The following is a 72,089-nucleotide window of genomic DNA, read 5'->3' on the forward strand; positions in this document are numbered from 1 at the left end:
GGGATATTTCTTATATCCTCTGTACTGACGACAGCACTGATGACTGTACTGGGTGGCACAGTAGCATAGTGGTTAGCACTGTTGCTTCACAGTGCCAGGGACCCGCGTTCGATTGCCGGCTTGCGACACTGTTTGTACAGAGTCTGCATGTTCTCCCCGTGTCTGTGTGGGTTTCCTCCGGGTGCTCCGGTTTCCTCCCACAAGTCCCGAAAGACGTGCTGTTATGTGAATTGGACATTCTGAATTCTCCCTCAGTGTAACTGAACAGGTGCCGTAGTGCGGCGTCTAGGGGATTTTCACAGTAATTTCTTTGCAGTGTTAATGTAAGCCTACCTGTGACATTAATAAAGATTATTAGAAGGAAAACATATTTTCATTGAATCCACCATTTCCTTATTATCTACTATTAACCTCCCCTTGTCTCTTTCCAGAGGACTAACACTCATTTTTCTTACTCCTTTCCTTTTGAAATACCTGATGAAACTCTTGCTAATTGTTTTTACATTTCAAGCTAGTTTCCACTTATATTCTAATGTCTTTCTCCTAATTAATCTTTGAGTCATTCTCTGCTGTTCTTTAAATTCTGACCAATCATCTGGCCTGGCACTCATCTTATTGCAATTTTATGCCTTTTCCTTAAGTTTGCTGCTTTCCTTAACTTCTTTAGTTAGCCACAATTAGTGGGAATATACTAATTCTGAGTGTTCTGAAATATCCCCGAAATGTCTGCCACTGATGTATTCCCTAGCCTAGTATCCAGTTCACTGCAGCTAGCTCAGCTTCAATGTCCACATAGCTGCCCTTAAAAATGTAAAATACAAGCCTTGGACTCATTCTTTTCCTTTTCAAATTGGATGTAAAAGTCAATCGTATTGTAGGCGCTTCTACTTCAGGATGCCTTTAACCTGAGGTAGTACTCTCCAATCCTGTCACATTACAATACCAAGTCTAATATAACCTGCTCTCTGTTTGGCTCCAGAACGTGCTGCTCTAAGAAACCGTCTCAGCAATATTCTCTGAACTCCTCATCAAGGCTATTACTGCCAATCTGATTTTTCCAGTTTATATGTAGATTAAAATAACCCATGATTATTATCGTCCCTTTATCGCATTCATCCAATATTTCTTCTTATATACTTTGCCCCATATCCTGGTTACTGTTAAGGGGCCTGTAGACCACTCCCACTACTGATATTTTCCCCCTCTCATTCCTCATCTCCATCAAAACCGATTCCACATCCTGGACCATTCTTGATTAACAGTTCTACCCTTTCACCCTTACCTAGCTTCCTAATCTTCTTGAATGTCATATACCCTCATTATTCAGGACCCAATCCTTTTCGTAATGCAGTCACATCTCTGTAATCGCTATCAGATCATATTTATTTACTGCAATGAGCACCATCTGAATGAAATGAAATGAAATGAAAATGAAAAATGAAAATCACTTATTGTCACAAGTCGGCTTCAAATGAAGTTACTGTGAAAAGCCCCTAGTCGCCACATTCCGGCGCCTGTTCGGGGAGGCTGGTACGGGAATTGAACCATGCTGCTGGCCTGCCTTGCTCTGCTTTGAAAGCCAGCGATTTAGCCCTGTGCTAAACCAGCCCCCATTAATTTTCTTTCTGTTATCCTTGTAATGTCTAGTCTTGGCTATTGGTGTACTCTAGATTTTGTCTCTCTGTCGTTTCCTGCTATTCTATGGCCCTCATTTCCCATTTTATTATTATGTCCTCTTGCCTTGAATCTACCCCTTGACTTGCTGTCCCTCACCAACCCCCCCCCCCCCCCCCCACCCCTCCCCCCCCCCCCACCCCTCCAGCCACTTTGACTTTGTTTAGTTTAACATCCTCTAGTTCTCTATTCATGTGATTAGCAAACAAGGTCCCAGCATGGTTCAGGTGTAGATTGTCCCAATGGTACAGATCCCACTTTCCCCAGTACTGGTGCGAGTGCCCCACAAACCGAATCCTACTTCCCCCACACCCGTCTTTGAGCCACGCAGTTATCTCTTGAATCATATTAACACTATGCCAATTTTTCTCCCCGTGTTTGCGTGTGTTTCACCCCCACAACCCAAAGATGTGCAGGTTAGGTGGATTGGCCACACTAAGTTGCCCCTTAATTGGAAAAAAATGAATTGGGTACTCTAAATTTATAAAACAGAAGTGGGGTTATTGGGTTACGGGGATAGGGTAGATGCATGGGCTTGAGTAGGGTGCTCTTTGTAAGGGCCGGTGCAGACTCGATTGCCTCTTATTTGGAAAAAATGAATTGCGTACTCTAAATGTATAAATAAATAAATAAAAACTCTATGCCAATTTGCATGTGGCTCAAGTAATAATCCAGAACCTTTAAGGTTCTGCTTATTAATTTGATATCTTCCTTCGCATACTGACCATGCAGAACTCTTTCCTTGTGCTGTCTATTTTGTTTGTACCTACATGGACCATGACAACTGGATCCTCCTCCTCAAACTGCAAGTTCCTCCCCAGTTCTGAGCAGATGGCGTCAGGCAGGCATCACCACCTCTGGACTCTCGCACTTCTCTACAGAAAACAATATCACTAACCTGTCCCTTCTCACCACAATGTCACTATTTGAACGACTTTCTGTACCATGGTGCCAAGGTCAGCCTGCTCATCTGCTGTTATAACCCAGCAGGCGGCCACAGGGTTTGAACCATTAGGTTCCCCATGGCCACATCTAATAGGATCTTCCCCGATGAGGGGGGCAGGCCAAAGCCTTTAACCAGGGGAGCCCTGGGATATAAAAACCCTGACCCAACTGTGAGCCAGGCGTGGGACACCCTTTGGGGAGTAGTGGGTATAGCTAAGTGAGTCTTATTAAACCTTTTTGTTCCAACCCAACATCGCTTTCTCGTGGTCACTTGTCTGGATCTGGCATCCACCCTGCGGACTTTGTTTTCATCCACACAGCTTGTGAGCACCTCAAACATGTTTAACAATTGTAAAGTCCGAAGCTTCTCTCCTACTGTCTGTTCGTTCCCTTTACCTGCCTCACTCACATCCTCCTGTTCCCCATGGCTCTTCAAAACAAATTCTAAGAGGTATGTGTGTCTTCTGGAACAAAGGGTCCATGTATTCCCCCCTCCCTTACCTTGCTCTGCGTCTGCAGTTCAGTTTCTAGATCAATAATCCCAATCTGGAATTCCTCTAGCTGTTTACACTTTCCACAGGTGTGTTTGTCATGGATCATTTTGGTGTTTAAAAACTCCCACATTCCACAGCTGCAACTTAACACCTGTCCTGTCATTGCTACTTATGTCATTTAGTTAACTTAATTTAATTCCTGACTTCATTCACAAATATTAATTTTTATATATACCACACCTCTTTCCCCTGTGCACCATGCAAACCTAACTTGCTACTCACTCGGTCTCAGTCACGAACGGACATAGCGGCATGTCTCACCCGATTGAGACCATGGGTTGTGTGGAATCCTTAAAGTCAAGACCAATTTCTTCAGCACCTGCTATTCTACTTCATGTAGACTTCAGTGGCTTTAAGAAATGACCCAACACTTCTTCAATTGTAGGAAGAGTCAATAGTAATCAACCAATAACTAACTTGAAAGTAATTGATGATACCTTAAATAGCATTAAAGAGGAGGCTCCTTCTTGGCTGCTGTGCACAGTTACAAAAGGGTGTTAGCTGGATGATTGAGTTCCAAACTGGTAACACTGCCGTCATATCAGTATTCTGCCCTGATTGACATCTCAATCTGCCCAGTTGGTATACACCTCAGGGTTGCACATGCTAAAACCCTCACCAAAATGGCAGCTGGCAGGGCTCACACCAGAAGTATGTACTTGCGCTAAATGGCATTTTGGAGCACTAATAGCTCGGAAAGTGATGTAGAACTGTGCAATAGGGAACCATATTTTGCAGCCAAAGTATTACCCTAAAAATCTCTTTCGCAACATTAATTAGAAAGAGATGATGAATCTGAAAGTCTCGATTTATAGCACAGACCTTTCCCATGATAAAACAAAACAAAACAAAACAAAACCAATTGAAAATGAGGAAATGCTAAACTCATTACTAAAGGAAATGCTAAACTCATTACTAAAGTGCATCTTCTCAAGTGAAGAGAAAGCAGAAGAGTGTGCCATTTAAATGATTCCAATCTAGTGTTTGCTGAGGCCATATTTTTTCTTATTTTAATTGACAGTAATAGAGATCATAGGCAGGATTTTCTATCAGCCGACGCCGGACTCGCAAAGCACGATCGGGCAGAAAATCATGGTGGGTGGCCACTGCCCGCCAGAATGCCATGCTCTGGTGCCTTGACAGTGGTGTCAATGCATTCTACTCTGCATGTACAGTAAACGGCGTTTGCATACCATAAGCAGGTCTGGCCCAGTATTCCTCAGGGCCTCCGCGATGCTCCGCTTTGCTGGGGGGAATTACTGATGGTGAGGTTAACTTGTGGTGTTAACAATTGGGAAACAGACGCCGTGGCTGATGAGGGAAAGAGAGGAGAAAGGACATGCAGAGGTGCGACCGTGGGCTAGCGGTCCTGCCACTGGCAGGGCTGGCTGGGAGAAGGGAGGGAAGTGGATGGTGACAGGGGGTGACCAGGGGATGGGCCATAAGGACGGGGTGACACCCCCATGGGACCAGGGCACCCAGGCACAGACCGCCATTGCTGCGGCCTGCAGGACAGCAATCTTGCTGGGCACCCCACTGACTGCCCACCGTGGCCCGTGGTTGTGCAGAGTGACACCAGCCGTAGGGTCTTCCCACCGCACCACACCCGCACTCTAGCTCCCATCCGCCACTGCACCACCCCATTCCCCACCCTCCACCCCACCAACTCTCCTCCCCCCTCAACTGGATGCTACCCGACAACAGGACAGCACGCGGTGCACGCAATGGCAAGGTCCACAGTAGCCCCTGCAGGAGGGCGCAGGACAGGGGCCACAGAGCGTACCATTGGCATAGATAGGGCTAGTGACCGGTACCCCTGAAAGCAGGGATGGGCGACCTGCAGGACCGGACACTGATGGGGCCAGGGTGCGAAGGGCAACTTGTCCTGGGCCTGGGACACCACCCGCACAGACCCCAGGCCTTGGGCATCCTTATCTATGACTGAAAAGCTCGCCCCAAGGCCTCCACCGCAGAGGCCACCCGTGCAGTGTTGGCCTGTGTGGCAGGCATGATCGGCACACCTCCTGCTCCTGCAGGTGGTTCGACTCCTCCAACTGCACCTTCAGGCACTGGATGGTTGCCAACAACCCCTCATGTAATAATAATAACAATCTTTATTGCACAAGTAGGCTTACATTAACACAGTAATGAAGTTACTGTGAAAAGCCCCTAGTCGCCATATTCTGGTGCCTATTCAGGCATATAGGTGAAGAATTCAAAAGGTCCAAATTACCTAATAGCATGCCTCTTCAAGACTTGTGGGAGGAAACCGGAGCACTCGGAGGAAACCAACGCCGACACAGGGAGAACGTGCAGACTCCGCACAGGCAGTGACCCAAGCTGGGAATCGAACCTGGGACCCTGGTGCTGTGAAGCAACAGTGCTAACCACTGTGCTACTGTGCCGCCCTAGTCCCTGGCTCTGCCCTTTCCTGAAGCCCGAAACCAGTCTGGACAGTAGCTAATCCCTGGGATAGGGCCGTCCCCGACCATCCGCCCCCTCAGGGATTCCTACCTACTGTATTGCTGCATGTCATGTGCACACCAGATAATGCCCCAGGAGCCTTTACACTAAATTGCCCAACTGAGATGAGTATCTCTGGGATGGTAGAGGGTGCTGGAGGCAGCTGTGACGGAAAGTCAGTATCATCCCGGACTGATGCTCTGGGGTGTCTCGGGTTGTGGAACAAGGGCTCCCATCGGTGTCCGTTTCCGCCACCTCCTCCTTGCTGCTCTCCTGGGATTGTGGTTGGAGTCGGGGGCAGGGGACACGTGAAGAGCCTGCCTTATCGCCAGGAGATCCTGCATGACACAAGACAAGACACATGATTGGATTGCGGGTTGTTGTGACGGGTGGTGGTGGTGGTGGTGGAGGTGGTGCTGTGGGAGGGGGGCAGTGTGGGGTGGCGGGCGGTGCTGGAGGGGGCGGTGTGTGGGGTGGTGTTGGGGTGGTGGCGGTGGTGCTGGGGGACAGTGTGGGGGTTGCGGGGGTGGAGGGGCTGCGGTGCGGGTGGGGGTGGGGGTGGTGACACATGTGCCATGGGGAACCGCAACTCAGCGGGGTCTCACATGCTCGCCCGATGCCAACCTCCGCCTTGGTTACCGCCCTCTTCCCGGGCCCCACCAATCAGGTCCAGTGCCCGCTGCTCAGCTGCAGTGAAGGGCCACAGGTCCAGTGCCCGCTGCTCAGCTGCAGTGAAGGGCCACAGGTCCAGTGCCCGCTGCTCAGCTGCAGTGAAGGGCCACAGGTCCAGTGCCCGCTGCTTAGCTGCAGTGAAGGGCCACAGGTCCAGTGCCCGCTGCTCAGCTGCAGTGAAGGGCCACAGGTCCAGTGCCCGCTGCTCAGCTGCAGTGAAGGGCCACAGGTCCAGCGGTCCCCCTCCAGTTTTTTTCCCTCTCCTGGAGGTTGTGGACCGACATCCTGGGGAAGTGGGGGGTGACAGAAAACGCACAGTGTTAGACAGTCAAACGCATGCAGCACAGGGATTGGGTAGCTGGTGGCCTTCGTGGCAAGGGCACCTGGCCATGGTGGCTAGTATGAGTGCTGGCATGTGGTGCAGGTTGGGGGTTTGGTTGGCCTCCTATTGCTAGCCCCTTAACGGTTGATGAATTGCTCTGTGAACAGCGCCAGTTTTGCTGTTGTAGAGTCCAAAATTCAACAATTAGTTTCTGAAACGGAGAATCTTGCCGCACATGTACGAGATATAGATACATATATATATATATATGTATCTATATACATATATATATATATATATATATATCTGTCTTGTTTTCCTTATTATTCCAGATAAAGCTACAATTTTATCAACAATCATTCATAGAACATCACTTAAGGAATCTACCCTGGAAGGGATGAATATCTATTGACAGGTGCTGGGGGTTGGAAAATGCTTTAATTATTATTTGGGCTATTTTTAAAAGCTTCACTCTTGAGTTTCTCTTTTTTTCCCACAACTTGTTGTGTACCAGTTTCCAGAATCACCAAAAAAGGAAGTTTTTAACTCTGAGCGTTTTTTGTTGAACTTTTAAAGAGTCTCGAAATTCTTACCAGAAATGTTCTTTCCTGCTCTTGAAATGTGAAGCACCACCTCGAACATTCCAGAGGCGCAACTAAAAGTGCATCGTAACCACAATGTGAGCTTTCTGAAAGGTTCAATTTTCACTCCAGCTAGTTAGTAGCCAGTGCTGCAAATCGTTCCTTGTTGGCTGCAAGTTTATGCTGGGGCAGATGTCCTTTTGACTTCAATGTATATTTTTATGGTGCTATTTTAATAATTTTTGGCTTTAGTTAATGGAGATAAAAACAATAGATTTATAGCAGCATTATACCACAATGACATTGCCCTTGATATAAATGAAAGGGAGAATATACAGGTCTTTGGATGTAGAATATCTGAAAAATAAAACCAGATTATACGATGTCAACCAAATTCCTATAGTCACTAAACTGTGACAATAAATCAATCCCGAACCATTTCCTAATAAATATCTGAAGTATTTACTGCTGTTAATTATGCTCTTGTGCTGTTGTTTAAGATGTCTGTGGAGGAATTTGTTTGCTTCAGGGCACATTTATAGCTCATTCTATATTTGCTATTAGCACTGGCGCCACTGTAGACCCTGCAAATGTTTGTGTGCTGTGGTTGAAAAGTTGTGCCCTCTACAGTGATGAAGTGTGGTATAGACTGATAATTAATACATAAATCATGATTTAAATTGCAAATGTTCCTTTTTTTTAACTCACTTTTATGTACCAGAATGCAGTACAGGGTGAGTAAAAAGTAAATGTTTGCACTTTCAAAGTGTCTTTCACAAAATCTGGATGTTCCAAATGGTGTGCCGGCAATGGTGTACTTTTGAATTGTAGTCATTATTGTAATGTGGGTAAACATGGCGGCTTGTGCACAGCCTACATCCACAAGCAGCAGTGTGTTAATGTCCGACGATCTGTTTTACTGATATTGACTGAGGGATAAATGTTGGCCACAATACTGGAGAGAACTCCCTTTCTAATAGTGCCATAGGATGTTTAACATCCACATGAAAGGCCCTTGGTTTACATCTCATAAAAAAAGCCAGAACTTGTGACAGGTTTGGCACACACGCAGTATTGCACCAAAGCGTCAATCTAGATTTTGGGCTGGATTCTTCGGTCCCCCAGGTGTGTGCTGCCTGGCTGCGTGGCGTTCGTTGGTGGCAGGATTCTCTCTTCCCGTTGCCTGTCAATGGGATTTCCCATTGAAGCCACCCACCTCCCCAGGAAACCTACGGGCGCGGGTGCTCTACCGACGGGAATAGAATATCGTGGTGCCTGGAGAATTTCAGCCCAGATGTCAACAATGGCTGTTATCATTTTGCTGGGAGTCATCCAAACTCGAAACGTTAGCACCCTTCTCTCTCCACAGATGCTGTCAGACCTGCTGCGACTGTCCCGTATTTTTTGTTTTTGTATCATTTTGGAAGGACCTTTCTGAGAATCCCGACAGCCAGAGGATTCCCACCTACTTTCCGATACTCTGAAGTGGGACACATGCTCAGAACATTTTGACTCCAAGTTAAGAGCCGATCATTGAGTGATACCAGCAAATGTAAGTGCAACAGAAGAATTAATTAGGATGTGCACTTGGATAGGTTTGTAACGTGCTACTTAACTTTTGTTTTGCACCAATACTGCAAAAATGTAGAATTGAGTGAGCAACTTAGGGAATTGGGTGATTTTTCCTGGTTGTCCACATATTCTGAAGTACTGTATGTGAGATTTAAAATTCAAAATGTTTGTGGATCAGTCGGCAACAAGGCGACCACTGAAATTCCTGTTCACTGCTCCTGTTCGCATGCAGTGATTAGCTCATTGTAAATGGATGTTAATAGCCATAACGGCTCTCATCTACAAGGAGTGTTCCTTTACGATCCACTGCTCACCCCTTCTGTTTTTCTTCAAATGCAAGTCATGGGATAGCATTAATTACACAATTTTGTAAAATATCCAAATGAGGGATGTTAGGGAGATCATGAAGCAGTAAAGGAGGGCTGGGCAACATTAGTCATTATGCCTCCAGCCATATCAACAGACACACAGCCAGCTGCAAGATAGAATTAGAATTCCTACAGTGCTGAAGGAGGCCATTTGGCCCATCGAGTCTGCATCGACCCTTTGAAAGAGCATCCTACCTAGGCCCACTCCCTTGCCTTAGCCTCGTAACCCCATCTAATCTGTAGGTCCCTGGACACTAAGGGGCAATTTAGCATGGCCAATCCACCTGACCAGCTCATCTTTGGACTTTGGGAGGAAACCAGAGCACCCGGAGGAAACCCACGCAGACACGGGAGAAGGTGCAAACTCCACACAGTCACCCAAGGCCACAATTGAACTCGGGTCCCTGGTGCTGTGAGGCAGCAGTGTTAACCACTGTGCCATCGTGCTATCCCTAATTGAAATGATTGAGGAGAAAAATTTTCAAATACACAGATTCAACAAGGACTTAGTTACAATAAGGTGCATACTGCTGCATCACGGCGCCGAGGACCCGGGTTTGATCATGGCCCCGGGTCACTGTCCATGTGGAGTTTGCACATTCTCCCCATGTCTGTTTGGGCCTCAGCCCCACAACCCAAAAAGATGTTCAGGGTAGGTGAATTGCCTATGCTAAATTGCCCCTTAATTGGAAAAAAAAAGAATTGGGTACTGTTATGGGTGAGGCGTTTTCAGAACCCCCCTAAATGTATCATCGAGTTCAAACAAACTCTCCTTTTAATGGATTTGTTGCTTTTCCGAGCACACGGCTTTTTCCCTAGGTGTGGGATTACAATTATGGACACGTGGGCTTTTAAACACAAAACATTGTTTATTCCATGAACTCAACTTAACATCTTAAATAAACATTGGATCTCTTAACACCCCTTACTTCAAAGATAACTCAGAAAATATTGCAACAGTAAGTAATTCCTTAAAATGTTCCTTCAAACTTCCAAGAGACTTAACACCTTTAAACAGAATCACATCAGGTTAAAGGCTTTACAGTTATGAGTTTAAATCACCCAAATGATCCCAAGATAGTCTTTCATGGCAGAGATCCAGCTCACTGCAAAACACAGACACACACCCAGCTCTTTTTCGAAACTGAAACTAAAAACCTGCAAAACTAAACTGCAAAATGGCTTACCTGACCTCAGCCCCACCCACTTTCTGACATCACTGTTTTCTTAAAGGTACATTGCTTAAACATCCATGTCTTAAACGTACTCTCACATGACAGTACTCTAAAGTTAAAAAAAAGTTACAATATGCCAACTGCTACAAAGATATCTGCAGCCAACTTGCATCATAGGGATGGCATTGCTAATGGCAGTTGAGGTCAGCGCCCTTAGATTTTATACCTTACTTCCTTTCAAGCTGTCACAAAGTAGTGTCCAGCAATGAGGCGTGAACAAAGTTATCATGTAAGTGCTTGGTTCAATGCTCAAATTGATCAGGACAGTAACATTGTGGGTCTCTAGGTCCTAAGTATAAGGAAATACCCTACATGAACAGAACAGGCTTCTACATATTGACATGTAGCTGGTCAGTGACCATCAATATCATGTCATGTAGGTCAATGCTTGCTTTCCAGACAACACTCATAATGCTTTAACTTGAAAATAATGATTTGCGATGACATTACTGGAAGGTGAAGGCAGGCAGCAAGAATGGCTCCTCGGAGACCAAGGGTACAGCTGTCAATTATTGCTAACAACATCTTATGGCAGCCATGGATAGAAGCAGAGTGAAGGTACAATGTGAACTAACAAACACCATTATGGAACAAACAAATTACATTGTGAAGCCATGCTTACATAGAGATCAAAGGAGCCATTCTTGCTGCCTGTCTTGTAGTGTTGATTTGCTCCAAACATATTGTCATATGCTGAAAACATTCTTGTATTATGGTGCCTAAACATTGAGAAGGAGCAAACCAGAATGAGGGTACAAAATTCAGACATTGGGTGGAATCTTGAGGCCGCATTCGCCATCGACTGGATCGGCGGAAAGGGTGGGAAATCTTATGAGAATCAGGAAATGCCCTGGCACTGACACTGGCACAGGTTCGCACTGCCAGCTTGGTAATGTCAGGTTGACAGAGTTCCAACCTGATAGTGCCAAACTGGCTGTGCCAGGGCAGACTCTAGTGGGAACCCCATGGAGGGGTGGGTATATGTGTCGTGGCCGGGGGGTGGAGGGGGGGGGGGGTGGAGAGCAGACACCGAGGGGGTGTTTTGCCGGTGATGAATGTCAGGGGTGGGGGGCAGGGGAGTGTTTTGCAGATCATTCATGTCTGGGTGTCGGGGGGGGGGGGGGGGGGGCGTGTTTTGCAGCAATTAATGTGGTGGGGGGGGCGCTAGAGCCTCCGAGACTTCGAGTTGGCGGCCGTTAGACTGCAGCACTGGTCATGGCACACCAATCTGTGTACAGCAGATTCCTGGCTCTAAGATCGTCATCCTTGCAGAATGGTTTCCTGACTAGTTAACAGAGTGCACCCTGGTGTTTCCCTACAACTATGCCTATATTCTTTCAGTATCTTTATTAGATCTTCTCTCTGTTCTTCTGCTGATCGGTTTGCACCTTTGGTTTTTGAACACCCCCTAAAATCTTCAAACGGTGCCTTGTTTTCATTCTCTCCTTCAAAGTCAAAGGCAACATGCTTCTCTTTGTCGGGATCCTGACTGCCCAAATTGGACAGAGCCCCCTGAATAAGTTTCTTCTGCATTTCTGTCTCTTTCTGTTTCTCGTGTAACATCTTTCCTGATTGTCCAATGAATGTTTATCAAAATTCGAGGATCTTCTACAGCCAAACTACAAGCAGTATTGTCAATACTGAGGGAAGTCACTCTCTTTTGCCTATTCCTCTCTCCTTATTTCTTTTTCTCCGCTCTCATTCCAGTCTCCTCATTTCCATCTCTATTTATTTTCACTTTTGCTGCATCTCTAATTGTTTCATTGGTAACTGGATTTTAGCAAATTCTACTGATGGCTGCCATGACCCAGACTGTGCTTCTGGCATCTCTTTGAAATTTAAATGTTAAGTGATCGCTTCAGTTATTTCTACCGTCCTAGCTTCAGCTGATACCTCTATTTTTAATTGACCTGCCAATTCCTCTAGCTTGTCTTTTCGAAGCCCTTTTAAATAAACTAGAGACAAGTCATTCACCTGAAGAAAAATCTTAGGAGCTTCCAGACCCATCCTGTCATATTGCTACAAACCTGGTGTCTCTTATTAATTTATACTGTAACCCAAATTTTACCATCTACCATCCCAAAGATCCTGGACCCGAGTCCCCAAATTATGTTACGACTCCTGGGCTAGGGTGTGGTAAATTCCAGAGTCTGGAGCCAGAGTCACAACACAATTGAATTAACAAATACGTCTTTGGCCCTTGGCTGCCAAATAATTACAGTCACCAGGTTTGTAAACTTAAACACAATTACTTTATATCAATAACAAAAACTAGAATGAAATATGCAGAAAATACAACTGGTTAATTGTACTCATTGCTAATTCCCCTCACTTTAACTTGCCCCACCCTCTACAGACATATATATAAAACAAACAGAGGGGAAGAGAGGGGTGAATAATAATACGTAAAAGGAAAAAAAGAATCTTTATTTCAGATGACTGTATTTATGAAACATTCCTTCAAATCAGGCTTTCAGGTTGAGATTTCTGCTTTCCAGTTTTCACTGTAAATTCATTCATATTTCTACAGTTTCAGGAATACATCAACTCACAGCCTTTCTGGAGAGAGAGAGAGAGGGAGAAAGATATATATAGAGATAAGAGAGTAGGTCCTTCCCCTGAGTGTCCAGGATTCAAACTGAGCTCCTCGGATCTCTAAACACCAACCCACTCAAGTAGGACCCAATCACCACCTGTTACCGGGCAGAATACGTCCTTTTAGCCGATTCATTGGCTACCAGCGAACCAATCGAACCGAGTCCCACCCCATCTCTCGGGTACAAAACAGTCTGAACTTTTCTGTCCAAAGCTATTAGAGTGTTTCTGTTGTAATTTTTGAATTACTCATTCTCTCTGCTGCTTGACTGAAAGATACATGTCCATTAAGCATCCAGGGAACAAAAATGATGACAGCTAAAATAAAGAAAGGGGAAATAAGGGAATCAACAGGAAGGACCCTTACAACCTTATTTGTAATATTTAACAATGCAAATATAGGTCATATAAAGCTACCTATGTTTTCCTGACACAAGACGAACTGTACCACCGCATCTCAGGGCAGCGAGTTGAAGAGCAATAATGCACTTTTGCCAGCTATGCCTACACCATTAGAATGAATGAAACAGAAGCGATGCTGAAGTTCGACTCTGTTATCCTTATATGGCTATTAATGAATAGGACTATCAGAAAAGCTCATGTCAGTGTGCAAAAACCTACTGAGAGATTATACATATATACACTGAAAAATATGTATCCAACATCTCCGTGATGTTTATTATTTTATTGTATATTTGACAGAGCAACGCATGATTTACCAGCCTGATTAGATTTCAATCTCACGGGAAATGCCTGCAACATACAAATACATTTTAAAGTACACAGTTCCTTTTTCAACTGCCAATTCCAGGTCTATTTCACCTGTTCCAAATCAACTAACCAGTGGGTTACGCCGTTGAGTTGATTCAGGAGCATGACTGTCAATAAATAGGTAATCTTAAAAAAATGATTACAAAAAGGCTTCAGAGAAAAGAAAAATAACTGTGGGAAAAATGGGACAAAGTACGCTTGTTTCATAGATTCCCCAGACATTTGCTGCATATTCTGAGTGGGGGAGAGGGAACAAAATAAACTGACATGGTCTACTTTGACCAGAATGTCCTGTCCCGTGATTAACGTGGAATAATAATATCACGTTAAAAGATGGGCTTATTGCCTTTCTTTTAAACTTTCTTGTTAGTCAGTGAAGTTAGTTGAGCTAATACGCCATGCATTCCATTTCTTAGATCAAAAATGCAACTGCAGCTTTCCAAACCAATTTTTATTAAAGGTCTGTAGCACCGTTGTGGAGAATCGGGTTGACTTTAAATATAAAGGTTCAGGATGTAATCTTCCGGGCACAAGCTCGAGGCAGGTGAACGTGTGCTGCAGAGGCTGACATGAATTTTGCCTGGTTCTCAACACTTCAAATGTGATATCAAAAACTTCATTTAGGTGGACTGCAGACCAGCCTGAACCTCATTCCGCCCATGAATCTCACGTCCACGTTGATAGGCTCAATAAGAAAAGACAAATACTGCAGGTGCTGGAAATCTGAAATATAAAGAGAAATTTCTGGATAAACTGCGACAGCATCTGCAGAGAAAGAGACAGCTAACGTTTCAAGACTCTGCTTCAGATTGGCCCTATGCTGGATTTTCCTCTGCTGTTTTTTTAATTGCTTTTTTAAAAAAATTCATCGACAGGATGTGGGTGCTGCTGGCTAGACCAGCATTCATTGCCCATTGCGCTTGTGAAGGTGTATAAAACTATGCACTAGTGTCTGCGTATTCTGACCCTTAAGAATTGATTTTGTAAAGGTGCATTATCAACTCTTGTTTGGCAGGTTTGAATTTCTTTGGCTTCTGAAATTATTTTTTCTTTGTTACTTTTAGCCATAATTTTTTTTTAGCGTTTCTAGACTTTTATTGAAAGCTCCTTTCCCTGAAACAAACTCACTGCTATTTCCAACGAAGCGGATGGATGATAATTTTTTGTGGGTTTCAATGATGTTCCTAGACTTGGAAAAGGAAGAGTATGGGAAGTTAAAAAGATAGGTGCAACTATCTCATTTTGCCAGTTTCCACATTAGCTGACTCCAACATATTTGCTTGGGTAGGCCAGAAGATATTGGTATTCTGCACCGTTGCAAGGTGCAATCACAAAGGGGATTGTTACCTATACCATCTCATGACGGCCAACCTGCATAAACGTAGTCAGTGTGCACAACGCCTTCATCCTGGTACACTCGATGGTTCCTGACCTCTTCAAGGTGCACTGCTGGGTTTGGGTTTGGCTTCTGAGTGACAGGGTTATCCACTGCGGTCGTAGCTCATGATGCCTATCCGGAGGCCAGCCGATGCAGAGACCTGCTACAATGACACCCATGCAGCGATCAGGTGCTTTGGCCTCCTGAAGATGCCATCTAGATGTCTGGACTGCTCTAGAGTGGCTCTCCAGAATAGCGCGAGGAGGGTCTCCCATGTCTTGGTGGTCTGCTGCATCCTCCATAACATTGCGCAGCAGAGGGTCGACGTGCTGGAGGAGGGGGATGAACGCTAATCCTCATCCGACAAGGAGGATGCGGGGGAGGGCGAGGATGGGCAGGTCGTGGGGCCCAGTCAGGCACTGGAGGCTGCGCAGCATGTGCACCAGGGCTGCTGCGCCCGGGACACTCTAATCGCCTCCAGGTTCACCGACTAGGGAGACTGGCCAGCGATACGGACATCTCATCCCCACCACCCCCTTTCCAGCTGGCCACGCTGCGCAACCCCACCCCCCTTGCAACCCCCTCTGTGATACCTACCAGACTCACGATGGGGTGCGGACCCTGGGTTGGCAGTAACAGTGGGTCTGGTCCATGGGATACAGGGCAACCCGCTCAGCGATGAGCCCTGGTGCTTCATATTGTATGATGACATCTGACTCCTGCCCACGGCAGCACTTTCCACCGTCCACCTGGGTGATGCCTACATGTGCGCTGCCCATTCCAACCCACAGTCCCATCGAATCCCTCGTGTGGTAGAGGTGGGTCGGTGGGGGGAAGTGGGATGGGGATGGGACACCGGAGCGGTGAGCTCTGCCTGAATGTCATTGTGGTCCCTGGGCCAAGCCCACCCACATCATCCGCCCAACCACCCCCCCCCCTACCCATCCCACCACTTGAGCCCCCTTAGCCAGCCCAGACCAGACCATCCCATCCCTCACACCCATCTGACAGAGCACCGAGGCAGGTTGCAACATTATAACTAAACTGTGCCCTGCACCGTGCCAACTTAACCGGTGTTTACGTTTCTGGCCCTAACGCTACGCCTAGGTGGATCCCCAAGTGGTATATCAGGAGTGGAGGCAGCCTGCTGCGATTCCCGCCCTGTGACCTGGGCCCCGTTTGACAAACGTTTTCTGGGGCGACTGGGCTTGGATGGGTCCGGATGCTGCTCTGGTGTCCCAGGTGCCATGGTGCCACCCTATTCTGCCTGCCACAAGGTGCGCCAGGGACAGGAGGGGAAATTCAAGGCGCTGTGGTGTTCTGGCACTGCCCCTAGGGGAGTCACCAGCATGGACCCCATCATCTCCTCCTTCCTCGGGGTGCGTGATGGCCCCTGGGCAGCTCCATTAGATAGGAGTACAAGCAAAGCTAACCCCTGAGATTCGCCTGCCACCTGACGCTGCCATTTCTGGAGGCCCACATCCGCCCCGATCAGGATCTCAATGCTCTTCGCCAAGGAGCACAGGGAGTAGACCACCTCCCTCCCGCACTGCGCCACATCATGCTGCGACTGTGCCACCACCTTCAGGGTCTGTGCCACGCTCAGGAGCACTGCTGCAATTTCCAGGTGGCCCTGGCACATTGCTGCCTGTAAGAGGACACTAGCTGCCCTAGACCTCGGCCACTGCCCGCACAGAGTGCCCCAGGCCTTGGATCATGACCCATGGCCAAACCATTTACCCCTCAAGGCCTCCACCATGGTTGTCACCTGTGCAGTCTTGGTTTGGGTGGCACGCATTGTCGGCACCATCTCTTGCTCCTGCAGGTGGTTGGACTTTGCCACCTGCACGTGCAAGTGCTGGATGGTTGCTGACACCCCTTCATGCAGTTCCTGGCTCTGTGACTGCTTCTTCACAATTGATTGGACCACCCTTTCCAGAAGCCTGAAACCTATTTGAACAGCAGCTAGTCCCTGGGATTGGGTTGCCCTCCGATCGTTCACCTCCTTGGGGGTTCTTATCTCTACCCGATGTACCACTGCACATGTGTGGTGTGCACCAGTAGTGTCCCAGGAGCCTCTTCACTAAGGTGCCTAACCGAGGTGAATGCTTCTGGGATGGTGGAGGGTGTTGGAGACAGCTGTGACGGAAAGTCAGTGTGATCCCCAGACTGATGCTCCGGGGTATATCTGGCTGCGGGTTGAGGACTCCCGTTCATGTCCATGTCCACCTCCTCAATGCTCTCCTCCTGGGTTGGGGTTTCATAGATTATCATAGAATTTACAGTGCAGAAGGAGGCCATTCAGCCCATCGAGTCTGCACCGGCTCTTGTGAAGAGCACCCCACCCAAGGTCAACATCGCCACCCTATCCCCATAACCCAGTAACCCCACCCAACACTAAGGGCAATATTGGACACTAAGGGCAATTTATCATGGCCAATCCACCTAACCCGCACATCTTTGGACTGTGGGAGGAAACCGGAGCACCCGGAGGAAACCCACGCACACATGGGGAGGATGTGCAGACTCCGCACAGACAGTGACCCAAGCCAGAATCGAACCTGGGACCCTGGAGCTGTGAAGCAATTGTGCTATCCACAAGGCTACCGTGCTGCCCCAAGAGGTTGAGGTTGGGGTCGCGGGCAGAGGGCACCAAAAGGGTCCACGTTATCACCAGCTGATCCTGCAAGTCACAAGACAAGATGAATGATTGGACCGTGGATTGAGGTGGTGGTGGACAGGGCAGTTTGGGTGTGGGGGTGGTGTGGGGTGGGGGGGGGGGGGTGGAGGGGGTGGTCCATGGGAAACCTCAACTCAGCGGGGTCTGATTTGCTCGCCCGATGCTCTGACGTTCTGCTGCGGTGAGGGACCGCAGCTCCAGCATTCCCCTCCGGTTTTCTCCTGCTACTGGTGGTTGTGCGGTGCCTTCTCCTGGGGGGGGGGGGAGAGACAGGAAAAAACGCATAGTGTTAGATAGTCAGAAGCATGCAGCACATGGGTTGAGTGACTGGTGGTCTCTTAGGCCAGGTCACCAAGTCCTGACAGCGGGATGGGTGCTGGCAAGAGGTGCAGGGTGGCGTTCGGTCACCCTCCGGGTGGGGGAGGGCTGGGGTTACAGTTATGTGGGATGGGGGTCAGTGCCAACGGCACAGTGCTGCCTACTCAGCCTGGCTGCCCTGAGGAGGATGTCCATTTTCTTGCGACACTGTTGGCCGGTCCGAATGCTGTTGCCCTCGGTGCTCATGGCCTCTCCCACCAGCGCCCAGGCCCGGTGCATGGCGGCGGGTGGTCCACCTCTCCTCCACTACATCTAATAGGGTCTCCAGCTCAGTGCAGTGAACCCCGGTGCCGCTCTCCTTGCTGCCATCTTGTTGGCTAGGATGGTATGTGTGAGGAGTGGATTGCTTACATGCAACTGCAGCTTGTCAGCCCCTCAATCCTGAATCCAGCGAATCAGACACCGTTATTATTTGTCCACATGACACTGGTGCTAGCCCCTTAACGGTCGTTGGATTAATCTGGCAACGGCGCCAATTTTGCTGTCATAGAACACCACCGATTCAGTCCCGTCGTCAGCACTTAATTTCTGGCCAGGAGAATTTCACTGCCTATGTTTAGGGAATTTTTCCTTTTTGGTAAGTGCCCAAGAGTCAGATTTGACAAAGAGTCATCCAGTCTCAAACATTAGCTCCTTCTCCCACCACAGATGCAGTCAGACCTGCTCTTCTGTTGTTTCAGGTTCCAGCGTCCGCAGTAATTTGCTTGCATCTTCGAGATAATTTTGTGTGCTGAAATGGAAGGTTGGTGAGTCTTTGCTTTTGTGTACTGAATCAGAATTTGCACCGTTAATTTTATTCTGTCAATCATCGCTTTCAAAGCGCGAAGAGATAGGGAGGAAAGGGTGGCGACACATTTGTGGATCCATTTCCAGTCGTGGGCTATTTGGATCCCCAGATAGCCGGAATTTGAGTCGGGCTTGTTTAAACGGCAATCCCGTTAGTGGTGCCCCTCCGCCTTGTGGGTGTACCGGGAAGATCGCGCTTTTGCTCATGTTGAGTTTGTAGCCCGAGAAGGCGCCAAACTCTTCAGGAGCGCGATGATTCCGTCCATGCTGCTTTATGGGTCCGGGATGCAGAGGAGCAGGTCATCTGCATAGAGTGAGACTCCGTGCCCTCTGCCACCCCTTTGGATCCCCCTCCTGCTTTGTGCCACTCTGGGCGCAATTGCTAGTGGCTCGATCGCTAGGGCAAACAGCAGCGGGGACAGTGGGAGAGGGGGGGGACAACGCAGTCTAAGAGGAAGGAAAGGCGAACCACGGGGAGGGGGGTGGGGGGGGGGGGCGGGGGGGTGGAGGAGGGAAGAGACAGGGAACAATAGAGGAGAGCCAGGGAGTGAGGTGGGGGGGGGGGGCGGGGGGGTTGTGCAGGGAAACGTTAACTAACTTGACATGCACAGGAACAGAGAAAAAGGAGAATGCAGGTGCAGGACGGGAGGGCCGGCTGAAGCGGCAGCGCGCACGAGAAGACAATGGCGGCGACATCAGGCCGGGAGAAGCGAGGGGCAACACCGGCACCAGACCCACTCGAGGATTGCCCTCCGGAAGTGCCTCACCGGCACAAACGGATGCCTACTTACATATATATCGATATATCATATCCCGTGTACATAACGGCAAAAAAACATTTATAAAAACAAAATTAATTCTGTAGAGTACTGCTTTACACTTCCGACAGGAAATTCTCAACAGGTATAACTTTATTATGGTGTTTCAAAAGGGATTAAATAAAGGCATGCATGAAGCTAGGTTGAAGGTTCTTTTAGGCAGGCATCACTGAAGGCATCCATAGAAATGAATCTACCCGGAGAATTCAGTTTGGTTCATAGACAGAGAGCTTGTGCTTATGGGAGTAGTCCTTTACGTTGAACAGCAAAGAAGCTGCATCAAAATTGTTTTACGATCCCCTTGCAGGATTAACCACATGGCTGACCACACCAAAGAGAGGTAAGTGCAGTGAAATCACACGCTTGAGTGACTGGAATGCACCTACATCATTTTGATGTGGTCAGTGTTTAAAAACATTGGGGCTTCTTCACTTAGGCCACTGAAGCATGAAAGGATATGAATGGATCAAAGCTGCAGATGGTTTTTACGAGCTGTCAATCACAGACCACTGCTGGATAGCTATGAATGACTTGCAAATCTGGGGCGGGATTCTCCGCCGGGTCGGGAAATCGCCGGGGACCGGTGTGAATCCCGCCCCCACCGACCCCTGAAGTCTCCGACCCCACAAAAGTCGCCGAGGCGTGAATCGCACCGCCCGCCTCGGAGAATGGCGGGGACTGGCGCGACGCTATGGACCCGAGGCTGTCCGAATTCTCCCGACGGATGGGCCGCAGTCCCGCCGGCGTGACCATGGGTCACGCTGGCGTAAATTAGAACACATATATAACGGCGTCAACCAGTGCTGATGGTTGACGCCGTACAGCGCGGAGGTAGGTCACGAGGAGGAGGAGCAGGGGGAGCACGAAGAGGAGGAGGAGCACAAGGAGGGGGAGGAGGAGGTTGTGGCGCCACGGCGACGGAGACGCCCGAGGAGGTCCCGTTTGTACCGGCCACGCTCGTCATACCAGGACCTCACGGACCTCCTGGAAACCGTGGCATACATCTGCCACCTGATGGCACACCTGGCACTGCATGGCACTGGGGGAGGACACCCTTTCCCCGTGTCCGTCAAGGTTACTGTGGCCCTGAACCTTTATGCCACGGGGTCATTCCACGCGCCGAGTGGGGACCTGTCCGGCTTCTCGCAGAAATCGGTGCACCGGTGCATCTGGGCAGTGACAGACGCCCTATATGCCATTGCAGACCGCTACATCCAGTTCCCTGTGGACCGGGCCAGCCAGGATGCCTGGGCTTCTCTGCCGTGGCCGGGTTTCCCATGGTCCAGGGCGCGATCGATGGGATGCACGTCGCCATTCAGCCACGTGCAGGTAACAGGACCGTGTTCACCAAGATGAAGGGGACCTATTCCATGAACATCCAGGTGGTCTGCGACCACTGCATGATGATCCTGCACGTCTGCGCCCGGTACCCGGGAAGTGTACATGATTCATATGTATTGTCGCAGTCTTCCATCCCCGACATGTTCGAGGGACCCCACCCCCGGCTGAGGGGCTGGACCTGTTGCGGTCGTGGCTGATGACGCCTATACGGAGGCCACAGAATGACGCGGAGAACAGCTACAATGATGCCCATGCAGCGACAAGGGGTGTGTTAGAGAGGTGCTTTGGCCTGCTAAAAATGCCCTCCAGTACCCGTCAGATAGGATCGGCCGCATCATTGTGGTGTGCTGCGCCCTGCACAACATAGCCCAGCAGAGGGGCGATGTGCCGCAGGCAGAGGGGGGAGTGGAGGAGCAGCAGGAAGAGGCACAGTCCTCCCCAGATGAGGGGGATGGGGGCCATGGTCAAGACATACGGGCTGGACATGGGCGGGAGGCTGCCCACCGTTACCGGCTGAGCCAGCGGGCAGGGGACAGGCTGATAGCTGCCCGGTTCACTGACTAAGGGGCGTGGGAATCGGCGGGTATGAGCACAGACTGCACACCACGGCAACATCTGACCACCCTTACCCCCCCCACCCACCCACCACCAACACCCTCACCCCCCCCACCCACCACCAACACCCTCACCCCCCCACCCACCACCAACACCCTCACCCCCCCCCCCACCCACCCACCACCAACACCCTAACTCCCCCCACCCACCCACCAACCACACCCACCCCGCCCGCATGCACACCACCCCTCCATTGCCGATCCACCTGCGGCACAACGGGCCGGGCTCACACAGTCGCCGGTGGAAGTGTGTCTATTGCAGGCCATGGAGGATGATGATGACCCGCTCTGCAATGAGCTCCTGGCTCCACATCGTTGGACAATGTCTGACCCATGACCACAGTACCACCCTCCACCCGGACCATCCCTGCATGCGGCCGTGTCACTGCAGCGCATGGTCCTGTCCTCTGCCCGGGGGGATGGCGAGGGCGGCCTGGGGGGAGGGGGGGCACACTCACCTAGGGCCGACGTAAGACCACCCCTCACACACACACTGGCGCTCAACGCACACGAGAACCCCGCACGCTTCGGACAGAGCACAAAGGCAGATTCTGTAGGTGTGAAAGTGATTTTAATCACAAACAGTCCACACACATGCCCTAGCCCCTATAACTCGTCTGTGCCCTGCACCCGTGCCAACTTACTCAGTGTCTAATTGTTTGGCCTTATGGGCCCTTTGACTATGCCTAGGTGGTTCCCCAGACGGTACAGCAGAACTGAGGTGGACTCCTGCGATTCCTGCCCTGTGACTCGGGATCCCTTTGGCGGCCGAAACGGCCAGGCTGCGGCTCGGGCAACTGGGATGGCGAGCTGCCAGCCTGTCCTGCCCGTTCCCCACCCGATGCACCTGGGACGGAAGGGGGTAGTCCGATGTGCTGCGGTGTTCCGGGGCCTCCCCTACAGGTGGACTCGGGACGGGCCCCAGTACCTCCTCCTCCCTCGGGGTGCCCGATGGTCCCCAGGCCTCTACATGGGTCGGGGGTGCGAACGGACTGGCCGTCCGACGCCCCCTGACACCTGGCGCTGCCAGTCCTGGAGGCCCGCCCTGGTATCGACAAGGGTCTGCAAGTTTGCAGCCATGGAGCTTGGGAAGTTGGCCATCCCTGTCTGCGTCTGGGCGATGCCGGCCAGCACATGTACAATGGCGCCAATGCCCTCAGCGATGGACTGCTGAGACTGGGCCACTGCCTGCAGAGACTGGGCCATGGCCTGCTGAGACAGGGCCACGGCGTTGAGCGCCTCTGCCATGTGCCGCTGGCTCTGGCTCATGGCTTCCTGTGAGAGGGCAGCCATGTCCTGGGCCACAGAGGCCGCCTGCACGGAAAGCCCCAGGCCTCGCATACTGCTCCCCATGTCTGACACCGTCGCACCCATTGCCTCCACCGCGGATGCCACCCGTGCGGTTTCGGCCTGGGTGGCACGCATGACCGGCACCACTCCCAGCTCCTGGACGCGGGTGCACTCCTCCACCTGTGTCTGCAGCCGCTGCAAGCCAGCCGTCGCCCTCTTCGATTGTCCCAGTTTTGGTAACTGCATCGGGTCAATGGATGGGTGTGGTAACTCCAGGAATCCGGGACCCGTCTGGGCGGCAGATGTTTCTTGCGCCAGGATGCCCTCCGACCTCCAGGACCCTCTGCTGCTCCTACCTTCACCTGCTGTACCGGTACGGCTGTGTTGTGCGCACCAGTGAGTGTACCAGGCGCCTCATCACTAAAGTGCCCAACCGAGGTGAGTGTCTCTGCGATGGTGGAGGGTGTTGGTGACAGCAGTGGTGTTGTGTCGTGAACATCGTCTGACCCAGAGTCCATGGTCCCCTGGGGTGGCAATTCGTCTACTGTGTGTCAGTGTCCTGTATTTCGGTGTCTTGTGTGTCGGTGTCCCGGGTAGTGGTGTCCTGGGTAGGGCTGTCCTGGGTAGTGGTGTCCTGGGTAGGGCTGCCCTGGGTAGTGGTGCCCTGGGAAGGGCTGTCCTGGGTAGCGGTGTCCTGGGTAGGGCTGTCCTGGGTAGTGGTGTCCTGGGTAGTGGTGTCCTGGGTAGTGGTGTCCTGGGTAGTGGTGTCCTGGGTAGTGGTGTCCTGGGTAGGGGTGTCCTGGGTAGGGGTGTCCTGGGTAGGGCTGTCCTGGGGAGTGGTGTCCTGGGAAGGGCTGTCCTGGGTAGCGGTGTCCTGGGTAGGGCTGTCCTGGGTAGGGGTGTCCTGGGTAGTGGTGTCCTGGGTAGGGGTGTCCTGGGTAGTGGTGTCCTGGGTAGAGCTGCCCTGGGTAGTGGTGTCCTGGGAAGGGCTGTCCTGGGTAGCGGTGTCCTGGGTAGGGCTGTCCTGGGTAGTGGTGTCCTGGGTAGTGGTGTCCTGGGTAGTGGTGTCCTGGGTAGTGGTGTCCTGGGTAGGGGTGTCCTGGGTAGTGGTGTCCTGGGTAGGGGTGTCCTGGGTAGGGGTGTCCTGGGTAGGGCTGTCCTGGGGAGTGGTGTCCTGGGAAGGGCTGTCCTGGGTAGCGGTGTCCTGGGTAGGGCTGTCCTGGGTAGGGGTGTCCTGGGTAGTGGTGTCCTGGGTAGGGGTGTCCTGGGTAGTGGTGTCCTGGGTAGAGCTGCCCTGGGTAGTGGTGTCCTGGGAAGGGCTGTCCTGGGTAGCGGTGTCCTGGGTAGGGCTGTCCTGGGTAGGGGTGTCCTGGGTAGTGGTGTCCTGGGTAGAGCTGCCCTGGGTAGTGGTGTCCTGGGTAGGGCTGTCCTGGGTAGTGGTGTCCTGGGGAGTGGTGTCCTAGCTCAGCTGCGACGGGGGCTTGTGGCTGCCCCCCTCGTCGCTGGGTGTCACACGCCTGCGTCGCCGCACTCGCACGAGACGGGGTTGTCGTCTCCCTGTTGCTCCGGGCCTGTCCCTGTCACGTGGCCGCCATGGGGCGTCATGGGGGTGTCGTATGCCGGAGGGGCCGGGCCTGTCCCTGTCCCGTGGCTTCCTTGGGCAGTCCTGCGGGCCGTCGGCATCCGCGGGGACGGGTGCCTCGACGTTTGGTCCTGCAATACACAGTACAGCATGCATAGTTAGACACGCGGGCGGTGTTCGGGGGATAAGGGGGCCATGGGGGAGGGGGGATATGGGGGATATTGGGGAGGGGGGATATGGAGGAGGGGGGATATGGGGGAGGGGGATATGAGGGAGAGGGGGATATGAGGGAGACGGGATATGGGCGAGGGGGGATATGGGGGATTTGGGGGAGGGGGGATATGGGGAGGGGGGATATGGGGGATATGGGGAGGGGGATATGAGGGAGAGGGGATATGGGCGAGGGGGATATGGGGGATTTGGGGGAGGGGGATATGGGGCAGGGGGGATATGGGGGATATGGGGAGGGGGGATATGTGGGAGGGGGGATATGGGGGAGGGGGATATGGGGAAGGGGGGATATGGGGGATATGGGCGATATGGGGGACTGGGAATTTGGGGGATATGGGGGAGGGGGGAATATAGGGGAATGGGGACAGGCCGGGGTGTCTCACTTGGTGGTGCGCCCCCGACCTCTGCATCGGCAACCTCCCGGTCCTCGGGTCCACCTGCCAGTTCCAGGGCCCTCTCCTCATGAACGGTGAGTTGTCTCTCGTCAGCTGGGCCCCCTCCAGTCCTCTCAAGCTCCCTGTTGTTGTGTGCGTGCTTCTCCTGTGGGGGGCGGGCAGGTGGGTGGCAGGAATAAAGGGGAACAGTGTTAGACAGGTATATAAATGCAGGTCAGCAGTTGTGCGTATATTGGCAGAAGTTCACAGGACATTAGGATTAGGGTTAGGGTTAGGCTTGGTTGCACCTGGGGGTGTGCCACACATCGGGGGAGGGGTACTCACCCTTGCTGCCCTGGCGAGGTCATTCACCTTCTTGTGGCACTGGGTGCCTGTCCTTGGCGTCACAGCCATAGCGCTGACGGCCTCTGCCACCTCCCTCCACAGGCGCCGGCTGAGGCGACCCTGCGGCCGTGTCCGAGGTGCAGGGCCTCCCTCCTCTCCTCTACTGCGTCCAGGAGCGCCTCGATGTCGCCCTCCTGGAACCTCGGGGCTGGGTGGCGGGCATCCATCTTGTCGGGTCTACGGGGGGGAGGGTCGATGAAGCTGTCGCAAATGGCGTCACGCCGCTACTAGCCCATTCAGGGCCGGAGACTTTGCGCCGTTTGGGGGGCCCCGACGCCGGAGTGATCCGCGCCGATTATCGGAGAATCCCACCCATGGGATCTGTGGGAACCAGGGCAGGCACAGCTGCTCTCCTTTGTGGAAATTTATATGTGGAGCTGCAAGGTAAACAGATAGACTTCAGATTGACAACTCATTCATTAACAATGGTGAGATTTTCTGTGCAATATTTGATTAAATTATCCAACCTTCCGGCAAAAGATTAAATAACGGGAGTTAGGGGGCTGGATTCGGCAATCCTGCGGCTAAGTGCTGATGCAAACGGAGGAGTCATGTAGTTCCACGATGAAAAAATCGGCACCACACCCACACCAATTCCGGTACCGGTGAGGGGCGAGCACCAGTGCCACGTGAAACACCCGCGGAAAACAGTGGGAGAATCGCCGGGTCCGTGCTGGACATGCGCAGGGCTGACAAGCTGCAGCCGCACATACATCTACACGCCCCACACACGCACTAATCGCGCGTGAAAAGATGTGGCAGCTGTGCTGAACCGTGCACCCATCCACCCTGACCCCACAGGCCACCCCTCACTACCTCCCTCAGCCCTGGCAGAAACCTCCCAGCCAGCAGCACGACTGTCGGCGACGTACGGCGGTGTTGAACACTGTCCGTATGCCCTCTCTCCCCGCGGCCACTATGCCAGGCTCATGAACGTTAAGACCACACGTGGCCTGCGCCGTCGAGGGCTCAGCCCATCAGAGGCGGAGCATCGTGGGTGGACCCGATAATGAGATGCGAATGCAACTGTACGCGGCACAAGTCGCAATGACACCGATTTGGAGGGGGCGAAGCAAAAGAACAAAGAACAAATAAATGTACAGCACAGGAACAGGCCCTTCGGCCCTCCAAGCCTATGCCGACCATGCTGCCTGACTAAATTACAATCTTCTACACTTCCTGGGTCCATATCCCTCTATTCCCATCCTATTCATGTATTTGTCAAGATGCCCCTTAAATGTTACTATCGTCCCTGCTTCCACCACCTCCTCCCATAGCTAGTTCCAGACACCTACTACCCTCTGTGTAAAAAACGTGCCTCGTACATCTACTCTAAACCTTGCCCCTCTCACCTTAAACCTATGCCCCCTAGTAATTGACCCCTTTACCCTGGGGAAAAGCCTCTGACTATCCACTCTGTCTATGCCCCTCATAATTTTGTAGACCTTTATCAGGTCGCCCCTCAACCTCCGTCATTCCAGTGAGAACAAACCGAGTTTATTCAACCGCTCCTCATAGCTAATGCCCTCCATACCAGGCAACATTCTGGTAAATCTCTTCTGCACCCTCTCTAAAGCCTCCACATCCTTCTGGTAGTGTGGCGACCAGAATTGAACACTATACTCCAAGTGTGGCCTATCTAAGGTTCTATACAGCTGCAACATGACTTGCCAATTCTTATACTCAATGCCCCGGCCAATGAAGGCAAGCATGCCATATGCCTTCTTGACTACCTTCTCCACCTGTGTTGCCCCTTTCAGTGACCTGTGGACCTGTACTCCTAGATCTCTCTGACTTTCAATACTCTTGAGGGTTCTACCAATCACTGTATCGCGTTTCAGCACCAAACCGGCATCTGCCGCAAATTTGGCATCGGGAGCTATTCTCCGTCCGATCGCCGTTCCTGATTTCGGTGTCGGGCAACGGAAAATCCCGCCCACTGTATTACCTGAAAGGTAAGAAATGCCATTTCTCTTTCTCTGCCATCTATACCATTTTTCTGCAACGATTGTTGGCTCTGTGCTGACATTAAATGAACATATCAACCGCTCTCAACCAAACCAACTTTACTTAATCCATTTAATCCAAACTAATCCAAAATCTCCTGTGGGAAAGCACTGATGGGATTTGATTTACAGATCAGTTGGCTTCACAGAGGTGACTGTTGTGTCAGATTTCACCTTTAATGAAGACTTCTCTGGCACACCATATCCTTGATGGCTACAAAGCTGCCCTCTTGAGATAGTTGTGGATGTTGTGCAGTATAATCAGTCGAAATGCTAGGATCTATTTTGTTCAAGACACCACCGGGGGAGTTGGTGGGAGGTGGAGCAGACAGAACTGCACAACATCAACCAGCAAATACTCTTATCTGTCTTATAAGTGCCTGATGTTTCCTGATCCTGGGAGCATTATCCAGGAAGATGCAAAGGCATGTAAGTGGAATTGGCTGCAGATTATCCTCAGCCCATATTTCACAGAACATCTCACCACTGACATTGAATTGGTTTTCCATTGATTAGTTTGAAAGAGCAGTAACGTTCAAAATCAATAGCCACAGTGAGTTATGCTGGTTTTTGATGTGACTGAAACAGCAAACATTGCTCCATGTCAGCGGCAGGGTATTTAGTTTCGTCTGTGGACACAATTGGCTCCGGGTGGAAGATATAAGTAGTATAATGGACCCATCAACATTAAGCTGCTGCACAGACTAATCTTTCCCAATTAACACTGCTTATTAAATGTTTATTTTTAAAATTTGTTTTCATAGGGTCAGCACATTATTCATTTCAACAGTTTCAAACTCTTGTGAAATGTGAAGTTTATCCTTCCTCTAATAGGAATATAGAATAAATCATTTGCATTAATGTAATGAGATACTTTGAATGGAATTGTTTTGTGGACAAGAATCTTGCAACGTACCAGAATCCCACTGTCTTCCCACCTCTGCCAGAGCTCTGTTTTGGGCAAGAGAACACGTGGTTAACCTTCCTGCCCCCTTGCCTATTGCCTTCCTGCCCCATTGCCAAGTCATGACCACTTAAGGGTCTCAGCCTGCCGATGTTGGTTTTAATGCAGCAGTAGGCGGGCCTATCATCATGCAGCATGTAAAATAGGTAAAACTGGGTCGTCAATTTGTCATCTCTAAGGGTTGGGGTTCGCAGGCCGTGTGGGTATCCTCAATCAAAGCAAATGAATGCTTGATCAAGGGATCAAGGGACTTGATCAAGGGAACTGGTGTCCAGTTGAGGAACTATATACCAGAAAGTAGTGGGTGTACTGAAGCCACCTCCCTGGCCATGCTGCAGTCTCCCCTACCCCCTCTCCCAAGACACCCCCCTTCCCCCCATTCCCCAATATTACTTACCTGTGGCTTGGGTCCTTCCGTGATCATGGAACTCTGGTGCCTGCCCTCCCAATAGCAGCCTCCCCAGTGGCGCTGCCTAGCACTGTCGGCCTCAGTGTCATTGGAAATAAAGTTTTAAAATAAACATGCCTAAGAGTCCCACTTTGTTTGTTAGATTGTAATAGAAATGCTGGTTCTGATGCATTTTTTATATAAACATGTTTGATACATCAGAGACCCAAAAACATTCAACATCTTCCCCAAATTGGTTTTTAGCATGTACTATATGCAAATACATTACATATACTCAAATAATTCATATCCCCATTATATTCTAGAATTATAATAATCTTTATTAGTGTCAAAAGTAGGCTTGCATTAACACTGCAATGAAGTTACTGTGAAAATCCCCTAGTCGCCACATTCCGGTGCGTGTTCGGGTATACTGAGGGAGAATTCAGAATGTCCAAAGCACCAAACAGCGCATCTTTCAGGACTTGTGGGAGGAAACAGGAGCACCCGAAGGAAATAGACACCAGTCCCTGTGCTGTGAAGCAACAGTGCTAACCACTGTTATTCCTGCAAATCATAACCTCCTTTTAATAATTGTTCTCAAGGGCACAACAATTAAAAGTGTATCTGGGCAGACTGTAGCTCACTGGGAAAGGGAGCAATGTAATGCAAATTTTTAGTTTAGTCAAGGTGTGATGAATGTAGAAATTTCAGGTATAAGTATTTGGTGAAGTAAGGATTAAACACCTGTGCTAGAGTGTGGTTGACTGCTGCAGTCATGTTTTTAAAAGAATCTTGGTATAAAAGGTAACAAAGCCTGGGTTGCAATTAACCATCGTAAAAGTTTAAGCTAATGCAATTTTGTTTTGATTAAGGGCATTTCCTGGGGAGTTAATTTGTTTTCAGCTTGGTGAGATGATGTCATTGCTGGGTGGAGGTAAGGCTTTTTGAGGAAGCATTTTCAGTTTCAATTCTGACTCTGGCGGATGCTGAGACCAAGTAAGGCAGTTTATTCTCCCTGCAGGTTAGTTAAAATAGATAACTGTATTTAAAGTAGTGCGGACTTGTCTGAGGATAAGTGGTAGATGAAATAAGCCAATTAGAACAGTTTTTGAAGATATCCAGCCAAACATTCTGCAGGGGTTTGGACCGGATTCAGATCTGTTCTGTAACACATTGCCAAGAGAGCTCCTTCTCAAAGAATAACTTTGTAAAGCAAGTATTCTTCTGCGCCATTGGCATTCTTGTTGATTGAGTGGGAATAAAGATAGCAATTCAGGATGTTGTATTCACTGTGTTGAGTAGCATTGTTTAAGGGGTAATTGTAAGTTATTTTTGGGTGTGATGGGGCGGCATGTGTCACAGTGGATAGCACTTGGACTGCGGCGCTGAGGACCCGGGTTCAAATCCCGATCCTGAGTCACTGTCCATGTGGAGTTTGCACATTCTCCCCATGTCTGCGTGGATTTCACCCCCACAGTCCAAAGATATGCAGGTTAGGTGGATTGGCCATGCTAAATTGGCCCTTAATTGGAAAAACAGATAATTGTGTACTCTAAATTTATTTTTTTTAAAAAATAATTTTGGGGTGTGATGTTAAAGATTTTAATATTGTTTTAGTAATAAAGTTTGTTTCAATATACCAAATCCGTATTGCTTTGTGAATCACTCCGAGAGTGAGGTATCCTTTCCTCAGAATCTTAAAAAAATAAAATAAGCTATTGGGGTTTCGGTCCACTATCCAGCCACTATTGACTCTGATCTGGGATCCTAATAAAGGGCATAGAATGAGATAGTCTACAATCATTCCGACACGAATGAGAAGGAATTGAAAGTTAATTTACCCACTGAGCGGGTCTCTGATCTTCTTTTAAGTTGATTGTTTTATTAATTGGGGGAATTCTACTGATGTTATCCAAAACTCTATGAGGAAGAGATACTTTGGGTCCAGGTTAAATGCTGCTTTGTGTGTTGCGATGTGAAGTATCTAAATTGGATATAACCGACTGTATTGTAGCTGTGACTGCTGTCGGGAACGAAGCGATACCAAAACTAATCTAATGTTCAGATGAAACAGGAGTTATATGCCTTAAAATATAGTGTGCATGTTTTGAATTAACGTTGATAAATTATTTGTGTGTTATATATTGGAGAACTTGACCCAGGTGAAGATGAGGGTTGAACAGATTGACAGTTGTTGAAGTGTCATGATGAACAGACAGCCAAAGTCTAGGATGTTGACAGTTTGAAAGTGTAATTGTGTGTCAGGAAAGTCTTTGATAGGCGTGGATGCAGGAGAAAGCGGAATATGAAATTAATGTTGTGGGGATACAAAGGCCACAATTCTCCGTTCTGGAGTCTCAGTGCACCCATTACTGGTCTTGCTGCTGGTCTCCACTGTTGTGTGAAGTGGTGTCCAGTAAGCTGATTTCTTTCCTTTACCACATTCATTTTTGCATGAGTGTGACCTTGCTGGATTTTGTCAGATTCCTGGGATCTAAATGCTATTTTGACCCTCAGCCTGATACCAAGGTCCAGCATCATGCACCCCTACCACCCCCCCCACCCCCCCCTTCCACACCACTGACAAGAAGGGGCATCCTTCCCCCCACCCCATCATGGGAATAACGGGTCATCCACACGCAGCACGCATGAATGAGGGTGACCGGATTGACCCCCACTGACCCCCCCTCAGCAGCCCCATCAGACCCCCTCATCAGACCATCCCCATCAGATAACCCTGTCAAACCCCTGTCAGAGACCCCCATTAGTGACTTCCTCATCACTCACTCCTGCCTGAAAGCTGAAGAGCAGTCCAGGCTGTAGAGAGAAGAATCGCTGCCATGCCGGGTGCCCAACCGCTGAGACCACGCGTGTCCCGTGCGGTTGGGAATTTGTCCATGGGGGGTCGGCGAATCGCGGGAGGGCCTGCTGGTGATGTGCCAACGCCCTTGCAATGGCGTGTTGCATGCAATGCGATGACGTCATTTTGGAGGGGCGGAGCATGGATGACCGGCTCCGATTTGGGCGTTGGTGCCCATTCTCCGCCTGATCGCCGATTGTGATATCGGTGTCAGGCAACAGAGAATCCCACCTACGTTCTTCGGTTTCTATATTTAATAACCCTCACGAGGCCCACAGAAATACTCTAATTGATACCCCGATTGGATTTGTGTAATACGAGCTTCCCCGCTACTGAGCAGAAGCTCGCCCAGTTGTAGATGTAACTAGAATGTATAAAAGCCAGCCCAGACAGGGACCAGCATGCTGCTGGTCCTGATTGGGATTTATAGAGTGTGTAAGTCGCTGTATTGGCCGATTCCTTTGACATTAAATCAACTATCATTTACTCAACTACTCAGCCTCCTCGGTCTTCATCTATACATTGAATAAAAGGCAACACAGACATAGCGAAGAGGTAACAATATGCCTGCTTATCCTTAGGCGCCACATTTACCCTTGCATGCTAACAATGAACTGAATGTCTTTTGGCTCACTGGTACTACTCTTACAATTGATTTAGAAAATTGCATTTAAACTCACACCACACCAATCCTTCAGCACATTATTGAGGGTGTCGGTTTCTAAGGAAAATGATTCACTGGAGGTGCAACTTTCAAATTCAATTTCCCCACAGTCTCATCTACCTGGTCAGCTGGGTGTAAAAGATGCCATGTTACCTTTTGGAAAGAAGAACAGGGAATCGTCCCCTCATCTCTCAATCAGCCTCGTCATAAACAGATTAACGGATCATTCTTGAGGTTTGTGGGACCTTGAGCATAAATTGCTTGGCACCTTTGCCTGCAAAACAAAAAGAAACTACTGTTCAAAAGTAATTAATTGACTGTGAAGAGCTTTGGAATGCCCCGAGGTTGTGAAAGTCGCTGCTACTTTCTGTTATCAGTTGAAGTTTGACACAGTTGACTGCAATGGTTGGGAAAGTGCAAGTTGGTCATATCGGTTTATTGCTGCTTGTCGTTAACATGGACTTTCTCCTAATTTATTTTTTGCTTTAAATTTACAGAATTTACAGTGCAGAAGGAGGCCATTCTGCCCATCAGGTCTGCACCGGCCCTCGGAAAGAGCACCCTACATATCCCCACACCTCCACCCTATCCCCGTAACCCTGCCCAACCTTTTTTGGACACGAAGGGCAATTTAGCATAGCCAATCCACCTAACCTGCACATCTTTGGACTGTGGGAGGAAACTGGAGCACCCGGAGAAAACCCAAGCAAACACGGGGAGAACGTGCAAACTCCACACAAACAGTGACCCAAGCCGGGACTTGAACCTAGGACCCTGGAGCTGTGAAGCAACTGTGCTAACCACGGTGCTACCGTGCTGCCCATTATTTAAATGTAATTGAATTGAAATTCAGTGGGCAGAGATGGCTGTACTTTCAAGCCCCATTGGAGAGATATGAGAAAACCCTCATGTGACATTTCAGCACATAACACATTGGGCGGGATTCCTCGCCCGTGTTCGCCCGGCGACCGGAGAATCCCGCCCGAGATCAATGGAGTTTTTCATTGTCGGCATTTCGCCCGTGGCGTTCTTGGGGCGGATGGCACGGAAGAATCCAGCCTAGTTTATAGCCAGCCAGGCTACATGCCAATATTCAGCAGATTGTGAGCAGCAAGTCAGCATTTACTTGGTAACCGGCTTATGCTATAGAAGAGCAAGGTTTATTAATCAAAGGACTGACAGAAACAACACAGGAAGCTGTCTACCAGAATCTGGACTTTGAACTGCTTGCAGAATTTAATGAGACCCTACTTACAATGCTGAGGAAATTATTTAATTCCTTCTCTAGGGTAGTGTTAAAGAGGAGGTTCGCCAAATGCATGTATGGTGCGCATGTACGCAATTGGTACAGATGCTTTAACTGAAATTGAGTAGCAATAAGTAACCCCTATGTACTGAAAAGGGCAGTTTAGTTGAGGGACTGTATGTTAGGTTTTCATTTTTTAGTCCAATTGTTAACATTTCACCTCCCAGCACAGGACATTCCTTAATACTAATGCAGCCTGTTATAACCTGCCTGAATACTATTGGCTGGGGACTATTGGGTATCCCATAACGTATGAGCTCCCCCAATGAGGGGGATGGGGAAATCATTAGCAGTTTCATCTGCATAAGTAGAGCTGGCCAGTGTGGTACCAGCTAGAGGAGTAAACCAGTGATGAAGTATTACTGCTGCACATTCCTCCAAGTACTTGGTTCTCCAACTCTGGCTGCCTTTGCGTCTCCCTCTTCCTTTGCTCCATTGGCAGATACGCCGTCAACTATCTATGTCCTTGGCAGGTTGATTTCCCCACTCGATTCCCATGAATAATGCACATGACTCCCCAGCATTTCCTTTATTCAATATGTGACAAAAATATAGATAAACATCCAGTAAAGAACATCCGTCATTCACCAAACATAAATAAAAACAGAAAATGCTGGATCAGCTCAACAGGTCTGGAAGAATCTGTGGAGAGGGTAAAATGGAGTTAACAGACATCTTTCTCCTGAGCTTGATTGTGGGCTCTGTTTAAGTAATCTAAGAGACTAAATTGCTCATAATCATAATAGGACATCGTGATGGTGTGGTATCATCCTGTCATATGGGGATGTTGAGCTAAAGATCTCGATTAATATCATGGGAAGTCATGTGCTAAAAGCACAGGAAGAGAAATAGGCAAATCAGTCACATTAAAATAAGCCCAGTTCATGTTCTGGCTGAATTTTTTTCTTGTTTTCTAGTGCCATAGTGTGGTGTTTTGAAGCGTAACATAACTCTCTGCTATATCAAATGTGAATGCAGGCTTCAAGGCAAGTTCATTTCCCTGACAAAACCCAATTAGCTTTGCAGGTTTGTATTGTTGCCTGGAGCTCAGGGCTTTGAACATTTCTGCCAATAAGGCTTATTACAGCTACATTATTAGTGAGGTAGGGTGAGATTAACATGCCACATTAATGTATTGCCACACAGGTACAATATTTTAATAAGTTGATGTGGTGATGTGCATCACTGTAAATACACAAGGGGTTAATGTAAATACACTACGACTAAGTAAACACTAGCTGGAGCACCAGAGACGTCATGACATGCAGACATACAGCTAATGAACACGTAGAATAGGACACGACCAATGGGCAGTCAAGACACCCAGAGGTGACACGATCACAAGGGGGAATTACACAACCCATATATAAGGACAGGGCACACATGCTCTGTCTCTTTCCACAGGCGACATTCAGAGTGTAGGACAGGGGCAGATCAGAAGCATTAAACCCACCACGTGGCTTAGAGCAGACTGGTTAGTTAGACTGAGTTACTGTTGCAAGATTAGCAGGAGAGTCAAACTCATAGAGAACTGTGCTAATGATTCAATAAATCACATTGAACTTACTTCAAAGTCTGGAGTATCTTTTGGTCAAAGCTGCATGGAGTTGCAGCCTGTGTTATCCCAGAGTACATAACACAACAGTTGACAGGAATCTTGCTGCTGATTTAAGCTCTCAGGAAATCCATGCAAATAAGACAATAGTACATGTTAACTGTGTGGTTTGTCTGTGCAGCTGCAACTCCCATAGGCTGCTCTGAGGAATGTGGGCAATATCTGAGCTGAAAATATAAAGCTGGGCTATCTGGGTCTAAATTTGATGTATGGGATGGAATTATTGCCAAATTTGATTGTGGTTAATTTAAATTAATTTGAAATCCAGAACAATGCAATGACATCAAATGTGGATTGTTGATTCTTGTAAAAGTGCAAAGGTATAAAAGCATGAACCTGATAAAACATTCCCTACGGTAACAGTCAGGTAATTCTTAATGTCTAGCTAAAAGATTCATTTTGTAATGACCTCCAATTGGCATTATTGGTTGGCCAATTGGAGTATGAGTTCCCTCAATGATAGCTCATTGAGGGGGCCCATATAAGCACCTGTGTAGGCTTTGTGAGGCAGTCTTAAGTTGACTGGGATGCTAGCAGCACTGTTTGGAGCTGCTCTTGTATATAAGTTATTGCCAATAAAGACTGGTGTCGTGACAGAACCCCTGCCTTCTGTGGATTATTACAGTGGCGACGAGGTAAACAAAGAACCTTGCGGAGGCCAGCTGCCACACTCGGATGGTAAGCCCTGCTCTTTCAAAAATGCCTCTTTTTGGGAAGTTGGATGCATTCGACCCGACAAATGCGCACTGCTGGACAAATACCCAATCCTGAAAATAGACGACCTATATGCCAAATTGGCAGGTGGGCTTTTGTTCATGAAACTGGGCATGAGCCACGCCTACCTGCAGTTAAAACTGGACAAGGACTCCCAGGCGTTCGCTACGATCAACACCCTGAAGGGACTTTTTCGTTATACTAGGCTACCCTTTGGAGTGTCATCAGCCTGCGCTATATTCCAGCGTACGATGGAAAATATTCTGCAGGGACTACCGCAGGTGGCGATTTATTTGGACAATGTCTTAATCATGGGTAGGACAAACAGGGAACACTTAAGGAACCTGGAGGAAGTGCTCAGGCGTTTTGCAAAGGCAGACGTACGGCTGAAAAGAGAAAAATGTGTTTTTCTGGCCCCACAAGTGACGTACCTGGGATATAAAGAAGACAAGTCGGGCTTACACCCATTGGAAGACCGAGTAAGGGCAATAAAAGAAGACCGAGTAAGGGCAATAAAAGAAGCCCCAGCTCCCACCACTAGCTACGATCTAGCTATGAGTTACGATCATTTCTAGGATTGGCAACATATTATGGCAAATTTATTGAAAATAGGGCGTCCATCCTAGAACCCCTCCACCAGCTACTAAAAAAGGGACAAGGATGGAAATGGTCCGCCCGCCAAAACCGAGCATTTAGGGACATTAAGGAACAGCTGTCATCCGAAAATATCCTAGAGCATTATGACCCTAGGAAGGAGTTATTGGTCACGTGTGACGCATCACCTTACGGGGTGGGAACCGTCTTAGCCCATAGAGGAAGGAATGGGGAAGAACGGCCAATATCCTATGCTTTGAGGACCTTGGCGATGGCTGAGAGAATGTACGTCCAAATCGAGAAGGAAGGACTGGCGGTGATATTTGCAGTAAAAACATTTCACCAGTATCTGTACGGGCGGAGATACACCATAGTGACGGACCATAAGCCGTTATTAGGGTTATTAAAAGAAGACAAGTCAATACCCCCGATTGCATCAGCTAGAATCCAACGTTGGGCGTTGCTACTGGCGGCGTATAGATACGTTCTGGAGCACAGACTGGGAACGCGAGTAGCCAATGCAGATGCTTTGAGCAGACTTCCCCTCCCAGACACCCCGCTGCTAATACCGAAAGTATTACACACATTTTGTCATCAACTTTTTCTACATTCAGATTTAAATTGGAATCTGCCGACTTCCAGTGGCGTGATATGAGGGGAAGGCGCGCATGAGGTGGTTCCCGCCGGAAACCTGGCTTTTCTTCCCTTTTTCCCGTCGCCACGGTCTTTAACTTCTCGGAAAAACCGTGAAATTTTGCTGTGCAGCATGCTCTCAACTCCGAGATGCTCAAGGGAGGCAAAGCCTCAAAGAACTCATCCGAATCCTGTTGACTGACTTTGAAGCCTCTCCGGGATCAATTAGAAGTAAGATGGCGGAGGCAGCTTCTTCTCCGTCCACTCCGCTAATGGCCAAAGCTCTCCTCAAAATGTTGGCGATTGAGTTTGATAAATACTGACAAAGCTTGTCTGCGGATCTTAAAAGATCAATTTAAGAGGCCGTGGCCCCCATTCCTCTAGTTCTTCAAACCACCAGTACGTCTGTCGAAGCTCCTGGAGCCACAATTAATGGCATTGGGGACAGCATTGTCAGACCATAGTGATAGAGTCACCTCCCTGGAGTCCAACCTTTCTTCATTGGTCCAAGTTAACAGAACCTTAACAGCTAAGCTGAATGACGGACTTCCGGGTGCGGCGATGACCAGCTGAGTCGCACGTTTCGGCAGCTCCCGGTGGAACGGACTTTTGGGCTCTTAATAAGAGCCCCAACGGCAATTTTAACGGCTAAAAGTACTGTGCGGTGAACCAGAAGGGAATCCCCCCTGGATACGGATGAAAAAAGGAGAGGAAGGTGGCCGGATTGCGGTGGATCCTTTAGAGCAGCGGCAAGGAAGGCAAGCAAAAACCAAGATGGCGTCGGAAGATGGCAGTTTAATATGGGGCCCTGAACAACACGAGTTTTTGAAACGCTGCGTGGAAGAACTCAAAAAGGAAATGAAGAAGGAGCTGTTGGCCCCGATATTACAGGCGATCGAAGGGCTAAAGGAGGAGCAAAAGACCCAGGAGCGAGAGCTTCGGGTCGTGAAGGCAAAGGCTGCCGAGAATGAGGACGACATACAGGGCCTGGTGGTGAAGACGGAGATGCACGAGGCACACCATAAACGATGTGTGGAAAGGCTGGAGGCGCTGGAGAACAACGCGAGGAGGAACAACCTAAGGATTCTTGGTCTTCCTGAAGGTGCGGAGGGAGCGGACGTCGGGGCATATGTGAGCACGATGCTGCACTCGTTAATAGGAGCGGAGGCCCCGGCGGGTCCGCTGGAGGTGGAGGGAGCATACCGAGTGATGGCGCGAGGACCGAGAGCAGGAGAAATTCCTAGAGCCATAGTGGCGAGATTCTTCCGTTTTAAGGACAAAGAGATGGTCCTTAGATGGGCAAAGAAAACTCGGAGCAGTAAGTGGGAGAACGCGGTGATCCGCGTATACCAAGACTGGAGTGCAGAGGTGGCGAGAAGGAGGGCGAGCTTTAATCGGGCCAAGGCGGTGCTTCACAAAAAGAAGATAAAATTCGGAATGCTGCAACCGGCAAGTCTGTGGGTCACATATCAAGGGAGGCACCACTACTTTGAGACGGCGGATGAGGTGTGGACTTTTATCGTGGAAGAAAAATTGGAATGAGCGGGTTATTAAAAAAAAAAAAGAACGTTTGAAACAAAGTGGTGGGTCAAGTATGGGGGGCGAAGAGGGGGGTAAAAAGGGGGGAAAGAGGAGTTTTATGTTATTAATCCTGCGATGTGGTAACTTTTCTCTCTTCCACAGGAGGTGGTGGGGGGAGGAAAGGAGGTGGAGGAGATGGGGCGTTGACCATTGGGGGCGGGGCCAAGGGGGAAGCGCGGGCTCGGTTCCCGCGCTATGATAATCATGGCGGGAATAGGGAAGCAGGAAGGAGGGGGCGTCGCACGGTGCGAGCCGAGGTCACGGGGGGGAAGCCGAGGTCGGCCAGAGTTTGCTGACTTCTGGGAGCAACATGGGGGGTGTAACTACGCTAGTGGGGGATCTAGCGGGGGGGGGGTGGGAGGGGGGAACTATTGGGCTGCTGCTGCTGGGGAGAGGGGGGAGCTGGTATGGGGTGGGATGGGCGGGGGGGGCACCACCTGGGGGGGACACCACCTGGGGGGGACACAGCTGCGTGTGAAACGGGTGAGGAGCTGGAAAAAGGGGATGGCTAATCGACAAGGGGGGAGGGGGGGGTTAAAAAGCCCCCCAACCCGGCTGATCACGTGGAACGTGAGAGGGCTGAACGGGCCGATAAAGAGGGCACGGGTACTCGCACACCTTAATAAACTTAAGGCAGACGTGGTTATGTTACAGGAAACGCACTTGAAACTGATAGACCAGGTGAGACTACGCAAAGGTTGGGTGGGGCAGGTGTTCCATTCGGGGCTAGATGCGAAAAACAGGGGGGTGGCTATATTAGTGGGGAAGCGGGTAATGTTTGAGGCAAAGACTATAGTGGCGGATAGCGGGGGCAGATACGTGATGGTGAGTGGCAAACTACAGGGGGAGACGGTGGTTTTGGTAAACGTATATGCCCCGAACTGGGGTGATGCCAATTTTATGAGGCGTATGCTAGGACGCATCCCGGACCTAGAGGTGGGAAAGTTGGTAATGGGGGGAGATTTCAATATGGTGTTGGAACCAGGGCTGGACAGGTCGAGGTCCAGGACTGGAAGGAGGCCGGCAGCAGCTAAGGTGCTTAAAGATTTTATGGAGCAGATGGGAGGAGTAGACCCTTGGAGATTTAGCAGACCTAGGAGTAAGGAGTTTTTGTTTTTCTCCTATGTCCACAAAGTCTATTCACGAATAGACTTTTTTGTTTTGGGAAGGGCGTTGATCCCGAAGGTGAGGGGGAACGGAGTATACGGCTATAGCCATTTCGGATCACGCTCCACATTGGGTGGACTTGGAGATAGGGGAGGAAACAGAAGGGCGCCCACCCTGGAGAATGGACATGGGACTAATGGCAGATGAGGGTGTGTGTCTAAGGGTGAGGGGGTGCATTGAAAAGTACTTGGAACTCAATGATAATGGGGAGGTCCAGGTGGGAGTGGTCTGGGAGGCGCTGAAGGCAGTGGTTAGAGGGGAGCTGATATCAATAAGGGCACATAAAGGAAAGCAGGAGAGTAGGGAACGGGAGCGGTTGCTGCAAGAACTTCTGAGGGTGGACAGGCAATATGCGGAGGCACCGGAGGAGGGACTGTACAGGGAAAGGCAAAGGCTACACGTAGAATTTGACCTGCTGACAACAGGTACTGCAGAGGCACAGTGGAGGAAGGCACAGGGTGTACAGTACGAATATGGGGAGAAGGCGAGCAGGTTGCTGGCCCACCAATTGAGGAAAAGGGGAGCAGCGAGGGAAATAGGGGGAGTGAGGGATGAGGAAGGAGAGATGGAGCGGGGAGCGGAGAGAGTGAATGGAGTGTTCAAGGCATTTTATAAAAAATTATACGAAGCTCAACCCCCGGATGGGAGGGAGAGAATGATGGGCTTTCTGGACCGGCTGGAATTTCCCAAGGTGGAGGAGCAGGAAAGGGTGGGACTGGGAGCACAGATTGAAATAGAGGAAGTAGTGAAAGGAATTAGGATCATGCAGGTGGGGAAGGCTCCGGGACCGGATGGATTCCCAGTTGAATTTTACAGGAAATATGTGGACTTGCTCGCCCCGCTACTGATGAGGACCTTTAATGAGGCAAAGGAAAGGGGACAGCTGCCCCCGACTATGTCTGAGGCAACGATATCGCTTCTCCTAAAGAAGGAAAAGGACCCGCTGCAATGCGGGTCCTATCGACCTATTTCCCTCCTAAATGTAGACGCTAAGATTCTGGCCAAGGTAATGGCAATGAGGATAGAGGATTGTGTCCCGAGGGTGGTCCATGAGGACCAAACTGGGTTTGTGAAGGGGAGACAGCTGAATACGAATATACGGAGGCTGCTAGGGGTAATGATGATGCCCCCACCAGAGGGGGAAGCGGAGATAGTGGTGGCGATGGATGCCGAGAAAGCATTTGATAGAGTGGAGTGGGATTATCTGTGGGAGGTGCTGAGGAGATTTGGTTTTGGAGATGAATATGTTGGATGGGTGCAGCTGTTGTATAGGGCCCCAGTGGCGAGTGTGGTCACGAATGGACGGGGATCTGCATACTTTCGGCTCCATAGAGGGACAAGGCAGGGATGCCCTCTGTCCCCATTATTGTTTGCACTGGCGATTGAGCCCCTGGCAATAGCATTGAGGGGTTCCAAGAAGTGGAGGGGAGTACTTAGAGGAGGAGAAGAACACCGGGTATATCTGTATGCGGATGATTTGTTGTTATATGTAGCGGACCCGGCAGAGGGGATGCCAGAGATAATGCGGACACTTCGGGAGTTTGGAGAATTCTCAGGATATAAACTGAACATGGGGAAAAGTGAGTTGTTTGTGGTGCATCCAGGGGAGCAGAGCAGAGAAATAGAGGACTTTCCGCTGAGGAAGGTAACAAGGGACTTTCGTTACTTGGGGATCCAGATAGCCAAGAACTGGGGTACATTGCATAGGTTAAATTTAACGCGATTGGTGGAACAAATGGAGGAGGACTTCAAGAGATGGGACATGGTATCCCTGTCACTGGCAGGGAGGGTGCAGGCGGTTAAAATGGTAGTCCTCCCGAGATTTCTCTTTGTGTTTCAGTGCCTCCCGGTGGTGATCACGAAGGCTTTTTTCAAAAGGATCGAAAAGAGTATCATGAGTTTTGTGTGGGCCGGGAAGACCCCGAGAGTGAGGAAGGGATTCTTACAGCGTAGTAGGGATAGGGGGGGGCTGGCACTACCGAGCCTAAGTGAGTACTACTGGGCCGCCAATATCTCAATGGTAAGTAAGTGGATGGGAGAAGAGGAGGGAGCGGCGTGGAAGAGATTGGAGAGGGCGTCCTGTAGGGGGACTAGCCTACAAGCTATGGTGACGGCCCCATTGCCGTTCTCACCGAAGAAATACACCACAAGCCCGGTGGTGGTGGCGACTTTGAAAATTTGGGGACAGTGGAGACGGCATAGGGGAAACACGGGAGCCTTGGTGGGGTCCCCGATAAGAAATAACCATAGGTTTGCCCCGGGGAGAATGGATGGGGGATTTGGAATATGGCAAAGAGCAGGAGTAACGCAACTGAAAGATCTGTTTGTGGATGGGAAGTTCGCAAGTCTGGGAGCGCTGACCGAGAAATATGGGTTGCCCCAAGGGAATGCATTCCGGTATATGCAACTGAGGGCTTTTGCGAGGCAACAGGTGAGGGAATTCCCGCAGCTCCCGACGATGAGGTGCAGGACAGAGTGATCTCAAAGACATGGGTGGGGGAAGGTAAGGTGTCAGATATATATAGGGAAATGAGGGACGAGGGGGAGATTATGGTAGATGAGCTGAAAGGGAAATGGGAAGAAGAGCTGGGGGAGGAGATTGAGGAGGGGATGTGGGCGGATGCCCTAAGTAGCGTAAACTCATCGTCCTCGTGTGCCAGGCTAAGCCTGATTCAATTTAAGGTGTTACACAGGGCGCATATGACTGGATCACGGCTCAGTAAATTTTTTTGGGTAGAGGATAGGTGTGCGAGATGCTCGAGAAGCCCAGCGAATCACACCCACATGTTCTGGTCATGTCCGGCACTACAGGGGTTCTGGGTGGGGGTGACAAAGGTGCTTTCGAAAGTAGTGGGGGTCCAGGTCGAACCAAGCTGGGGGTTGGCTATATTTGGGGTTGCACAAGAGCCGGGAGTACAGGAGGCGAGAGAGGCCGATGTTTTGGCCTTTGCGTCCCTAGTAGCCCGGCGCAGGATACTGTTGATGTGGAAGGAAGCCAAGCCCCCGGGTGTGGAGACCTGGATAAATGACATGGCAGGGTTTATAAAGCTGGAACGGATTAAGTTCGTCCTAAGGGGATCGGCTCAAGGGTTCACCAGGCGGTGGCAACCGTTCGTCGAATACCTCACAGAAAGATAGAGGGAATGGAAAAGAAGAAGGTAGCAGCAGCAGCCAAGGGGGGGAGGGGGGGGAGGAACCAGAAGGACTCTCAGGGTTGTTAATATACATGTATAATATGTATAGGTCGTTGCTATAAATAATTGTATATTGGACTGTTAAATCATATTTTTGGAGAGTGTTTATCTGAGACAAGGCAGTTGCCATTTAGTTTTAGTTTTCGTTTTTGTTATATATTATTTATTCTTTGTTTATAAAACAGGTCATTGTTATTTATACGGTTATATTATTGTGTAAAGGATACACAATGTACTGTGATGGTTGACCAAAAATTTTCAATCAAATATTTAATAAAAAATAAAGCTAAGCTGAATGACCTGGAGAACAGATCGAGAAGACAGAATGTTCATATTGTCGGGTTACCGGAGGGGCTCGAGGGCCGTATGCCTACTCAGCATTTCGCGGACCTGTTCCACAAGATGGTGTGTGAGGATGTTCTTACATTCCCCCCCGCCCAGAATTAGACTGGGCCCATCACTCATTTCGATCCAAATCACAAGATTTCACCTTTTCAAAGAGAAGGATTTGGCTCGTCGACGGGTAAGGGAGCACTGGGATTTAAGTGGGAGGGTCACTCAATTATTTGTAACAGGATATGAGTGTGGACCGAAAGAAAAGAGTCACATTTAATAGAGTGAAACCCATCCAGTTCAAGAGTGGAGTCAAGTTTGGGATGGTTTATTTGGCTCTTCATCGAGCAATGTTCCAAGGAAAACACCACTTTGGCTCACTGGGAGATACTGACTTCTTCGTCCAACTTTTACAGGTGCACCATAGAAAGCATCCTGGCTGGCTGCATCACAGCCTGGTATGGCAACTGTTCGGCTCAAGACCGCAAGAAACTTCAGAGAGTTGTGAACACAGCCCAGTCCATCACACAAACCTGCCACCCATCCATTGACTCCATCTACACCTCCCGCTGCCTGGGGAAAGCGGACAGCATAATCAAAGACCCCTCCCACCTGGATTACTCACTCTCCCAACTTCTTCCATCGGGCAGGAGAAACAAAAGTCTGAGAACTCGCACAAACATATTCAAAAACAGCTTCTTCCCCACTGTTCCCAGACTCCTAAATTACCCTCTTATGGACTGGCCTCATTAACACTACACCTCTGTATGCTTCACCCGATGCCGGTGTTATCTAGTTACATTGTGTACCTGTGTTGCCCTATTATGTATTTTCTTTTATTTCCTTTTCTTTTCATGTACTGAATGATCTGATGAGTTGCTCGCAGAAAAATACTTTTCACTGTACTTTGGTACACGTGACAATAAACAAACCCAATCCAATCCAAGACGCACAAGTTGTTCTCAGTTTAATCTGTTATTCTGTATTTCACTTCTTTTCATGTTCATTGGTTGGGTGTATTTTTGATGCCCCTAATTATATCTTAGAGATTTCTGCTGTTTGTTCCTTATATTAACTTATTTTTTCATTTGGCATGATGTTTAGTCACCAGGGTGGCGTTGTAAGTTAAACAAACTTTTACTTCCCAGTTGGGAGTCTCCCTGTTGGCAAGGAATGTTACATAACGGGAGTGGCATTAGGGGTATTCTGTAGCTCATAAAAATAGTTTTTAAATGAGCTGAGAGTTTGTGTTTGTTAATTGAAGGCTTCAGTTATTGTTTGCCACCGTTCAATTTACTTTTGGGTGTGGTTATACTCAACTGTGATGCTGTTTTTCTGGGGGTGTGGGGGTGGGGTGGGTTTTACATTTAGGTTGCTGCTGGTCTCTCTTTATCGAGACATCTGGCTTGGCCCGGTGGCCATCTTGGGTGTATCTTCTTGTTTGGTATTAGCCGTGTCCCTGGCTTAATGTCTCTGTTTGGAAATGGCTGACTCTAGTTTGAGGGGTGGTGGGAGACCTGCAGTCTGACTGATTAACTGGAACGTTTGGGGTTTGAATGTCCCTGTGAAATGGTTGAGAGCATTCTCTCATTTTAAGAGCCTAAACTCTGATATTGTTTTTTTGCAGGAAACCTATTTACGTATTGAGGGTCAGACCAAGCTAGTCAAAGGTTAGGTCAGGCAAGTTTTCCATTGTAGTTTCAACAGCAGGGCCAGGGGCACGGCAATTCTAATGAATAAAAGAGTCCGGTTTTCCTCTCCCCAGATTGTGGCTGATCCCAATGGTCAAAATAGAATTATTTGCGGCTCCTCCCTGTTGAACACACCAGTTGTTCTGGTCAACGTTTGTGCCCCTAACTGGGATGATATGAATTTCATTAACTCTCTGTTAGCTTCCCTCAATTCACACCAGCTTGTTTTAGGAGGCAAAATGTGTTTTGGACCCTAAATTGGATAATTCTAAACCCAAATGTTTGGTCCCATTGGCTGGCCAAGGCTTTATCTTTTATGGCTCAGATGGCAGAGGGAGTGGGGCGGGGAAGGTAGATCTTTGCACCCGAATGACAGGGATTTCTCCTTTTTCTCTCATGTCCACCATGTGTATTCTCGTATTGATCTTTTCAATTTAGATCGGGCTCTCCTCCCTTCGGGTGTGTAGGCTGAGTACGCATCAATTGTAAATTCTGCGGGCACCCCACACTTTGTTGATCTGTTGCTGGAGTTGGGCCCCACGCAATGCCCAACCTAGAGACCGGATGCAACTTTGCTGGCCGATTTTATTAAAAAAATGTTTTTTTAATTTGCAGATGCCTATCCATCTCTATGGACAACTACATCAAATGAAATATGTCCGGCTTAATCTCCCCTTCCAAGTTGTGGGAGGCTCTTAAGGCCATTCTTAGGAGGGAAAATTATTTATTTTTCTTTTATAAATTTAGAGTACCTAATTCATTTCTTCCAATTAAGGGGCAATTTTTAGCATGGCCAATCCACCTAGCGTGCACATCTTTGGGTTGTGGGGGCGAAACTCATGCAAACATGGGGAAAATGTGCAAACTCCACACAGACAGTGACCCAGAGCCGGGATCGAACCTGGGACCTCGGCGCCATGAGGCAGCAGTGCTACCCAACTGTGCCACCATGCTGCCCCTGAAAATTATTTCTTATACTGTCCATATGCAGTGTAGTTGGAGCAGCAGAGGCTGGTGGACTCCATTTTAGAGCTAGATCATCAATATTCAATTGAGCCTACTCCAGAGCTATACGCAAGCATAAAAAATTTGCAGACCCAGTTTGCGCTACTCACCACCAATAAGGTTGTGTGTCAGATTTATTTATTTGAGATTCATGGGAGATTTGGATTCTGCCATAAATTTGGCTCTTGGATCCGCTTGTTATACGATGCCCCTTCAGCCAGGGTTCACACAAACACCTTATATTAGGACTATTTCCACTTGAAAAGGGGCATGAGGTTGGTCTGCCCACACTCTCCACTTTTAATCACCCTGGAATTGAGCCTCTCTCTTTATCCTTCTCAAGTCAGAAGGTGACATACGCAGCAGGCCGCCTCTACGTCTGATGTGCTCCTGGGGTCACCCCTAGAAGTAGCATTACAGCACGTAAGATAAGAAAGTTAGACACCAGTTAAGCTGGCACGGGTGCATCACATAGGATAGAGGTAGGGGGGTCAGGGCACAACAATGTATATAGTCACGATTAAACACCTTTTCACCAATATTCCGAATTGCCTCAATTCTTTGTCTGAAGGGTGTGAGGGATCGGCTGGGCTGGGTGTGCTGAGTGGCGGTTGTGGGAGATTGCTGGTGTGGGTGAGGATGTTACAGAAAGGCAGGGGGTAGGGCCCCCAGGGCACTTGAACGTTCCAACTGAGGTCACCCTCAGATGTGGCAGTGAATGGGACCAGAGGTCTGAGGCCGCCTTGTAGGATAGTTTACCCAGTGAGTGACCCATCACCATTCACCATCTTCGTAACCACGCCCCCCTCCGCAACCCCCAAATGATATATGGGGCCGTAAGATGGAATAGCCAGCACTGATGCAGGGATAACCCAAGTAGACAGTGAAATGTGATCCTGAGGCAGGAGTCAGACTTAGGCAAACGAGCACCAGAGTTCATCTCACAGCGGGTCATCATCATCCTCTGTCCTGTGGACCCGCTCATACTGCCTGCCTAGGGCCAACACCCTGCAGTGATGCTGGTAGAACCCTCGGAGGGGGAGAAGGGACAGGGGTGGTGCAGTGAAGGGAGGAGGGACAGGGGAGGATGTGAGTAGCTCTGAGGCAGGGGCTACCACATGGAAGGGGGGGGTGGGGTGGGGAGGTGGAGATTATGGTGAGGTGGGACAAGGCGACCAAACTGCTGGTGGCCAGACCTCCGAGTAGGGAAATCAAGAGGTGACGAGGTTGTCCGGTGTACTGCGGAGCTGGAACACATGTTGGGCTGCCTGCCATGCCAGCCTGGGCTCCATGCCCGATTCTTTGTGGCCATCCTCCTCATCCACCATGTTGCCCCTCTGCTGCACAATGTTGTGCAGGATGCATCAGGCCAGCATGATGCTAGAGATCCTCCTGTGGCTAAATTGGAGCGCTCCAATGGAGCAATCCATGCATTGGAAGCACATCTTGGGGACGCTGGTGCACTGCTCAGTGATGCAGCTAGTTGGGCGCTGTTATAATGTGTCTCCACCTCGGTCTGGGGCCTCTGGACAAGTGTCATTAGCCAAGACCTCAGTGGGTAACCCTTGTCACCCAAGAGACAACTCCTCTCCCGAGGGAACATCTCGAAGGTGCCAGGAGTTGACTGGTGCACCAGGACGTATGCGCCATGCACGCTGCCTATGTATCGGGCGCAGAAGTACATGATGTGCAGCTGATGGTCATACATCAACTGCACATTCAGGGCGTGGAAGCCCTTCCGATTGATTAAGACCTTGTCAGATTAATAGCTTGAACATCTCAAAAATCTAAATAGTTCCTGGGCTGGATTCCGAACCCGACCTGCCAAAATAGATTCTCCGCGCGATCGGCAATTACGAAATCGGTGTCAGGAAATGGAGAATCTCACCCCTTTCTTTTTCCTCTTTAATGCTGGGCCATTACAGAGGGCAGTTGAGAGCCACCACTTTGGCCGTGGATCATGTAGGCTAGACCAGATAAGACCGGCAGGTTTCATCCCCCAAAGGACATTAGTGAACGAGATTGCTTTTTAAGTAATTGTCATGGTCACCTTTACTGAGATGAGCTTTCACAAAATCACAGAATCATATCAGTGCAGGAGGAGGCCATTCGGCCCATTGAGTCTGCACCGGCTCTCTGAAAGAGCATTCTACCTAATCCTACACCCTGCCTTATACCCTTAACCTTGCACATTCCTTTTTTTTTTCATATAGCAATCGAATCCCCTGCTGAATACCTCGATCGAACTTGCCTCCATCACCCTCTCAGGAAGTTTGCTCCAGACTCCAACCGCCCTTTGGGTGAAAATGTTTTTCCTCAATTCCAGGCTTTTAAAAAAACAAATTCCAATTAAGGGGCAATTTAGCGTAGCCCATCCACCTACCCTGCACATCTTTCGTGGGGGTGAGACTCACGGAGACGATGTGCAATCTCCACGTGGACAGGGGGCCGCGATTGAACCCGGGACCTCGCCGCTGTGAGACAGCAGTGCTAACCACTGCGCCGCCGTGCTGCCCTAATTCCAGACTTTGTATTAACTGAATTTGAATTTCACCAGCTGCCAGTGCCCACAGAGCATTAGCCAGGGTCTTTGGAGCAGTCGTCCAGTGGCACTGCCACAATGCAACCACCTTCACTCATTGGAATGAAATTTATACATCCGCCCCTGATATATACTTCCGACATTTCCACAAAATCACAAGCAACCACTTGTAAAACATTTATTCGGGACATAATTCCACTGGAATGTATGGCACGGAGAAGGTCATTCAGCCCATCATGCTTATGCTGGGTTTAAATTAGATCCATCTGAAACAAACATCGCTGACTTGTTCTCTGCATCTGCTACTCTTCCTATCAAAATCTGCGGCGGTCTCTGTTTCAATACTTGCCACGGCAATCTATTTGTCTTCCAGCGACTCTCCGAAAGGCAATATAGTTTCCCCAGATTTCTGCTCAGCCACAAGAAAACTTCAGAAAGTGAAAGCATTTGCAAAGCTTCTTATAGTGTATGAAAGCAGGAAACGCAGGATAAACTCAGCAGGTCTGTCAGCATCTGTGGAGAGAGAAACAGTCTCAGGTCTGAATGACTCTTCTTCAGAAGAGTTCTGTAGAAGTCATACAGGACCTGAAACATTAACTCTGTCTCTCCACAGATGCTGCCAGACCTGCTGAGTTTATCCAGCATGTCCTGTTTTTATTTCAGATTTCCAGAATCTGCAGTATTTTGCTTTTATTTAATTGCATTTAGGCACAGAATTAATTGAATTTTCAGTGGTGAAAGATTTAAGAAGATGCCTGTTTTCCTGTTGTAGGATACTTAGCATGTATCCTCAATAACAAGTGAGGTCAGTCACTGTTCAGCGAAGTATCAATACTTTTAAAGTTCTCATGAGATTAGTAAATGCCTATGACCTTGATGTAAATGTGAATGATGGCAGCTTCAAAGCTAAATCCACAAAGGCTAACAGCTTTAATTTACCATGAAATTAAACTGAAATAAGTAAACGTATTTTCTTAAGTATTATCTACCCCAATTGTTCATTTCAGATGGATTATAAATCTCAAGACGCACCCAAGTTTAGGATATGAACCCAATTGCATAGGGAATGAGTGACATTCGGTTCCTTCGGTCCTGGGTTTGAATGTAAAACACAACGGATGAGCTGAAAGTTTCATTCTAGATGAAGATTGCAAATGAGTGTTTGACTAGAACTGAATAGAATAGAAACCCTACAGTGCAAAAGAAGGCCACTTGGCCCATCGAGTCTGTATCGATCCTCTGAAAGAGCACCCTACCTAGGTCCATTCCCCTGCCCTACCCCCAGAACCCCATACCCCACCTAACTGTTGGACAATGGGGTCTTTCACTGCACTGCAAGCGCCGAGAAGCACCCTGCTAAATGCATCATTCAGCAAACTTTAACTTGAGCCTGTTGAATCGCGCCTAGGAGGTTTTAAGAAAGCCCTTATATTTTATGGCCGGCATGGTAGCACAGTGGTTAGCACAGTTGTTTCACAGCACCAGGGACCTGGTTCGATTCCCAGCTTTGGTTACTGTCTGTGCGGAGTCTGCACGTTCTTCCCTTGTCTGCGAGGGTTTCCTCGGTTTCCTCCCACAGTCCAAAGATATGTAGGTTAGGTGGATTGGCCACGCAAAATTGTCCTTTAGTGTCCAAAAAGGTTAGGTGGGGTTACTGGGTTACGGGGATGGGGTGGAAGTGTGGGCTTAAGTATGGTGCTCTTTCCAATGGCCAGTGCAGACTCAATAGGTCGAATGGCCTCCTTCTGCACTGTAAATTCTATGATTCCATTATTCTATGATTATCTTTTATCTCTGTATCCGCCTTTATAGCTACCTATCTTTTTTAATCTTTCACCACTGAAAATACAATTAATTTTTGCCTAAATGCATGCATTGGCCAGAATTCTCTGGCTGTTGCGATTTCCCACCGGCAGTGCACACCCACCCATGGGTGCGGGGTGGCTTCAATGGGAAATTCCATTGACAAGCGGCGGGAGGAAAGAATCCCCCCGCCACCGAGCGGCGCGTGGCCGAGAAACTCTCAGCTGGGAGACCGGAGAATCCAGTCGATTATGTAAATCTTGATATTCTGTAAGGATTTTACCCCTTTACACTGATTGGTATGTTTCTGTTAAACAGCTTGATAGAATATTTTATATCAAGCTTTGAAAATGATAATCAGCTGAACAGTAATACAGCTAAAGAAACATACATCTGGGAGGAGAAATTTGTTGCCATGTTCCGCAGGCTTGTGCTAATTCTCCATCACAGATGGTATCAAGGGCAACAACCAACATGTAGCTTGCAGTGTTCCCCAATGATGGCAATGAAAGAAGCCATTTTGGGCCTGCAGATCTGCCTGCCTCTGGGGATTCAACGCAAGTCTGCATAAGAGATGGTTCGATCAAATTTCTCCCGCCTATATTTTACGGAATTTCTTTGCACTATGATTCATAAATTGAAATTAAAAGCAAATGTGTTATTTATACATACTATTCTCAAAATTGTGTTGGTTTATCACTGTGTAAAAGAAATCTGATATTATTCCAAATTGCCTTTGAATGTGCAAGCCACATTTATATATCGCCCAGAGTGAAGATTCATCTTTCAGCCATAGATACAAATTGGACCAATGTATAATTTTATGTCTAATTTGGATAGGAGGAAGTTGAATTGTTTATTTTGTGAGCTGTAAAACGTAGGTACTTGCTCACTTTATGCTTTCAAAAAGATTTTGTGTTCAACAGATTTGGCGATATTTTTTATTTATTTTTAAAATGGGCTAACTTAACTATTAAAGTTCTTATGACAAAATGTTTTGGTTAGTTTTCAGTTTTCTGCATATGTGCCTCAAATCATGTACCTAACTCTGAAGTAAGTTCTCAGTGATCGTTGTGGTATGTTGATACTTTTAAAATTAAATTTCTGGATGATGCACTATCAATTCCGACAAGACGAGGGTAGAGTGTAATCAAGGCTTTATTACACAGAGATGTGTTGCCTCCCGCAGCTGCTGCCGGAATGGCTGCAGCTCGGAGAGCCCACACATTTATACTCTCTGGGCGGAGCCAGCAGGCAGGGATCTACCCCTGTACCTGTAGTACAGGGCCTTGCCGTAATACTCCTTGTATGCCACTCCACCTGCCCATTTCCCCAGGGGTTGTAGCTGGTCGTCCTGCTCGAGGCAATGCCCTGTTGAGCAGGTACTGGCACAGCTCATCGCTCATAAATGAGGATCCCCGGTCGCTGTGGACGTAGGCGGGGAAACCGAACAGAGCGAAGATGGTGTTGAGGGCTTTGATGACGGTGGCAGACGTCATATCGGGGCATGGGACGGCAAAGGGGAATCTGGAATATTCATCGACCACGAACCGATTAGTCGACCACTTAAGAAAGTACGTGTTTCGGTCGGTGGAGGGGAGGGGCCCTTTGAAGTCCACGCTGAGGCGTTCAAAGGGGCGGGAGGCCTTCACCAGGTGCACTCGGTCTGGCCGGTAGAAGTGCGGTTTACAATCCGTGCTGGCCTGGCAGTCTCTGGTGATATCCCCGACTTCCTCGATGGAGTAGGGCAGATTGCGGGCCTTTATGAAGTGATAAAAGCGGGTGACCCCTGGGTGACAGAGATCATCGTGCAGGGTCCGGAGTCAGTCCACTTGTGCGCTGGCACAAGTACCTCGGGATAGGACATCAGGGGGCTCGTTGAGCTGACCAGGGCGTTGCAAAATCTCATAATTGTAGGTGGAGAGCTCGATCCTCCACCTCAAAATCTTATCATTTTTGATCTTACCCCGCTGTGCGTTGTTGAACATGAAGGCAACCGACCGTTGGTTTGTGAGGAGAGTGAATCTCCTGCCGGCCAGGTAATGCCTCCAATGCCGCACAGCTTCAACGATAGCTTGGGCCTCCTTTTCGACGGAGGAGTGCTGAATTTCCGAGGCATGGAGGGTGCGGGAAAAGAATGCCACGGGCCTGCCTGCCTGGTTGAGGGTGGCGGCTAGAGCGACGTCTGATGCATCGCTCTCGACTTGGAAGGGGAGCATCTCATCGACCGTGTGCGATGTCGCCTTGATATGGTTGAAGGCCTGGTGATCATCAGTCAGTGGGAAAACGGTGGAGTGGATGAGTGTGCGGGCCTTGTCCGCACAGTTAGGGACCCACTGGGCGTAGTACGAGAAGAAGCCCAGGCTTTGTTTGAGGGCATTGGGGCAGTGGGGAAGGGGGAGTTCCCTGAGGGGGAGCATTCAATCGGGGTCGGGCCCTAGCACTCCATTCTGGACCATATAGCCGAGGATGACTAATCGGTTCGTGCTGAACAAGCACTTCTCCTTGTTGTAGGTTCGGTTGAGGAGTTTAGCGGGTTGGAGGAATTTGGAAAGGTTAGCGTCATGGTCCTGCTGGTCGTGGCCGCAGATGGTGACGTTATCCAGGTACAGGAAGGTGGCCCGCAGTCCGTACCGGTCAACCGTTCGGTCCATCTCCCACTGGAAGACCGAGACCCCGTTAGTGACGCCAAAGGGAACCCTAAGGAAGTGGTAAAGGCGGCCGTCCGCTTCAAACGTGGTGTACGGGCGGTCCGCCTTGCAAATGGGTGGCTGGTGGTAGGCAGATTTCGGGTCCACTATCGAGAAGGCCCGGTACTGTGCAATCTGATTGACCATATCAGATATGCGTGGGAGGGGGTACGCGTCGAGCTGCGAGTACCTATTGATGGTCTGACTGTAGTCAACGACCATCCTGTTTTTCTCCCCAGTTTTCACAACTACCACTTGGGCTCTCCAGGGGCTAATACCTTCCCATAGCAGCCGCCATACCTCAGACCTGATGAAGGTCCTGTCCTGGGCGCTGTACCGTCTGCTCCTGGTGGCGACGGGTTTTCAATCCAGGGTGAGGTTTGCAAACAGAGAAGGCGGGTCGACCTTAAGGGTCGTGAGACCGCAGACAGTAAGGGGGGGTAGGGGCCCGCCAAATTTCAGGGTTAGGCTCTGGAGGTTGCACTGGGAGTCCAGGCCGAGTAGCAAGGCAGTGCAAAGGTCGGGGAGGACGTAGAGCCGTAAGCCGCTGAACTCTGCACCCTGGATGGTGAGGGCGGCGGTGCAGTACCCCCGGATCGCCACGGAGTGGGATCCGGAGGCCAGGGAGATTTTCTGGTTAATGGGGTGTACCGTGAGGGAGCAGCGCTTTACCGTATCGGGGTTAATGAAGCTCTCAGTGCTCCCGGAGTCCAGAAGGCAGGATATCTTGTGCCCGTCGACCTTCAATGTCGTCGACGCGGTCGGGAATGGTCGATCGTGATGGAAGCGAGACGCGGCTGGTCGGCGGCGGTTGCAGGTGATGAGCAGCCCAATGAGGTGGCCGACGAGCAGGGGTCCTGAGGCAGGGAATATGGCGGCACCCACGGGCCGCACGTGTCCTGAGGCAGGCAAGGTGGCGGCGCCCACGGGCCGCACGTGTTATGAGGCGAGCAAGATGGTGAGCAAGATGGCGGCACCTACGGGCTGCACGTGTTGTGAGGCGAGCAAGATGGCGGCGCCCATAGGCCGCACGTGGTCTGAGGCGAGGAAGATGGTGGAGCCCACAGGTCGCACGTGGGGAGTGCAGGGACAATAGCGGCGATCGAGCAGACCTGGCACACAGCAGCGAAATGTCCTTTCTTCCCGCAGGCCTTGCAGAGCGCGCTCCACGCCGGGCAGCGCTGCCGGGGGTGTTTTGTCTGTCCGCAGAAGTAGCACTTGGGTCCCCCGGGGTTGATTGGCTGCCACGCGGCGCAGGCTGAGGTTGGCTGAGGGCGGTCGCTGTTGGGGTCCACGATGCCCAGGAGGGGTGGGCCGTGCGGTCAGGGGCATACGCCTGTATATTGCGTGAGGCGACTGTGAGCAAGATCGCTAGTTTCTTGGTCGCCGCGAGGTCAAGGGTAGCCCCTTCTAAGAGGCGCTGGTGGATGTAGGCTGACCCTATGCCCGTAACGAACGTGTCTCTAACTAGCAAGTCAGAATGTTCAACGGTCAAAACAGCCTGGCAATCGCAGTCTCTCATCAGGGCGTGTAGGGCACGCCAGAAATCTTCCACAGACTCACCGGGGAGTTGTTGCCGCGTGGACAGGAGGTGCCTGGCGTAGATTTTGTTGGTCTGCTGAGTGTAGTTCTCCTTCAGTAGCGCCATGGCCTCAGCGTAGGTCGGCGCGTCCCGGATGAGGGGAAAGATATCGGAGCTCAGCCACGTGTAAAGGATCTGGAGCTTCTGTGCCTCTGAGGGTGGTTCTGTCGCAGATCCGATGTATGCTTCAAAGCAAGCTAGCCAGTGTGCGAAGGCCGATTTGGGGTTGTCTGCTTGAGGGTGCAGCTGCAGGCGATCAGGCTTAATGTGGAGATCCATCGTTGTAAAATCTCTGCGTAATAAATTGATGCACTATCAATTACAATGAGACGAGAGTAGAGAGTAATCGAGGCTTTATTACACAGAGATGTGAAGCCTCCCGCAGCTGCTGCCGAAATGGCTGCAGCTCGAGAGCCCACACGTTTTTACTCCGCCTACTGGGTGGAGCCAGCAGGCAGGGATCTACCCCCGTACCTGTAGTACAGGGCATTACCGTAATACTCCTCGTACGCGGTATATACAATACAACAGTGGTGACTACCACACTGATAAAACACAAGTATCAGTAAAAAATAAAAGCACCAAGTCCATTTTGTCTGGGACATTGAAAATTTTACATTTGAATCATAATGAAAGCCATTTTATATTAAGAAAGAAACACCAATCTTGATTTGATGTAAGCTTCTTTCACAAGTTCCGGACATTCAAACACACTTCAGCATCAATGAGTCTTTCCAAGTGTAGTCACTGTTGTTATGTAGGAACATGTCACCATCAATCTTGACAGAGAAAGACCCATCAACAGCAATGAGGTAAATCTATTTTAGTGGTATATATGATGAATAGCAGACTGGGAGAACTCCCAAGTTCCTTCAACTGGTGCCAAACAATCTTTCATTTCCACCTGGACAGGGAAATGGGGTGTTGGTTTAATATCTCACCTGTCACGCATTCTGCAATGCAGCATTCCCTCACAACTGCATTGAAATTAAATTACATTAACTGAAGCATTAATTATCTTTCCAGAAAGGGAGCAGCTGGAGGAGGAATTAAGGGCAGTAGGGCTGAGGGGGGGGGGGGTTGAGTGGGGACTAAGTGGGGGTCGTGCATTTGATGAGCCCATAACGGGGCTCGTTGACTTGGGAGGGGTCCTTGCCAGCGACCTGTTGAGGGGGGGGGGGCTGCAACAGTACGCTGAGATCGATCTCCGAGGAGTGGGATCTGTCAGCGAGATTAGGCTACCCCGCACCTCACCCCCCCAAGTCCAATGAGAAACTCAATCCTTGTTAAGAATAAATAAATTCCCAGTGTCGGCGGTACACAGTCCCGATTCTCTGCTGGCAGGAGCACCTTGACTAAAAATGGAAGAATTGCGGCCAGTGTGTTTGTGTGGGGACAGAGCCACGTTACTCAGAAAACTAAACGCAAAATGAAACCAACACAAGATGTGGTTGGTGATGAAGGGATTGTTAAGAAAGGCCAATCTGAGGCTTTCTTGGCAGACGTTAAACATGCTTTTTACTTTATGCACTTGAATAATATATGCAACACGCTTTGTAAAATGCATTGCATGAAGTACAAATTATATAGAACATCTCAAAAGCATTCAATCTGTAAATGCTAACCTTGAGGTTTTGGATAACTCCGAAATACTACTGTAGACCCCAAAGGGCTAATAGAAAAACAGCTGCCACTCGACAAAAAGATCATGAACTGATACTTTGGGAATAGGTGACGCTTTGAAAGTCACAATATAGAATTTCATGACTGTGTCTAAGACAGGCAACAGCTTAATGATTTCATTTTATCCCTCCTTGTCCTTCACAAACCACATGTCAATATGCATCCCTGACTCATGTGCACATGAGGATATAGCATTTCAGAAGTGAAAATCAAATGTATTTTCTGGAGAAGTCTGCATTGCAGTTTTTCGACCCCAAAAAACAGCTTGTATCCATCTGACAGAATCTGTCATCCTGTACTAACACTGTTATGGTGGCACAACCTTATTTCAGCATCTTGTCAGAAACTATTTAACCCAAGGAGACTGTAAACTCATATCTGTAGTGGCTGGGCACAGCGAAACCAAAATCATAACAAGGGAATAAGCAGTAGTTTTAAGAAATCTAGAGCAGCTGTTTTCTGTCCGCAAAGAACATTTCATTCCTCTTTCACCAGCTAATGATCTCTTCAAAGATTCAGTAGGGAAAGTCATAATTGATTGGAATGGTACAGTATTCAACATTATTTGAACTTGTAGTTTATATTACTTATCGAGGACTGTTAAGGTTTCAACCCTCCCTGTTGAACAAGACAAATCCTGTTTATTTTTGTGCAGAACAAATGTATATTAGTTGAGTTGATTCTGCTATGAAAAATTGTGTTATTGATAGTCCAAGTGTGTGGAGAGCTTAGAAACTGTTTGTGTTTGTGGTAGCGTTGAAATGAGGGGCATTTGAAGAATTGCTTTGTTGTTGTGTCGTTATAATGTACTGTAGCTTGTGACCTTTCCATTCTGGGGCATTTTCTTTCCAATTTTCTCTCCCGTGTTAAAAATACATTGTGCTGCCCCTGGTACCTGACCTTTATTACCTCTGCCAAGTAACCATTTTTCTTATGTGAGCCTAAACAATGAGCATTGGCGGGCTTTCAATCAGCAAAGGTTACTTCATAGAAAACTGCAATAATAATATCATTTAATTTTCTTGCTCCTCCCTAACCTGGGCACCGAGACCAATTGTCGCATAATTAAAGTCTGTGCCACCTGGAACCAGCAAACTCAACACAGACCAGGAATTGAAGCTGGATTTTTGCTGCTAGTATTGTTCCAAAGTGCGCATTGCAGTTGTCCACTAGATCATGGGCGGGATTCTCTGTCGGTCGATGCCGGAATCACGTTATGCGATTGGGTGGAGAATATGTTTTGACACCAAAATCGTGGCGGCCGCCGGGTTCAGACCACTTTGCAATTCTCATATGCCTTGACAGCCGCTTCAATGCGTTCCACGCCGCACATACAGTAAGCGCCGTTGGCATATCATTAGCGGGCCTGACCCGGTATTCTCCGGGCCCTCTGCGATCCTCCGCCTACACCGGGGGGGAATTTCCAACGGCGAAGTTCACTTGTGCTTTCAAAGATCATGAAACAGGCTCTGTGACTTATTAGAGGGGGTAGGGAAAGTGTCCAATATTGCCATAGTGTGCTGGCAGGGGGGAATAGCGGGGGGGGTGGGTGGCCAGGAGGTGGACTGTGGGGTTGGGCTGGATGGGCACAGAACACCATTGCCGCTGCCTGCCAGGCAGCCATGCAGCTGCTCATGCTGCTGACTGCCCACTGTGAATCTAGCGCCACCGGTTGTATGGGTGCCTCCCCCAGGCCGCACCCCCAGCCCATCCCCCCAAGTGCTTTCTGGCCCCAGCCGACCCATCAACGGGATGGGCGCATTCCAGCGCAACCAGTGCCATCTTTTTCTTTTTTATAAATTTAGAGTACCCAGTTCATTTTTTCCAATTAAGGGGCAATTTAGTGTGGCCAATCCACCAACCTTGAACATCTTTTAGGTTGTGGGGGGGTGAAACCCACTCAATCGCAGGGAGAATGTGTAAACTCCACACGGACAGTGACCCAGAGCCGGAATCAAACCTGGGACCTCGGCCCCGGGAGGCAGCTGTGCTAACCATTGCGCCACCGTGTTGCCAACCAGTGCCATCTTGTTGGCTGGGATGAGTGTGTGTGGGGAGTGAAGTGCTAATATGTGGCTGCAGCTTGTCAGCCTCTCAAGTGCCAATCCCGACGCCGGCGAATGCGACACCGTTTTCCATTGGAATTGATCTTGTACCATGTGGCGCGGTGCTCGCCCCTCAACGGTCGCCGAATCAGTCTGGGTGTAATGCAAGTTTTGCTGTCGTAGAACTCTACTAATCCTGCCCCAGTGTCAACACTAATCCGGCCGCTTATGTTTAAGCGGCGTAGGGAATTGCAAGCAGTTTTCAGGGCAATGATATAAACTGCAGTTCTGTAAACCCTTTGTGTTATTCAGTGCAACTATGTCCAGCTAGTTCCCTTTTCCAGGGATCCTATTGAAATCTGATACAGATTTGAGGGGTAAATGAAGATATATTTAACGATAAAGGTTGGCATTTCTACATTTGTTTCAGTAACTTTGTTTCAGAGCTTTAGTAGATTATCAAATGTTCAAGAATTTGGAGAAAGAATGCCAAGCAGGGTATTAACTTTTTCCATTGCCATTTCAAAATAAATTTAGACTGTTTAAATGAAGAATACATATGGATGGAATTCTCCAACCCGGCATTAAAATAAGATAGCCATTGCCAGTTTAAGGAGGGAATTTCGTAACCACCCATTGCATGAATATAGCAACCTCCATGAATCATAAAATGGGACACACTGTTTCACAGTTGCAAGTATCTGTAACGGGGATTTTCAGTTAACTTTGTCATGAGAATGTCGCTTTAAGAAATGTTTGGCTACTCATATTACTGCAGTGATGTCAGAGTGTGGGTGGAGCTGGGCTGTCTGTCAGCTTTTTACTTTCGTTTTAGGCTGTTTGCTGCAGGGTGTGTTTTAGTTTCGTTTTCAGTGTTGGAGCTGAAGCCAGACCAAGCAGGTGTACTGCTGTTCTTTCTGCTATCAAAAGACTATCTCTTGATTATTTGGTGAATTCAGAATTATAAATGTTTTCAGTAGTGACTTTAACCTGATGTGCTTCTGATAAAGGTTTTGTTTTTAAGTCGCATGGATGTTAAAAAGGAAAGCTTAAAGGTTTACTTTGTGTTGTAGTCTTTAGAGGTTGTACTTGAATTAATGGTTGCTAAGATGTTCACTGTATGTTTTAAAAAGGTTAACTTGAGTTCATGGAATAAACATTGTTTTGCTTTAAAAAATACTTTTGCATTTTTGCTGTACCATACCTGTAGAGTGGGCCGTGTGCTCCCCATACCACAATCTAGTAAAAGTTGTGGGTCAGGTGAACACTTTGGGCTTCTCTAAACCCTGGCCCATAACAACTTCATTGCAGTGTTAATGTAAGCCGACTTGTGACAATAATGAAGATTATAATTATAAACTGCCCAAAGATTAATTTTACATTTGCTTGAATCTGCGAACAAATGTGTCCCATTTTATGATTCATGAAGATTGTTACATTGATTCAATTTAACTGCAGGTAGTCACAAAATTGCCAAAAGATCGGTTTTACTAGGCAGTGACTATAATGCCTCATGACAATGTGATGTTGCTGAAGCTGCTTCAAGTAGTCTGGACTGAGTAAAGTTTTCTCACTGATATGACCAATTGTAAGAAAGGACGTTTATGCTGAGTGTACTGTGCGGCAAACTTTTCTATCTGTATAACACATAGAACCTACACTATAATTCAGTTAGGCTCTGATATTAATCTCATCCCCTGCCTTTCCCCACTAAAAGCAGGGCAGAGGGAAGTGCAGTTAAAATGAGGGCAGTCAATCAGCGCTACCTTTGATCCCATTACTTTCCCAGCCTGTCTCAATCTTAACCTACTCTTTTGAACAGGAGAGGGGTGAACAGCCAGAAAGAAGAGGACATCTCCTTCAAATTAGCAAATCAAGCCGCAGTGGTATATCGATCATCTACTACCCTCTCCACATCCCTCCACCATCCTCCCCTACAACCCCCCCTCCCCAACTTCAACCCATTATTAAAATCAGGGCCTTAGGCGTCAGCTTGTATTTCTGAGAGTTCTGAGAAATGAAGTCCTGTGAAGTAAAATACAATTATGAGTATAAGGACCAGTAACCAACAAAACTAATGAGAAATCTGACATAACACGTCAGCACTATCAATCATATTTCAACTGAATTCTTATCAGATTTACATGCCAGCACCAAGGATTGAAATACTAAATGTTAAGAAGCATTCTCTCTGAATCTTGAATATATTATGGGGCATTCCTGGATGGATGAATAAAGACAACCAAATTGCCTCCCTTATACAGAAATTTCTTGTGTATTAAAGTAAAGATTTAGGAAACAGTTGTATAAACTTAAACTTTCTCATGAAGGTTAAAGGTCAACATTGTTCATTTGTGGTATTAGCAGAGAATCACATTGTTCAGTCCAAGCAATGGTATTCAGAAATTAGAAACAAACACAATTTTGTTCCCATAGAGCCCAGGCTGCATTTACTATTTAGTCCACCATTACATTTTGTGGGTGATTCATCTCATAGTTATCTTTAGACAAGTTCCAGTTTTAATGGGATAGCCATCCATGAAGTGTTGCTTTGCTGTTATCCCCATTATTATCATCATGCCCAATAAAACCATGGGCTGTATTCAGTATAGAGGTTTTTTTAAACTGCTGTTTCTTTTTAAAATAGTCAAAAGTGGCTAAAATGGCTGCTTAGGGTCAGTTGACTTTTGCAATTTCTGAAAAGACAACCTCAAGTCTCTGGAAGCTCCTAATTGATTAATCAGGTTGCCACTGGAATTGATATACCAAGACAAAAACTATCTGTGGAATTCCCACATTCTATTGTTTGTGGACTTTGTGGTGAATGTGTAATTACTGATAATTCACCAGTGCACTGTGTTATGTTATTAACCCTGTGGGCTCTACCTATGGGCCATTGTGTGGCTTCACCCACAGGGGATATGTTGGAGCATGTACGGGCTCTGCCCATGGATCCACCCCCTTTACAGGAAGTATAAGAGCTGCTGACCTGCGGGGCCGCCTTCAGTGTTGTACCGGTCACAGGTAGGCTCAGTTCTAAGCTGATTAAAACCACGGTTTACTTCTCCACGTGTCTTTGAGTGAATTGATGGCCGCATCAATTTAATCAGTTTAAAATACTACCATGGCATCAGCCCTCAAACCTGACAGACTGGACACACAGGCCGCGGAGGCGGAAGACATTTTTTCCCATTGGCTTCGATGCTTCAAGGCCTATCTCGCTGCATCGTCTACGCCATCCATCACTGACGAACAGAAGCTGAGCCTCCTCCACGCACGGGTGAGCCATCGCATTTCTGTCCAGCTCGACAAAGCCGCTTCCTATACAGAGGCCCTTGCACTACTCGAACACCTCTACGTGCGGCCTGTGAACGAGGTATACGCGCAACACGTCTTCACCATTCGCCGCCAGTGCCCCGGGGAGTCGCTAGATGACTACCTACGCGACATCAAAAGCCCTCGCGCGTAACTGTAACTACCAGGCCGTTACGGCCACTCAGCACATGGAGCTCGCTGTCCGAGACGTTTACGTGGCGGGGGTCTGATCGAACTATGTGAGACAGTGCCTGTTTGAAAAAGGGGCCCAGGACCTGGACGACACGGTAAAACTGGCTACCTCTCTGGAGGCTGCTTTTCAGAGCCTTACTGCATTCCCGGCCGATCACGCGACCCCCTCGTGGGCCCCCGACCCGAGACTACCCCAGGCCTGTGCCGCACGGCCCCCATCATGGGGGGTTACCCTGCTACTTTTGCGGCGAGTTCCAACACCCCCGACTGCACTGCCCAGCATGCAACGCGAACTGCAGGGCGAAAAGGACAATTCGCCGACGTCTGCCTGGCCAGGTCTAAGAACTCGAACTCACAGACCCGATCCACAGACTCACAGGCCCGCAGACCCCGCAAGGTGGCAGCGTGTCTGCCAATTCCACCTCCGCATAACATGCGCGACTTATGGGGGCCGCCATCTTGGCCATCCTCCCCCACGCGGCCGGCCACGTACGATCCATGGGGGCCGCCATCTGCTACCCCACTTGACGCGTACGAACTACACGGACAGCCATCGTGGGGCCGCCCCAGCACCGCCGATCACGCTGCCGGCGACCCACACCTCAGTGCGGTCACCCTGGACCAGTCGCAACCTAAGCACTTCCGGAGCTCCTTGATGGCCGTCTGGGTTAACGGTACGAGACACCTTGCCTTTTCGACTCCGGGAGCACAGAGAGCTTCATTCACCCGGACATGGTAAGACGCTGCTCGCTCCCAATATTCCCGACGCAACAAACCATATCCCACGCCTCTGGGTCGCACTCAGTGAAAATCCAAGGGTGCACTACTGCAACCCTAGCGATACAGGGCACTGAGTACGCTAATTTTCAACTATATGTGCTCCCAGACCTCTGCGCTCCTCTCCTTTTGGGACTCGACTTCCAGTGCAACCTCAGGAGCCTAACTCTTAAGTTCGGGGAGCCCCTGCCCCCGCTCACCATATGCAGCCTCGCGACCCTAAAAATCGACCCCCCCCCCCCTTCGCAAACCTCACCGCTGATTGCAAACCAGCAGCCACCAGAAGCAGGCGGTATAGCATGCAGGACAGGACGTTCATTAGGTCCGAGGTCCAGCATCTCTTGCGGGAGGGGGGTCATAGAGGCCAGTAAAAGCCCCTGGAGAGCTCAGGTGGTGTTCGTCAAGACCGGGGCAAAGTTCCAGATGGTGGTTGATTACAGCCAGACCATTAACCGCTTTACGCAACTCGATACGTACCCCCTTCGCCGGATTGCAGACATGGTAAATCAGATCGCGCACTACCGCGTGTTCTCCACGGTGGATCTGAAGTCTGCATACCCCCAGCTCCCAATCCGCCTGGAGGCCCGCCACTACACGGCATTTGAGGCAGACGGCCGCCTTTTCCATTTCCTCCGGGTTTAGGTTTTCCAACGAGCGATGGACCGAATGGTGGACCAGTACGGGCTGCGGGCCATGTTTCCATACTTGGACAATGTCACCATCTGCGGCCATGATCAGCAGGACCACGACGCCAACCTCCACCGATTTCTCCAAACCGCCCAAAAACTCAACCTCACCTACAACAAGGAGAAATGCGTTTTCCGCACAACCAGGCTAGCCATCCTCGGCTACGACGTGGAAAACGGGGTTCTAGGGCCCGATCTTGACCGTATGTGCCCCCTCCTACAACTCCCACTCCCTCACTGTCCCAAGGTCCTGAAGAGGTGCCTTGGATTTTTCTCCTATTACGCCCAGTGGGTCCCCCCATATGCGGACAAAGCCCACCCAATATTTAAGGCCACCCTCTTTCCACTGGCAGCCAAGGCAAACATCGCCAAAGCTGCGATGCGCGCGGTGGACGAGTCCGTCCCCTTCTAGGTGGAGAGCGTTGCCTCAGAGGTCGCTCTCGCCGCCACCATCAACCAAGCAGGCAGACCGGTAGCGTTTTTTTCACGCACCCTCACCACCTCCGAAATTTGACAATCCTCGGTCGAAAAAGAAGCCCAAGCCATCGTGGAAGCCGTGCGGCACTGGAGGTACTACCTCGCTGGTAGGAGGTTTACCCTCGTCACCGACCAACGATCGGTTGCCTTCATGTTTGACAATACGCAGAGCGGGGCAAGATCAAGAATGATAAGATCTTGAGGTGGAGAATCGAGCTCTCCACCTATAACTACGATATAGTATATCGTCCTGGGAAGCTCAACGAGCCCCCAGCTGCCCTGTCCCGCGGCACATGCGCCAGCGTGCAAGATGACCGACTGCGGGCTATCCACGATGACCTCTGACACCCGGGGGTCACCCGGCTCGCCCATTACATCAAGACCCGCAACCTGCCCTACTCCACTGAGGAGGTCAGAGCTATAACCAGAGACTGCCAAATCTGTGCGGAGTGTAAACTGCACTTCTATCGACCGGATAAAGTCCACCTGGTAAAGGGATCCCGGTCCTTTGAACGCCTCAGTATCGATTTCAAACGGCCCTCCCCTCCAATAACCACAACACGTACTTCCTCAACATCATAGATGAGTTATCCTGCTTCCCTTTGCCATCCCGTGCCCTGATATGACCACCCCCACTGTCATTAAAGCCCTGCATAGTGTCTTCACCCTGTTTGGTTTCCCCAGTTATGTCCACAGCGACAGGGGCTCGTCGTTCATGAGCGACGAACTGCGTCAGTACCTGCTCAGTAAGGGCTTCGCCTCGAGCAGGACTACCAGTTATAACCCCAGGGGAAACGGGCAGGTGGAGAGGGAGAACGCGACGGTCTGGAAGACCGTCCTACTGACCCTGCGGTCCAGGAATCTCCCAGTTTCTTACTGGCAGGAGGTCCTCCCCAATGTGCTCCACTCTATTAAGTCCCTCCTTTGCACGGCCACAAACCAGACTCCTCATGACCGTTTGTTTGTTTTCCCTAGGGGAGCTACCTCCGGGGCCTCGCTTCCGCCCTGGCTGATGACACCGGGTCCAGTCCTCCTCCAAAAACATGTTCGGAGCCAGAAGACCGACCCCCTGGTAGAGAGGGTCCAGCTCCTGCACTCTAACCCACACTATGCGTACGTCGAACACCCCGATGGCCGGCAAGATACCGTCTCCCTCTGGGACCTGGCACCCGCAGGCTCCAACACCACTCCCACTACTGCATCCCCCACACTATGTCCCGTCCAACCTCCCATGTTCAGCGCCCCCACCCCTATATGGTTCCCGCGCTCCCTCCCACCCGCCGCACCGGTCCACAGGAATGAAGCTTCGGAAGAGCCGCTCCCGGAGTCCACGCCTGTGCCTGCTCCGGACCCACTTCCACAGCCAACCAAAGCGGCTGCAACACCAGTGCTTTGGCGGTCGTAACGTACGATCCGGGCACCGGACCGACTGAATCTATGAGCCGTCACCCCCGCCGGATTTCATTTTTAAACAGGGGGTGAATGTGGTGCACTGTGCACTGTGTTATGTTATTAACCCTGTGGGCTCTACCTATGGCCATTGTGTGGCTTCACCCACAGGGGATATGTTGGGGCATGTATGGGCTTCGCCCATGGCTCCACCCCCTTTACAGGAAATATAAGAGCTGCTGACCTGCGGGGGGTTGTACCGGTCACAGGCAGGCTCATTTCTAAGCTGATTAAAACCACAGTTTACTTCTCCATGTGTCTTCGAGTGAATTGATGGTCGCATCAGACTTACACAAAATACAAAATCTGTTGACTCCTCAATGTATTATCTCCAACACTTGAGACTTAACAATGAGAGCTATGAATAAACCAGTCAAATCAAGTAGGTGTGAATGGCCTCCATCCATTCTCCATTATATAGTAATGGCTTCTAACTTTAAGAACTGTTGGGGGGGGGGGGGGGGGATCGGTGGCATTCAGTCTCCAAACAACAGCTGCAGCAACTGCAGCAGAATTGACAGCAACCTTTACATCTTTAAAAAATAGGGACTGTGACATCTTAAAGTCTTCAAGCCTGTTCCTGTTTAGATCCACCCGTAGAGAAAACCAAACTCCAGTAAAAAGATTACAATTAACAAGCTTTGTGAACTGCTGAAAATCCAGCTCGTCAAATGTATCATGCAACAATTCTGATATATAACTCTGACTATTGAACCCATCCAGACTACCCTCTTTCACGAATGAAATACCTCCTCCATCGGTTTGCAATGCATGTTTTTCCGAAGACAAGTCAAACACGTGAATTATGAACAATCCTTTTGTTTGTGACTTGTATTTTCCTCAAATGTGTGTAAGTGTCGAGTGAGTTACATTGGGCAAGATTCTCTGGCCTCCCCACAGCATGTTTCTCAGCAGCGGGAGGCAGCCCGCTGTTAGCTAGCAGCGGGATCTTCTGGTCCCGCCACAGAAAATGGGATTTTCCATTGAATCCACCACATGTCGCCAGGAAATCTGCGGCGGGGATGCTCCGTCGGCAGGACGGAAGGATTTCGTCGGTATGAACAGCCAGAAGATCTCGCCCATAGTGTTAAACTTTCGTGATGGCTGAGTGAATAAATGATCTTTATTTAAACCACAAAAGCTTACTTCCGATTGTTCAAATTGACCTTACATTCATGGGTTAACATATATCTTCCTTTTCAAAACTGCACTGGCTGGGATTTTGCACCCGTATCCAGCATGCGCACAAATGGTGATGTGGGCGCAAAATCCCGTGAGAGGCCAAAACCGAGAATATAACCGGCGAGATCTCGGTTCGCAATTTTCCCCGCCCCCTCCACCATTGACTTAACGGCATTCCCACCAAGGAAGGTCAGGAACCTAATATAAATACATATCCCTCACACAACAGGCTTCCCTGCTGTACCGTCTCCACACACTGGGACCTTCCCCCATGACTGCGTGGCGTCATATCAGTGAGATTTACAACAGGGTTTTAAAAATGGGAACCAGGCGAATGGGGGAGGAGGGTTGTTGAGAGGGACATGCCCGGGCAGCACCCTTTCAGTTAACTTGGCACTGCCCCCTCTCACCCTGGCAGTGTCCCTGGCACTGCTCCCTGTTAGTGTCCCTGTCAGTGCCGCCTGGCACTGTCTTGTGGCACTGCTCCTGGAAGTTTAAAGACAGTAGTGGAAGGGCATTGAAGTTTTAGTTCTCTCTCATCCCTGTCCATAACAGAATCATAACTTATTTCAAATAGTTTAGATTGTAAAAGTTCCCACAAAGTGCAGAAGTGGAACTTCGCCACTTTTGAAAACTGTCTGAATGGAAGGTTTTTATTTGTTTCCAAGATTCATCATCTTCCACAATTCAAATAGCTTTGTTCTCTTCCCAGCTGTAATTTTGTAGGTGTTCTAGTTCATAGTGTAAAGGGTTGAATGAAGGAAGGAAAAGTTAAGCATGCTCACTTGCCACACTGTCAACATGCATTAAGTAATTATGGTGCACAATGGAGAAATGTAAAGTTGTGGAAAAGAACAGCTGGACAATAATATGAGGGTGTCAGTAATGTAAAATAATTAACTATTATTTCATGTTCACGGTCCATTTATAAGTAATAAAATGTGTGGTGGGTGCCAGAGAATGCTGCTGGGGACTAGACACGCAGTCACCATTGAAATATTTGAGAGCAGAGATGCAACCTCCACTCACAGGAAATGGAGCCACATTCATTAGACCAGGAAGGAATACAGATGTGTCTTTGATCACTAGGTCAACTGAGATCAAATGTATACTTGCTACTAGACCTCCAAAAACTAGATGTACCAATTAGTTATATGCAGTTAATGTTTTTTAACTGTTCCCCTTTGGGGATGTGGCTCTAGTCATAAATGCTCCTAGCGCTGACCACCAGCTGCAATGACATTATAGAATGTATGATAGCACAGTGCAAATGGTTAGAGCATACTCCCAGTGGGATATTTCGCTTTTCTGTGCGTTTAATTATTAAAAGAAATGCGCGTATCCACAGTGGTTTGAATTTAGCTGAACTTGGAAGTTTGTGAGTGAAGCACATTAGGTCACTTTAGGTCTTAAATCAGTTTGCTGCTTACCCCTCGGTGAATGGAAAAATTAAGCCATCGGAGATGTCAATTTGCATGATCTAATTCCATCACATGGCAAATTCCTCCCATTCGTCATCCTGCACAAATTCCAGTTTCCTAAAAGCTCACTTAGGTATATTCCATCCACACTACTCATCATCCCATTGTCCATATTGACTTCTAACACCGATACATTTCAGTTAAACTCCTCACCTTCACCCTCCTTCGGTGGTTTCCTCCTGAATATAACCTTTTGGTATGCTTTGGTCCTCCGATTGTAGCTTGACTTGCAATTCCTTCAAATCTTTTCCCTGCCATTGGTGAAAGAGACTTCAGTCACCGTCGCCCATGATCTGGAGTTCTCTGCCTTGAATTTCCACATCTCATCACGTTTCTCTTCACCTTTAAAAATCCATAATTTCATCTTTCAACTACCTCTTTCAACTTCTATACCATGGCGCCTTTATTCTTTTTATCAAAGCTTTATCCGTGTGCCTGAGGCATTTTCTATATTAAAGGTGTGATACAAATTCTATAAACTACAAGATGCTTTTATTATGTAGGTGAGCACAGCAATGATTTTGCAAGCATCAATGAGATGAATAAACTGTTAATCCATTTTAGTAATTGCCCTTGAGATGAGATTATTACAGGTTAATTACAGACCAATGGATTATCAGGAGAAGCAAAATAACCGTCTTGTGCCACAGCTGAATGATATTAACTATTGCAGTCGGAATTATTATTTTACAGAAATATTTTTAAAGGTTTAGTACCGATCACTGAATATCATCAGGACAAGTGAAATCTGAACAGGGGCTAAAGTATGGTCTGTAAACATCTGGCAAAGATATAGGGCTAAATGTTCCAGTCCCGCCCATCGTGGGAATTGTCACGGGCGGGTCAGACAATTAAATGGACAATTAAGAAGTCTGTTGACAGGGCAGCACGGTGGCACAGTGGTTAGTATTGGAACTATGGCGCTGATGACCCGAGTTCGAATCCCGGCCTTGGGTCACTGTCTGTGTGGAGTTTGCACGTTCTCCCCGTGTCTGCGTGGGTTTCACCCCTACAACCCAAAGATGTGCTGGTTAGGTGGATTGGCCATGCAAAATTGCCCCTTAATTTGGAAAAATAAATAAGTAATTGGGTACTCTAAATTTTAAAAAAAAGAAGTCCATTGACCTTGGGTGGGAATTTCCTGTCTCGGAGCAGGCACAACTGAAAAATCCCTTCCGTCCTTTCTAAAGTTTAATTTTAATTTTTGCACATAAATATATTCTGCCATGTGCACTTTTGCCAACATATTGCCCAAACAGAGGAAATGAGCAATTCTGTGGCAAGTGGGCAGAAATGAACCATGAACCCAATTACCTTTTGTTCTCTACAGCATACACTCCTTTTCACTGCAAATTCTGTCTGGACTAATTCATGTTGCCCCTATTGAATATTATCATTAGTTATTGGAAAACAAAGGACATACAGGATGACAAAAACAAATAATCCCTTCCATTTTCCTGCTGATACATTTCCTTCAGGCTTTCTGCTATTGTTGAGTATGGGTGCCACCATAAGGATTCAGTTTGTTCCATAGCCTAAAACAGGTCATCTCCTAAACAATGTTCCATTTAGGAAACACTAGCCTTATTGTTTACAGAATGGATGTTTAAATATTATATAATGTATTACATAATGTATTTTCTTTTTCCCTGAGGGACTGGCTGAAAACTGAAAACACACCCGAGCCTTGACTGAAATCCACATTTGGCCTGGAATTCTCTGGCCATTCGGATTCTCACTGTTCCCACCGGCAGTTGCCGAGAAACTTGCGGCTGGGGGACCTGAGAATCCAGCCCTTAGTTTTCCTCCGTTGAATACATTTCAAAAATCTTTAAGCATGCTTCATTAGTTAGAAGAGTACGTGATGTTGAACTGTCATCAGCAAGAATTTGGGCATGATTTATCTGCTTCATCGTGCCCGACTTGGTGATGCGACAAGGCCATTGATTCTCACGAGAGGCCTCTCGCAAAATTTGCGACGCTCGAAACGTCTCACGAGACGTCGCAATCTGGATCACGCTCTCACAGGGCATGATCCAGACGAGTATATTTAGGCCACGCCTGGGAGCCCCCACTAGGGCACCATTTAGCACTGGTCCACACAAACGTGCACAGTAAGAAGTCTTACAACACCAGGTTAAAGTCCAACAGATTTGTTTCAAATCACTAGCTTTCGGGAGCACTGCTACTTCCTCAGGTAAAATCTCACCTGAGGAAGGAGCAGTGCTCCAAAATCTAGTGATTTGAAACAAATCACTAGATTACTGTGCTCACCCCAGTCCAACGCTGGCAACTCCACATCACACAAACGTGGACCAGGTGTAATGGCACCGGGGGGGGGGGGGGTCGCTCTGAACACTGGAGGCCCCTGGTGGTTAGGCATTGGGCAGGATGACACTGTGGCACTCCTTCTGGTACCTGGGTACTTTGGCACTGACAGCCTGTCACTCTGGCACTGCCACCCGGGCTCTCTGGCAGTGCCAACCTGCCACTGCTAGGGTGTCCAGGAGGCACTTCCAAGCTGGAAGAGACACTGCCAGGGTTCCAGGCTGGCAGTACCAAGCTACTCATATGCCAGGTTTCAGTTCTAGGGATCGGGCCTGGGGTGCCTTGCCCATAAGAGGTGAGGTGAGGGGGTGCTTGAGGAGGCCGGGAGAGGTAAATTGGCTGCAGTGGGGGGGGGGGGGGGGGGGGGGGAGTGGGTGGGGGGGGGGGGTCCGGAGGCTGCAGTCAGGTCTCTGAGGGGAGGGGCCAAAAGATGAAGCCTTTAAAAATTGGCGCCCCCCCCCCCACCCCCCCGCTCGATCTGCAAGTCATTTTCTAGCACCTAGCTGAGCTCGTCAGTGCAGAAAATTATGTAAGTGCGGCCTTTATGGGTGTTTCCTGCCAAGGCCATAAAAACTTGGTGTAGCCACCTAAAATGGCTGATTCCCTAATAATTTGGCCAAAACCCGATTTAAAATGGCTAACCGGAAAGGCTGATGGGAAAAGCAGCCAACAGGACACAAACGGACAGCTGCAGACAGAATAGCATATTCGGCTCTGGGGAAGTCGGCCCAGATCGATACTCAAGACCATTAGCAGCACATCAACCCAGACATCTGCAGTTTAATCGGCTATCCCCGGGAACAATTGCAACATATTAGCAATTGAATGCCGGGCCAGACCTATCGGCGCCTGCAGTGGCCAAAACAAAGACATGTGAACGATCACCCCACGATTGGGGAATCGCCCCGTTATTGGATATATCGAACCCAGTGATCAGGGAACAAGTCCAATCACTTGGGACTCAGGGTCAAGGGCCGCCCCGAGAGGCGGGAAGCCCCTGGGCCCTATAAAGTGAGGGGCCAAGTTCAGATCTCTCTCTCTCTCCCTTCTTCTCCTGCTCGAGACCTTCGCAAGAACATCCACCAGAAACAGTAAGTTTGACTCCAGCGATCGCTACCCGATAAAGACTCCTAGCCATCGACCTGTATCAGCCTTTTTGAATCCCGCGGGCCAGATCCAATTCGATAAGCCATTCGTTTCCCTGACCTGGTGGGGCCTTCCTAAAGTTAAGTATTGGCCAGGTTTCGATATAGATAGTAGGATTATTGTGTAAGCATTGCTTGTTGTATATAATAAATGACCGTTGATTTCAATCTTACTAAGCGGTGTGCTGACTTATTAATCATAACTCGAGCTTGAACCACATGGCGGTATCAGAAAGATACCTGGCGACTCATGAGCAAAGGTGACATAATCAGAGCTAATAAACTAAGGCTAAAAAGAGCAACACCGGCAAAGTGGCTTTCTAGGTGCTGCTGGTGCTGAGAAACACCCTGCTTAACACTGCAGT

The sequence above is a fragment of the Scyliorhinus torazame genome, chromosome 18, assembly GCF_047496885.1.
Source record: "Scyliorhinus torazame isolate Kashiwa2021f chromosome 18, sScyTor2.1, whole genome shotgun sequence".
NCBI lineage: Eukaryota > Metazoa > Chordata > Chondrichthyes > Carcharhiniformes > Scyliorhinidae > Scyliorhinus > Scyliorhinus torazame.